At 46.6% G+C, this 71575-nt stretch overlaps 4 protein-coding genes across 5 annotated transcripts in view; 3 read left to right on the top strand and 1 right to left on the bottom strand.

The window, feature by feature from the left end:
• Positions 1-4849, top strand: part of LOC123404159 (disease resistance protein RGA5-like) — a 4999-nt gene extending 150 nt beyond the window's left edge. The window contains exons 1-2 of the mRNA XM_045098077.1: positions 1-724; positions 2622-4849. The exon at positions 1-724 is cut by the window's left edge and continues 150 nt beyond it. Coding sequence (XP_044954012.1) covers positions 1-724; positions 2622-4650 — 2753 coding nt within the window. The 3' untranslated portion in view covers positions 4651-4849. The remainder of the gene's footprint in view (positions 725-2621) is intronic.
• Positions 4850-14033: 9184 nt separating this feature from the next.
• Positions 14034-21491, top strand: LOC123406027 (disease resistance protein RGA5-like). Of its 2 annotated transcripts, none has more exons than XM_045099531.1 (3): positions 14034-14140; positions 14317-15194; positions 19312-21491. In XM_045099531.1, exons 2-3 carry the CDS (start codon positions 14356-14358, stop codon positions 21254-21256), a joined length of 2784 nt encoding a protein of 927 aa, XP_044955466.1. In that variant the 5' UTR covers positions 14034-14140; positions 14317-14355; the 3' UTR covers positions 21257-21491. The 2 variants fall into 2 exon arrangements, with proteins under 2 accessions (XP_044955466.1, XP_044955464.1); XM_045099529.1 differs by having other exon boundaries at positions 14053-14140; positions 14304-15194.
• A 2841-nt stretch (positions 21492-24332) lies between these two features.
• LOC123406029 (3-ketoacyl-CoA synthase 6-like) lies at positions 24333-26143 on the bottom strand. Its single transcript, XM_045099532.1, has one exon. It carries the CDS (start codon positions 26086-26088, stop codon positions 24634-24636), a length of 1455 nt encoding a protein of 484 aa, XP_044955467.1. The 5' UTR covers positions 26089-26143; the 3' UTR covers positions 24333-24633.
• A 31264-nt stretch (positions 26144-57407) lies between these two features.
• On the top strand, positions 57408-62393 carry LOC123402777 (extended synaptotagmin-1-like). The gene is made up of 8 exons (XM_045096739.1): positions 57408-58322; positions 58873-59114; positions 59417-59435; positions 60018-60280; positions 61024-61133; positions 61231-61329; positions 61482-61914; positions 62041-62393. The coding sequence occupies exons 1-8, from the start codon at positions 57541-57543 to the stop codon at positions 62127-62129; spliced, it is 2037 nt and encodes a 678-aa protein (XP_044952674.1). The 5' UTR covers positions 57408-57540; the 3' UTR covers positions 62130-62393.
• The last annotated feature ends 9182 nt before the right edge of the window (positions 62394-71575 follow it).

Raw genomic sequence — 71575 nt, 5'->3', positions numbered from 1 at the left:
AGGAGATCAGGTCTCTCACTAATGAGCTTGCCGCCATGGAGGCTTTTCTCCTAAAGATGTCCGAGGACGAGGACCCTGATGTGCAGGATAAAGTATGGATGAATGAGGTAAGGGAGCTGTCCTACGACATGGAGGACGCCATTGACGACTTCATGCAAAGCATCGGTGACAAGGACGAAAAGCCAGATGGCTTCATTGAGAAGATTAAGAGTTCACTAGGGAAGTTGGGGAAGATGAAGGCTCGCCGTCGGATTGGGAAGGAGATCCAAGCTCTGAAGAAACAAATCATTGAGGTGGGCAACAGGAATGCAAGATACAGGACTGGTGTGGCCATCTCCAACTCCAAGAATGCAACCGTTGATCCAAGAGCTCTTGCTATATTTGAGCATGCATCAAAGCTTGTTGGAATCGATGAACCCAAGGCTGAGCTGATCAAATTGTTGACGGACGACGATGGATGTGCGACAACACAACAACAACCAAAGATAGTCTCCATCACTGGACCTGGAGGAATGGGCAAAACAACTCTTGCAAACCAAGTCTTTCAAGAGATCAAAGGACAGTTCGAGTGTCGGGCCTTCTTATCCGTGTCGCGAAACCCAGACATGATGAATATCCTTAGGACTATTCTTAGTGAAGTTAGCGGTCAATGTTATTCCAACACGGAAGTAGGGAGTGTACAGATACTCATTAGCAAGATCAACGATTCATTACTAGATAAAAGGTACATGATATCTTTGTCTTTTCTTTTCATTTCTACTTGTCTTCCTTGAATGCATAATCTTTTTAATTAGATATGTCATAGGAAGATTATACTAGCGGAGTACCAAGTATACCTGCTACTCCTGGATCTAGCCGGGATCCCCTCCATCATCGTCTCTGTTCCTCATGCGCGGCCTTCGTCTCCGGGGGTGGAGCTTGTCCCCTCTCGGTCGGATCGGTGACGGCAGCGCTCCGATGCATCCCCGCGTGCGGCCTAACTGGACCAGATCCAATCTGGCGATGCCCCCTCTCTCCGTTCAGCTGCTGCATCAACATTCATGGATGTTGAAGACGGGCGGCTGGGCTGGCGCATCCTGCCGGATTCCCTTCGTGTGGGGCTGGTCTGGCAGCGAGGCGGCTGCGCTCGCCCATGCGCGGCGACTGTCGGCGAGATGCAGGGTGGCGTCGATGGGCTGAGGGGGGCGGACGTACGGTGTTGGCTGAAGGCGACGGTGCGGAACCTACGGCAATGGCGGGTCCTGCTGGGGTGATTGAATAAAGGTGGCGGTCCTAGTGTTCCTCTTACGCTAAGACGAAGATCTGTCAGATGTCCGTACTTCTGATCTGTCCGGAGTGGCGGGTTCCGGAACTCTCGTCGGCGAGCTCCCATGTGTGTGTTATGCCTAGAGATTGCTGGATCGGGTGGAATTCGGTCGTGCCCATTGGTTCTCCATTAAGGAGGAAGAGGCGCGAAGCTCTGCTATTTGTTTCCATCAAGAGATACTTTCCTCTATGGTGATGTCAAAGGCGGAGAATGTGAGGAAAGCCGAGATTGAAGGACTAGTAATGGTGATTGTAGCCTACGCCATTGAGGAATTTGCTTGGAGTTTCGGGATTTGTAGCAGTCGTATGTAAGCGGGGGAGACATCATTGGTGAAGTTCAAGGCCCTACCTTTGTGGGTGAAAATTCAAGGTGTGGCCTTAATTGGTTGTGCCTGGCAATGGCCCTGTTAAAGACATTGTTTTGAAAGTGGGGATTATCTTCAGGGTGAAAGTCCAAGATTTACGACCAGGCGACGACGGTGCTAGTGCACTGTTTCCTTCTTGGAGGCGTCGTTTTTGGAGTACTTGGACGTCAGGTGTTATCTTGGTGATGGTTGTGTTGCTGCTGCAAGTGCTGAATCTTTGTAGAGGGACTTTTCTTTTTTAGCTTCTTCTTTGTTTTTTTAGGTTGTGTGCATCCGTCATGCCATTAGGACATTGCGTTATTGCAGAGGCTGGATGTAATTGGTATCTTCGTGATATTAATATATACTCTTCATAAAAAGACCTCTAGATATAGATAGTAGATCGTTACCACGACGCCACAATAAGGGTGATAGTATATTTGTGAGACACCTCTTATTAACTATAGTTGGGAGTTTAAATTCAAAATATTCAAACAATTCAGAATTATTTGCTCGGGATAGATAATTCTCGTGGGGCGGCGAGAAATGCGGTTACCGCCCGGTATCCGAATTTCTCGGACGGTACCCAAAACCGTGGACTAGATGCACCCTGCCTCGACTCACTCTTCCGCCTCTTCTCCCCTCGTCCCGCCAACCGAATGTCGCACTGCTCTGTTGAGACCAGCTCCGTCGAGATCCACTGGGCCTCAGTCACTATTGTTGCCCAACACGGGCATACATCACAAACGATGTAGCCATCCGAAATAAAAAAAAATTATAGTTTACTAGTAGGTTAAGTGAGCCTAATATGTTCGATGGGAAAGCATGCCCAAATCAATAGTCTAGGAGGGAAAACATACATTTTCTATATGTATTCTATTTTCAATTTTAACGTGTTCCATTTATTCTTTTTCTATCTATGCAGCACCTTTTGTTTTACAGCTATGCTAATATTGAGGTGTCCATGTACAGGTACTTTGTTGTTGTTGACGATATATGGGACGTGGATACGTGGAATATCATTAAGTGTGCATTCCCCGCTACAAGCTCTACCAGTAGAATAATCACCACCACTCGTATGAACAGTGTCGCTCATTTATGTTGTTCATCATTTAATGGTCATATTTACAATATAAGGGCTCTTGATATGGTGCACTCAAGACAGTTATTTCACACTAGATTATTCAAGTCTGATGAAGATTGCCCTTCAAACCTTGAAGAAATTTCTGAGAAGATATTGGAAAAATGTGATGGATTACCTTTGGCGATCATTGCTATATCTGGTTTGTTGGCTAACACAGAAAGAACAGAAAATATATGGAATCAAGTAGAATATTCAATTGGTCGTGCACTTGAAAGGAATCCCAGCATTGAAGGAATGATGAAGATTTTGTCACTTAGTTACTTTGATCTTCCTGCTTATCTAAAAACTTGCCTCTTATACCTAAGCATATATCTAGAAGATTCTACTATTGAGAAGAAAGGCCTGATAAGAAGATGGATTTCTGAAGGATTCATTCATAGAGAGGGCAGATACACATCATATGAGTTAGGAGAAAGGTGTTTTAATGAACTACTCAACAGAGGTTTGATCCAACCCGGGGCGACAAATGAATATGGCATAGTGAAGAGTTGTCGAGTTCATGACACAATTCTTGATTTCATCATATTCAAGTCCATAGAAGAGAACTTTGTTACTTTACTTGGTGTTCCCATTTTGACAATTGGGAAACAAAGCAAAGTTGTTCGTCGACTCTGTGTACAAGGTGACGGGTATTTAAATTCAGTAGAATCGATAGCAGATCTCGTGCTTTCCCATGTCCGATCACTTACTATGGTTAGTGGTATTCGGGTAATCCCTTCTTTTGAAGAGTTTAGACATCTGCGTGTTCTTGACTTGAAGGATTGCTCAGAATTGAAAGATCATCATCTTGAAAATATAGTGAGGTTATTCCAGCTAAGGTACCTGAACCTCAAAGGTACAAGAACAAGAAAGCTCCCAGAACAAATTGGCCGCTTAGGATGCTTAGAGGTGCTGGATCTAACATGCACTTTTGTAAAGCAATTACCTGCATCTATTGTTAGACTCGGAAAATTGATCCATCTACTTGTTGATGACGCTGTTAAATTTCCTGATGGGATTGCAAAGATGCAAGCACTAGAGACGTTGAAATATGTCAATGCCCCCATTCAGCCATTAGACTTCCTGTGCGGCCTTGGTCCACTGATGAATTTGAGGAATCTGTGGCTTGACCTTCGTCTTGAAGCTGATATTGACACAGACGATACAAAAGTGGTTTGGGATAATGAGCGCAACAAAGCTATCGTCTCTTCCCTGTGTAAGCTAGGCACGCAGAACCTCCGCTGCTTGACTATTTGGGGTGGGGGCAGCCTCTTACAGGATCCTTTGTGCCTTCCTACCCTCGAGAAACTTATTGCCTTTTCTTCAGCCGTCCCACAGGTTCCGGCATGGGTGAACTCCCTCAGAAACCTCCAACAGCTACAGATTGAAGTGGTGGGAGTCAAGCAGGACGATCTCTGCATGCTTGGGGTCTTACCCAGTCTTCTCATTTTGCATCTGAAGGAAAAAACAGAGTCAAACGAAAAGCTTAGAATCAGCGGTGAAGTTGGATTCCTATTATTGAGGATTTTTATTTATAATGCATTTTATAAACCAGTAGATCTGATGTTTGGGGCAAGGTCCATGCCCAAGCTGGAAAAACTCGTGCTTAAGAGTTTGCGAACAGTTGAAGCCGACTCTCTGTGCTTTGGAATCGACAACCTCCCATGCCTCGTTACTGTCAAAGTAACTGGCGACGGTGCCAACTTTAAAGCCGTAAAGACTGCAATGGAGAGAGCAGCCAGCGCACACCCCAACCACCTAGTCTATTCTGTGGAAGATTTCTCTGATACTTTGAAGTTTGAACAAACAAGGCAACAACAGGGAAGTTGCTTATGCTCGTCATCCAGCCAGCCTCTGAAGATTAATACTAGTGATTAGTCCGATTCATCTCTCTTTTATGATTCACTTCTTTGGATCATGTATTATGTTATGTATGACATCCATGCTTTTCATATTTTGCGTTTAATCAATAATTAGTTCACAAGAATCAACATGTGGAGTCCGTGTGACACGAAATTGTTGAATTGGTTAAGACTGCTACTGTCCTGCCCCATGGGAATTGTTTGGATATTCGATTAGTGGCATTTTCTGTAATAACAAGTCACCTGTGTTGATGGTTTAATATTATTGGGCGACCATTCATATTCATCATTTTGTAGTCGTCACAACAGCTGATAATACATTTTTACCTTTTCTCCTTTGTCCACCTATAGTCGCCCTACTGTTTGGTAAGCAATTTGGGCACTCTTACAGTTGGACTAAACACTTGATAAGCTCTGCTTCTTCTCATTAGATCTCTCAACAACTCGGATGCTGCCTTCCTGGTTGGATGTGTTAAATTGTGATCCAAATTCTACCGTATTGGACTAGACGTAGTACAAACGGTGTGGGCCTTTGCGTTGGTACCGACGCGTACGAGTACAACTCGTTTACTTGTCCTCCAAGGACTCTCCTGTATTGCCCCTCATATATACTCCATGTAGTCGCACCTAAAGACGGCCTGTCGTCTCGTGCTTGTAATACTCCTCCTCATAGTGATTGCGCCTTCGTGCGTCCGTGGTTTTCTCCCGCAAGGGTTTCCACGTAAAAATCCGTGTCTCTCGTGTCTCGTTGATCTCGTTTTATCTAATAAGTGGTATACAGAGCTGAGGTTCTACACATACGAGGTTTGAGACGAGAGATTAGGGTTGTGTCTGGCCGCTAGACGCGACCTAGCGATCGATCCGAAGCCGGATCGATTTAGAAGCCGAGTTCGACTACTGCTGCTGTCGCCGTTCGCTGCGTCATAAGCAGAGCCGCTGCAGCCGCAAGAAGCTAGAGGCCGCCGCTGTTCCTCGCCTCGATCCGCCGATCGATCCGCCGAGTCGCTGCAGCTACAAGTCGCCGAGAAAACTGCCGCTGATAGTCCACTGCGCCGCTGTTCGGCTGTTACGTCCAAGTTGCTGCTGTCCTGTGCCGTTCCTTCACGTGGATAAGAAATTGCTCCTGAATCACGTGAATGTCAAGGCTGAGCTACTAGTTCAGATTTGTCTTTTTTTTTCTCCAATTGCTACATCCATAACCGAAGCTACCAGGTGCTATTGTTTCTAGTTTCTTTGCTCCGCATATTAATTCTGTCAAGAATTTTCTACCGGCTTGTACTACTTTGTGTACACAGATTTATCTACTCATGGCATCCATGAAGTACGATCTTCCGCTGCTGGACCGTGACACAAGGTTTACCCTATGGCAAGTCAAGATGCGGGCGTTGTTGGCGCAGGCCGACTATGATGATGCACTGGATAGTTTTGGAAAGAATAGAATTGAGGATTGGACTGCTGAGGAGAAAAGAAGGGATCGTAAGGCTTTGTCACAAATTCAACTCCATTTGCATAATAATATTTTGCAGGAAGTTTTGAGCGAGAAAACTGCCGCCGCTCTATGGTTAAAGCTGGAAGGGATTTGCATGACTAAAGATCTCACCAGCAAGATGCATCTAAAGCAAAAATTATTCATGCACAGGTTACCCGAGGGAGGTAACGTTTTGAATCATATTTCAGAATTTAAAGAGATCATATCCGATCTAGCTGCAATGGAGGTTACGTATGATGAAGAAGATACTGCTTTAATGTTACTTTGTTCGCTGCCAAGTTCTTATACCAATTTTCGAGACACCATATTATACAGTCGTGATACTCTCACGCTTAATGAAGTTTATGAAGCTTTGAACTCTAAGGAGAAGATGAAATTAATGGTGCCTCATGATGGTTCGAGTTCATCCCAAGCCGAGGGATTATCTGTTCGTGGCAGGACAAAGGAGAAGAGCTCACATAATGGAAACCGTGGCAAAAGTAAGAACGACCAGAGGGGCCGGTCGCAATCTAAAGACAAGAAGCAGTCTTGCAGGTATTGCAAGAGAGACGGGCATGACATCTCAGAATGTTTCAAGTTGCAGAACAAGGAAAATAGGAATGGCACATACAAACCGAAAGGTAACAAACAAGGTGAAAATTCTGCTAATGTTGCTCATGATGAAAGTTCCGATGATGCTCTTGTTGTTATTGCTGGATGTGCTGAGACCAATGATGAGTGGGTACTTGACACTGCGTGTACTTTTCATATGTGCCCGCATAGAGATTGGTTTACTACTTTTGATTCTACTACTGCTGCTGGTTCCGTTTTGGGTTTTGATAATTCACCATGCAAGATTGAAGGCATTGGTTCCATTCGAATCAAGATGTTTGATGGCACAATCAGAACTTTGACAGATGTTCGGTATATTCCGAAGATGAAGAGAAATCTTATCTCTGTGAGTGCCCTTGATGCAAAGGGCTACAAGTATTCAGGTGGAGATAGCGTTTTGAAGGTCACCAAAGGTTCTCTCATTGTGATGAAAGGTGACTTAAGTTCGACCAATGGTCTTTATTACCTTCGAGGTTCTACCGTTTCAGGTAACGCTAGTCCAGTTATTTCAAAGAATTCTGGTTGTGATGCTTCTAACCTTTGGCATATGCGTCTTGGACATATGAGTGAACTTGGTTTGGCAGAGTTAAATAAGAGAGGTCTTTTTAAAGGATACCAAACTGGTAAATTGAAATTTTGTGAGCATTGTATCTTCGGCAAGCACAAGAGGGTGAAGTTCAACACTTCGACTCATACAACTGAAGGTATTCTTGATTATGTGCATTCTGATTTATGGGGACCATCTCGCAAAAGGTCATTAGGTGGTGCTCGTTACATGTTGACTATTATTGATGATTATTCGAGAAAGGTTTGGCCTTATTTCTTGAAGCATAAATGGCAAGCTTTCTCAGCTTTTAAGGAGTGGAAGATTATGATTGAGAGAAAAACTGAAAAGAAGGTAAAAATACTTCGCACTGATAATGGTATGGAATTCTGTTCTAAGCAATTTGGGAATTATTGCAAGTATGAAGGCATTGTCAGACACCACACCGTTCCTTATACTCCTCAACAAAACGGTGTTGCTGAGCGTATGAACAGGACCATTATTTCCAGAGCCCGTTGCATGTTGTCCAATGCAGGTTTGCATAGGCGTTTTTGGGCTGAGGCCGCTTCCACTGCTTGTTATCTCATCAACCGTTCACCATCTATTCTTCTTAATAAGAAAACTCCAATTGAGGTATGGTCTGGTTCACCTGCTGATTATTCACAGTTGAGAGTTTTTGGTTGCACTGCTTATGCTCATGTTGATAATGGAAAGTTGGAGCCTAGGGTTGTTAAGTGCATCTTTCTTGGTTACAAATCTGGTGTTAAAGGTTTTAAATTGTGGAATCCTGAAACACAAAAGATTGTTATTAGCAGGAGCGTTATCTTTAATGAATCTGCTATGTTACATGATGTTCCATCTACTAATGTTCCTATTGAGAGTGAACATCAGTCTACTGTTCAGCAGCCTACTGTTCAGGTGGAGCATGTTATTGATTCAGGTGATACTTCTGATAAGGAAAATGTTGATGCACATGATGAACCCGTCTTTGATGATGAACATGTCACTCCAAATCAGCCTATTGTTCCACCCAGTTGGAATCTCGCACGTGACAGAGTTAGGCGGGGTATTAATGCACCTGAGAGGTTAATTGAGGAGTGCAATATTGTTTCTTTTGCTTTATCTGTTGCAGAAGAAATTGAAGGTAATGTTGAGCCTTCTTCATATTTCGAGGCTATTATTTCTGGTGATAGTAATAAGTGGATGACTGCTATGCATGATGAGATGGAATCACTTGAAAAGAATGGCACTTGGGATTTGGTAAGATTACCTAGAGAGAAGAAACCTATTCGTTGTAAGTGGATTTTCAAGATAAAAGAAGGTGTTTCTCCCACTGATGAGACAAGATATAAAGCAAGGTTGGTTGCTAAAGGTTATAGCCAAATTCCAGGTATTGACTATAACGAAGTCTTTTCTCCTGTTGTGAAGCATAGCTCTATTCGCACTTTACTTAGTATTGTTGCCATGAATGATTTTGAGCTTGAACAATTGGATGTTAAAACTGCATTCTTACATGGAGAATTAGAAGAGGATATTTATATGGAACAACCTGAAGGTTTTGTTATTCCTGGAAAAGAAAAGTTTGTTTGTAAGTTAAAGAAATCTCTTTATGGATTGAAGCAATCCCCTCGACAGTGGTACAAGAGATTTGACACCTTTATGCTCTCTCAAGGTTTCAAACGGTCTAATTATGATAGCTGTGTTTACTTGAAAACTGTCAATGGTTCAGCTATTTATTTTCTCCTTTATGTTGATGATATGTTAATTGCTGCAAAGAGCATGTCAGAGATTGATGAACTAAAGAAGCAATTGAGTAATGAATTTGAGATGAAGGATTTGGGTGCAGCAAAGAAAATACTTGGCATGGAAATATCCAGAGATAGACCGTCTGGAAAATTATATCTCAGTCAGAAGGGATATATTGATAAAGTTCTTCGTCGTTTTAATATGCATAATGCCAAGCCAGTAAGTACTCCGTTAGCTGCACACTTTAAATTATCATCAGCCTTATGTCCTGAGTCAGATGCAGATATTGAGTACATGTCTAGAGTTCCCTATTCGAGTGCAGTTGGTTCACTTATGTATGCCATGGTTTGTTCTCGTCCGGATTTATCTTATGCACTGAGTGTTGTTAGTAGATACATGGCTAATCCTGGAAAAGAGCATTGGAATGCAGTTCAGTGGATTTTCAGATACCTACGAGGTACTTCTAATGCTTATTTACAGTTTGGGAAAACTGGAGATGGACTTGTTGGTTTGTTGATTCTGATTTTGCTGGTGATTTGGATAAGAGAAGATCGCTCACAGGTTATGCTTTCACCATTGGTGGTTGTGCTGTGAGTTGGAGAGCAACTTTGCAGTCTATTGTGGCTTGTTCCACTACTGATGCCGAGTATATGGCTATTTCTGAGGCATGCAAAGAAGTTGTGTGGTTGAAAGGTCTGTACACTGAGCTTTGTGGAGATTCATCTTGCCCTACCATATTTTTTGACAGTCAAAGTGCTATATATCTTACAAAGAATCCAATGTATCACGAGAGAACAAAACACATTGATGTCAGATTTCACTATGTTCGAGATGTTGTTGCTAAAGGTGATTTGAAGGTATGCAAGATAAGTACTCATGATAATCCAGCTGATATGATGACAAAGCCAGTTCCTACCAATAAATTTGAGCTTTGCTCAGGCTTAGTTGGTATTTCTCACTAGTCCTATGGACTTTGACGCACAAGGTGTTTAAGCTGATTTGGATGGAGTTATTCACTTTCTTCGACTACTGGAGGGAATTTGGCTCAAGGTGGAGATTGTTAAATTGTGATCCAAATTCTACCGTATTGGACTAGACGTAGTACAAACGGTGTGGGCCTTTGCGTTGGTACCGACGCGTACGAGTACAACTCGTTTACTTGTCCTCCAAGGACTCTCCTGTATTGCCCCTCATATATACTCCATGTAGTCGCACCTAAAGACGGCATGTCGTCTCGTGCTTGTAATACTCCTCCTCATAGTGATTGCGCCTTCGTGCGTCCGTGGTTTTCTCCCGCAAGGGTTTCTACGTAAAAATCCGTGTCTCTCGTGTCTCGTTGATCTCGTTTTATCTAACAGGATGCTTCTTCATTTTTGGTTGTTTACATGCAGCTTAATATACAGCTGCCACCTGGTATGTATTTATTGTCAACTAAACTCTTGCCGATTGGGTGCTTGAGTGTTGTGGTTAGTCAATGCTGTTGGCAACCAGATTCATACCAGATTAATTCCAGCAGTCAACAGTTCCAGTTCAAAGTTGTCATTTAGAAAACGTGTGGTCTTTTTGACAGGGTATACTGCCCTCGGTTAGAGTTTTGTACGTATATATGTGAGATGCTGACAGTTGCTTAAATTAGGCAATGCTATTGAATTCTTGGTGAGCTATTTCTCAAGTTGGTAATTTTCAAGGAGGCTCAGTGCCTGTGTTATATGTTCCTGAACTATAAACACTTGATGACCTCTTCCTCTTTTCTTGACGATTTGGATGCTGATATGTACGATCGCAGTCTTTCATGGTTCAATATACGATTGATATATGTTGCTGTTAAAATTTGATGTTACCAGCCATCAATTAGTTTGCAGTAGCACATGACTGTTCCTAGCTACTCTACTGGTGCTTCAGTAGCAGCCTGCAATGGATGTGTCTAAGGTTCCGATGGTAGTTGAATTCCCGTCAATGGTCTTTCGTGTATATAGGTCATCCTTGGGTTGCCTTTGAAATCCTTATTTTCACGAGTTTGACGGGGATGTTTTTAGTGTTTTAAAAAAAAATATAGGTCGCGGCCTGATACAAGGTCTGATCTGGCAACTTTTTTTTTTGCGTGGATCCGTATTTTAACGGTTATTTTATAGGTTGGGACATTATACGAGCTTTACTAGAGATGCTCTTATAACATAATAACTTGTGCAACTGTATGAGACGCTTTGTGTGGAGCTTCTTTTTGGTGAAGCGGTTGACCTTTGGATTGATCGTCGTATTGATTCATGTATCAATGAATCTCCGCAGCTCAAGACTGGCTGAATCCTGCTAACAGGTTGTGTTTTCTCTTGTATGCTCTCTCTCACTCTCAGAATGACAGCCACCACATGTAGGGGTGGAGTGGCTTTCTTCTTGTTTCCCTTCCGTTGAAAGCACTCTCAACTGTTGGATGCAGCGAGAATCAACGGCTCACATGTGTTGGACTTATGGGCTGATGTTGGGCTGCCAACACACCTCCATGTGGATGGACTTAGTCCAACAAACACCTAGTCCTAAATAACCAAGGATATGAGTACGTGATAGGAATAGGATCCCTACCAAGTCTAGGCCTTAGGTTATATGGGTGGATGAGAGGTTGGCAGGGCGAGGCATGCGGTCGGCAGCGACGGGGCGCCGTGATCACGAGAGAGAGAGGGGGGGCTCGAGGCGGCTAGGGTTTAAGGCGTCGGCTCCTCTTGGGAGCCGAGCAAATATGATTGCTTCTGCTTGACCAAAACTTAGTCCTTACATGAGTATATGTAATCTCCCTAGCGCTAACAGATAAGAAAAACTGATCTAAGCCCACGGAAACAACTCGTCCTCGAGCTGGAAGTCGGGGAAGTGCTTGCGAAACTCATCAAGGGGCTCCCAAGTAGTGTCCTCCTCCGGAAGGCCTTGCCACTGGATCAAGAGGTGTCATATGCTGCGGCTCTGTTGGGCCTTCAACACCTTCGCTGGACCAGGAAGGAGACGGCCGTCGGAGGTCGGTGGAAGATCCGGCGCAACCGCCGGCGGCTCACCGCGGAAGGGCTTCAACAAGCCCACATGGAAGACATCGTGGATGCGCGCGTCCGGCGGCAGCTGCAGGCGGTAGGCGACGGTGCCGATGCGTTCCAACACCTGGAACAGCCCAGCGTAGCGAGGACCCAGCTTGCGCTTGGCACGGGGTCGAGTGACTGCGTAGTGGAGAAGTTGCAGCCACATCCAGACGCCCAGCGCAAACTCCGCCTCTCGGTTGTGGGCGTCATAGTATTTCTTGGACAGCTGCTGGGCCTGGAGAAGACGCTGTCGCACCTCGGCAAGGATCTCATCCCTGCCGCGAAGAAGGACGCCTGCCGCCTTAATCCGAGCCGCCTCAGTTTGGAACGACGGCATGGGAGGTGGAGGGCGACCGTAGACCACCTCGAAGGGGTGGCACGCATGGCGGAGTAGTAGGATGTGTTGTAGCAGTACTTCGCCCAAAAGTGCCAGTCCACCCAATTTTGAAATGTAGAAATTTGATGTTACCGAAGAAATGCGGTGCAGCTCTGTGAGCAATATTCCGCATTTCTACATTTTCATCGATGACTGGTAGAGTGAAGTCTGGTTTAAACCCTGAGCTGGTAGAGGTGATCATAATCAAACCCTGAATTCTGAATCTCTGAAATTGATACCATGTATTCAATGATTCCGATCAATCTCAACCCCAAATCTGTTTGATGTCGTTTGGCGCACCGGGAAAAGAGCGATCCCGGTCTGGATCCCACACTATTCTCACTGACCATGTTGGCCCACATGTCGTATGTATCTTTTTCCCTCAACGGCTCAGCCCCGTAAAATAACACCATTAACAGGCAAAAGCAGATCACTCCCGTCATAGGAGGATACTGTTGTAGCAGTTCTCCTCGCCCGCATACGCTTGCAGCCATGCTACAGCCTCGGGGACGAGATAGGACCCTGCATCGCACCACACCGGTCTTCACCAACGATGGGGGAGAGATAAGTAGCAGCAGTGTTGCCTTTTTTCCGATGCGATCAATAGATCTGCACCAGGCGTATATGTGCAGTTGGCTACTGCAAAACTAGCTACATACGCGTGCCTGTGTTGCATAGCTCGAAAATCCATCCAGCAGCTTAGGCACTAGCGTCTGACTGTGCAAAGCGGCCCGTGACGTTCCTCTCCAGCTACAGCCGCACCTCATGGTCATGGGCGCTCCTTTCCTCTCTTCACCGACGCTCCTCTCCGGCTACAGGAGCACCTCATGGTCATGGGCGCTTGACCGGAGCACGCGATATGAAGATTTTTAGATGAACCTGTTGTCAGGTGAGAGAGGGGGAAGAAAAGGGGAAAGAAGGCGACTATGACACGTGGGTCCGAATAGTCAGTGAGACAAGCTAGGTATACCAGTCGGGATTACGATTTTCCTGGTGCGACAAATAGGCCTAGGGTTGAAACTGACTGGGATCGCTAAATACAGGGTATCGAATTCAGGGATTTAGAGTTAAGGGTTTGATTCCGACCTCGTCTACAAATACAAGGTTTAAAATAGACTTTACTCGTGACTGGTACGTTGCTGAATAGTCGTGACAGTTCTGACCGCTGGAATTGTTCCTACATTTTCATCGATGACTGGTTCACAGAGTACTACTCTGGAGACTATTCTACCGGCAACGATCACAATCTTGGGAATTTTATCCATTCTCTTTCGGCCGTCCACTCGTTTGGGGCCGCACAAGATTGGCATTCCAATATACTCCCTCCGTGTCATAATATAAGTCTTTTTAGAGATTTCACTAGAGGACTAAATACGGATGTATATAGACATACTTTAGAGTATAGATTCACTCATTTTGCTTCGTATGTAGTCCCCTAGTAAAATTGCTTAAAAGACTTATATTTAGGAATGGAGGGAGGGAGTATAGGATTACCTCTACCACAGCTCACGCGTGTGGTTAGGAAGACAAGTCAAGTCAAGTCAAGCGCAGCGTTAGGTACATGTTTTGCTGGCTAATAAACCACTACACACATATACATCTATCCTCTCCTTGCTCCATGCTTTTCCGCCACTGCACAAGCCTCGTTGCTTCACCGGCCTCGGCCTGACGTGTCGCCGGAGTCTGATCGGCGTACATATCCCGGTAATTATGACCCCATCCCATCCACCTCCCGCTGCCGTTCTTCTTTCTCCTCTTGTCTAGTATGGCAATACCGTCACAGGGTCTATGTAGTTCTTGTTGGATGAATTCAATCAGGTTCACTCGGATCATTAATCGTTGCAATATTACTGCTTCTAATTATTAGATCTCTCCTCCAGCCACACAAAATTAACAGAGCTAGCACGTCCTGCAAACCCATGGAGGCGGCTCTCGTGAGTGTGGCGACGGGGGTCCTGAAGCCCGTCTTGGAGAAGCTGGCTGCTCTCCTTGGTGACAAATACAAGCGGTTCAAGGGCGTGCGCAAGGAGAACAAGTCCCTTACTCATGAGCTGGCCGCCATGGAGGCTTTTCTCCTAAAGATGTCCGAGGACGAGGATCCCGATGAGCAGGATAAAGTTTGGATGAATGAGGTGCGGGAGCTGTCCTATGACTTGGAGGATGCCATCGACGACTTCATGCAAAGCATCGGTGACAACGATGAAAAATCAGATGGCTTCACTGAGAGGATCAAGAGCTCGCTAGGGAAGCTGGGAAAGATGAAGGCTCGGCACCGGATCGGCAAGGAGATCCAAGATCTGAAGAAACAAATCAAAGAGGTGGGTGAAAGGAATGCAAGGTACAAGAGTCGTCATGAGGCCTTCTCCAAGACCGTCAATGCGACCGTTGACCCTAGAGCTCTTGCTATATTTGAGCATGCACCAAAGCTTGTTGGTATCGATGAACCCAAGGCTGAGATAATCAAGCTGTTAACAGAAGAGGATGTCCGTGCTTCAGAGCAAGAACAACAACAACCGAAGATAGTCTCCATTGTTGGATCTGGAGGTATGGGCAAGACAACTCTTGCGAACCAAGTCTATCAAGAGCTCAAAGGACAATACGAGTGTAGGGCTTTCGTATCAGTGTCACGAAATCCAGACATAATTAACATCTTGAGAACCATTCTCAGTGAAGTGGCTAGGAAAGATTATGGTGGCACCCAAGTGGGGAGTGCACAACAACTCATCAGCAAGATTACTGATTTCCTAGAAGACAAAAGGTACATATTATCTTTATATTTTATTTTGATTTCTACATGTTGTCTTTGAATGTAAGTAAAAGCTGCATACAATTTTATATTCAAAATTTCTTCATATCTTTTTTTACAAATTATGTATGATTTAAAAATAAGTTGAAAAACGATGAAATTCTGGACGAAAACGTATTTTCCCGAATTTTTGCAAATGGTTTGTGGATTGACAAAAATCATATGGCGTTGGAAAGCTATTAAAAATGCACAATTTTTTCTTGTAGAAAGTTTTTTAATTTCTTACAGTTTAAATTAAAATTTGAATACGGTAAAAATTGTTTCAAACACAATTTTTTAGAGGTTTGTCAAAATGAGGCAAATATATACCGTTGGAAAGCTATCGAAAATGCAAAACTTAGTCATGTTGAACATTTTCTTAAATTCACATCCGTTTAAGAGTTCTTTTGAATACGGTGACACTTATCTTGTTGTTTTTCCATCCGAGAAATAGAGTAGTCGTACTGATCTATACGTGTGTTTGTACTGAGGTATTTTTCATAAAATAATTTTGAATGTTTCCGAAAAAAGAGTTCTTGAACTTATGGCCGTACGGGTTTTGCACTGAGCGTGTTTTCACGTACTAGACTTTACTCTGTTTGATCGGCATGGTTTTCCTCGTCACTTTCCAATGGATTACGGCTTCGAACTTGCATGATTCATATCGTTGAACTGAAAGACATTTTTTAGAAAAAATTTATTTTGTGTGCTTCTTTCTTTTCACTCAGCATTTCATTTTATTTTTTCAACGCTTCGATAATGCGGGCATATAAAAGTCAACCTTTTTAGTTAAAATTTGCTTTCTCCATCCGAACTGATGATGACGTTAGCTCTGGACTTGAATGACTTATCTAGTTGAATTGATTGAATTTAAAATAATGAAATGCTATGTTTTGTTTTCTTGGAACTCGAACATTTTTGCAATGAAGTTCTGTACTTATCTGTATTTGCAACTCGGACTTTTTTTTTAATGTTTTCATAATGTTCTCTTTTTTCAGTGGTTCGGAACTTTTCTCTATCTTAACTTTGAACTTTCTGGATTTCTTGTACCTGATCCTCCCCAATTCTTTTGCATCTCTTTTTTTCTTTTCTATTTTTTAAAAGGTTTTTGTAACCATGAAACTGTTTATTTTTGAACTTATGGATTTTTTTGCTATGAACTTGCCAACATTTTTTCTACCAAATGCACACACTTTTTTATTTTTCACCGAATTATGCATGTGTTTTTCTTTCAAGAACTGATCATATAATACTTGTTGAACGGCCACGCATGTATGTTATAATGAACTGTAGGGCCTTAAAAGTATAATGACAGAACATTGTTATGTACTACCTCCGTTCCTAAATATAAGTAGTTTTAGAGAACGTATATAAATACTCCCTCCGTTTTAAAATATAAGACCTTTTAGAGATTTCACTAGGAGGCTACATACAAAGTAAAATAAGTGAATCTATATTCTAAAATATGTCTATGTACATCCGTATGTAGTTTACAATGTAATCTCTAAAAGGTCTTATATTTAGGAACGGAGGGAGTATAAAGCTTCACAGAATCCCATGAAGCCTGTTCCAAACGAAATATACAAAACACTGACAGAACTTGGCACTTTTTTCACTAATGGCAAGCTTCTGAACATGCTCTTCTTTTTTTTTATTCTATTTAACTGAAGGGAGCTCACTCAACGTGTCGCCGGCGAAGTGCAAGTGCTGGTGCACAAACAGCAACGTGCACGCGTCGTGGTACTCCTTTTTTTTTTTTTTTTTGAGGATACGTGACGTGGTCTTTCGGGAGGAAGAAGCTGACGACGTGGGCTATGTGTCCGATGCCATGCCAGACTTTTTTTAACACAATACAGACGCAAACGCTCATATACACGTGATACGTGATGAATTAAAGAAGAAAAAAGTTCAAACTTTCAGGCTAACTTTACGCCATTGCCGTGGGCCACGATGAATGTCCAACTGCTCGTGTGTGAACTGCCTCGCGTTGCCCACGCTGGATTCAGATCCCGTTGCTGCTTCACCAGCGGAACTGATCCAATGTTTGTTTCGGTCCAACCGGGCTAAGACCGGACCGTATCGATCGACTTTCGGGCCGGCTGGGTCCGTCCAGAGCGGTCCACGAGCGGAACGAAAACATGCTCGGTATATATGTCCAGCCCTAGAAGGAGCCTGGGGGCAGGAAGAAGTGGTGAGCCGCCCCCATGGAGTGGAGATGCCTCGCGGGGTCGATGACGGTGCTGGTGAGTGGGGATGGGTATCGCCTGGCTCGGGGCCGTCGGGGCTGGGGGTGCTCGGGATGGGTAACACAATGATATTATGTTACTAGTAACTACCACCGGTGGTAGATAAAATTTGTCACCACCGGTGGTAGTTACCACCGCTTGCGTTTTGTCATCACCGGTGGTATGTATCAAATTAGAGAGTATGTATGCGTAGTATGTACTCCCTCCGTTTTAAAATAAGTGTCTTAACTTTGTACTAGCTCTAGTACAAAATTGTACTAAGCTTGAGAGCATCTCCAACAGCCGCGCTACGCGCCGCGTCCAAAAAATGTTTTTGCCGCGCGCGTTTCGGCTGTTTTAGCGCAGGGATAGGCGCCGGCTCCAACAACCGCGCTATAATGCAGCGCGCGCGCGCCGCTCCAGCGGTGCCCAAAAATGCAGCACGCGCAGCAAGCACAAACAACATATAATTTCAAAAAATAGGAGAAAAACCATCAAACAAACAAAATAAATCAACAATAAATAGTTATTACAACTCAAACAAATAGTTTATCGTTCAGTACAACAAATACAATAAACACAACCAATAGTTCATGAACAATACAATACAAATAATGCAATCAAATCATGCTCTTTGTCGTCCATGCCATGCCCACCACTCTTCAATCAGATCATTCTGAAGATCATTATGCGTTGCGGGACGCCGAATGGCATGATAGGAGGCAACAAAACGGGCTACCCTTTCAGCCCTCCGTCGCACTCGCACGGGATGTCCCAAGAGCTCATACTGTGAGTAGTCTAAATCTTGGCCACGCTCATTCTCGATGATCATGTTGTGCATGATCACACAGCGGGCGCGGGCGGCGACGGCGGCGCGGGGATAGGCCGGGAAGCGCTGAACGGTCGCCGGGGGCGCGAGCGGCGGCGGCGGCGCGGTCGGACGGGGGCGGCGGCGGCGCGGTCACGAGAGTGGAGGAGGGAGGGAGAGAGCACTGGCGAGCGCGGGAGAGTCGCGCGCGCGCGAGCCGGCGCAGCAAATAACGGGCGCGGGATTGCGTTTCGGCCAGCGCGCGGAATTGAAAATGGCGCGCGCGCCGTTTTTGCGCGTTCGGTGGAGCTGCCCGCCGCGTCGCGCGCGCGCTAAAACTGTTTTTTTTATGGCGCGGCGCTTGTATAGCGCGGCTGTTGGAGATGCTCTGAGACAGTTATTTTGGGACGGAGGGAGTAGTATATAATCATGTTTAGGTAGTATATATACTGTTTTTTGGTAGTATGTATCATATTTTGTGTATGCTCTTTTTTACATACAAATATATATGTATTTCACAAATATAATAAAAACTATGGGTCAACTTGTAAATTTTTCATGTAACTCACTTTGAAAAATCTTGTATATAGTATATGAACATAATTAAAATGATAAATTAGTATATATACTCCCGCATGGTAGTATATTGAACATGTGGGGTAACTATCCCTGGGTGGTAGGATGCATATATATATAATATATATATGCCCTAATTCTTACTTTGTTGTTCACGACCACCTCGTCGACGCCTACATATGGTTATTCATATTTTGATCCATATATTGTCTTTCAACATAATTGTCCAGTCTTGACCTTTTCTATGGTCACGCCTCTTGTTTAAACAATTGCTTAACCCCCTTGCTCTGTGTAATGCTCCAAACTAACATGGGTGTGCAAAACGAATTAAGTATGTAACATAAAATATGCCCTATTAGCACTTGTGTGTGTGTTTATCCTTTTCATTTTGTTAATGTTAACATGTTCCATTTATTCTTTGTTTGTCTACACAGCACACTTAATTTTACAGCTATGCTAATATTTCTTTGTCAATGTATAGGTATTTTGTTGTTGTTGACGATATATGGAACGAGGATACGTGGGATATTATTAAGTGTGCATTCCCCGCTGCAAGATCTACCAGTAAAATAATCACCACTACTCGTATAAACAATGTCGCCCATTCATGTTGTTCATCATTCAATGGTCGTATTTACAATATAAGGGCTCTCGATATAGTGCACTCGAGACAGTTATTTCATAGAAGGTTATTCAAGTCGGATGAAGATTGCCCTTCATATCTTGAAAAAGTTTCTGGGCAGATATTGAAAAAATGTGATGGGTTACCTTTGGCGATCATTGCTATATCTGGTTTGCTGGCTAATTCAGAAAGAACAGAGGATCTATGGAATCAAGTGAAAGATTCAATTGGTCGTGCACTTGAAAGAAATCCTAATGTCGAAGGAATGATGAAGATATTGTCACTTAGTTACTTTGATCTACCTCTTTATCTAAAAACATGTCTATTATATCTGAGCGTATATCTAGAAGATTCTACTATTGAGAAGAAGGGCCTAATAAGAAGATGGATTGCTGAAGGATTCATTCACACAGAAGGCAGATACACGACATATGAAGTAGGAGAAAGGTATTTTAATGAACTACTCAATAGGGGTTTGATCCAGCCTGGGATTATAGATATCTATGGCGAAGTGGTGAGTTGTCGAGTACATGACACAATTCTTGATTTCATCATATCCAAGTCCATAGAAGAGAACTTTGTTACTTTACTTGGTGTTCCCATTCTGACAATTGGGAAACAAAGAAAAGTTGTTCGTCGGCTCTGTGTACAAGGTGTGGAGGAAGGAAATTCAGCAGTATTGATAGCAGATCTCGTGTTTTCCCATGTCCGATCACTTGCTATGGTTAGAGGTCTGTTGGAAATCCCTTCTCTGGAAGAGTTCAGACATCTGCGTGTTCTTGACTTGAAGGATTGCTCTGAATTGGAAGATCATCATCTTGAAAATATAGTGAGGTTGTTCCAGCTGAGGTACCTGAATCTCAAAGGTACACAAATAAGCAAGCTCCCAGAACAAATTGGACGTTTAGGATGCTTAGAGATGCTGGACCTAAGAGACACTTGTGTAAGGGGATTACCTGCATCTATTGTTAATCTCAGAAAATTGTCACATCTACTTGTTCATAATGACATTAAATATCCTCATGGGATTGCAAAGATGCAAGCACTGGAGACGTTGCAATTTGTGACGGTCTCCATTCAACCAGTTGACATCCTGTGTGGCCTTGGTCAACTAATGAATTTGAGGAATCTGGGGCTTACCCTTGATTTCATATTTGGTTCTGACGCTAAGAATACAAATATGGTTGGAGAGGAGCACAAGAAAGCTATTGTCTCCTCCCTGTGTAAGCTAGGCACCCAGAATCTCCGCTTCCTGAATATTGAGTTTGGACGCAGCCTCTTACATGTGGAATCTTTGTGTTTGCCTACCCTCGAGCAACTTTCTATCCGTTTTTCGGACTTCCCACATGTTCCGACATGGGTGGCCTCCCTCAGAAACCTCCAATGGCTACGCCTTGGTTTGAAGGTAGTCAAGCAGGACGACCTCTGCGTCCTTGGGGCGTTGCCCAGTCTGCTGATTCTACATCTGCATGAAGAAACAGAGTCAAACGAAAAGCTCAGGATCAGTGGTGAAGTTGGGTTCCGATTCTTGAAGATTTTTATTTATTGCAAAGGTTTTGGTCCAGTAGATCTGATGTTTGGGACAGGGTCCATGCCAAAGCTTGAAAAACTAGAGATTCACGTGCTTTGCATAGTTGAAGCTAACTCTGTCGGCTTTGGAATTGAGAACCTCCCTTGCCTCACTAGTGTCAAATGCTTGGCTCTTGAGGGTGATGACGGCATTGTTCAAGTTGTGAAGTCTGTCATGGAGAGAGCAGCCAGCACACATCCCAACCACCCTAGTCTACTCTTTGGGAGAATTTGAATTAACAAGCGAACAACTGGGCAGTTGCTTCTGCTCCTCGTCCGCCCGGCCAGCCGGTTGTGAAGTTTAATAGCATTTGGCTTGATTCATCTGTCTTTTATGATACACTATTCTCTCCATCGGATAATAGTGTACTATGGATAATGGTACAAAATTGTAGAATTGGTTAAGGCTGCTACTGTACTGGATTTTTTGTAATAATTGGTCATCCGTGTTGATGGTTTAATATTATTGGTGTCCATTTGCAGTCGTCATTTTGTAAAAAGTTTAGAAAAAAAGAAAGACCTCGGCGTCTGCATCTGGACGATGCATGCAGTCATTTTATTAATTAGTTTAGTTATAGTCTTTGGCACCCAGAGGCCCGTCGCGGATCCGTAGTTGTCGATGAACACAGCCAATGCAACCCCGCTGCCTGAAAGGCCGGCCACAGCACCCGCAACCATTGTCGTCCGAGGCCAGACCAACTTAGTGAATGCAGCGCCAGCACTCGATCTCTTGAGGATACAAGATGCTTGTACAAAAGTTTCGCCGATGCTTCGGTAGCACATGGGGGTACTTGGGTGTCCTTGCTGATAAGGGGCACCAACACTGCATGATGGTGCTGGACACTGCATGAAGGCACATGCTGAATACAGTTTTGCACGCACGTCTCCCTCCCTCCCTCCCAATCCTAGCCGCCTCCCCCTCCCCCTCCCTTCCTCGCCACCGCCGGGCAAGCCCGAGGCGCCAAGGATGGTGGCGGCGGGGCCTAGGCTGCCATGCCTCTGCGTGGGGAGCTCCGGATTTGGAGCAGCGGCTCTATTGGCGAGGCACGATAGGCTAGCAGCCGTGCGGGCGGTGGATCTGGCGTCTCGGCCGCGCGGCCGGCGGGATCCGGTGGTCGTTGGCATTCGGCGGCGGCTTTTGAAGTGGCCGGTGCGCGCGATCTGGCGCCTCCCCTCCTTCCCTGTTCGTCGTGCGGGCCAGCCTGGTCGGACCGCGCTTCCTTGGGTCGCCGGTTTTGTACAAGAGGCGCTGCTGGTGGCGGGGATCTAGTTCGGGCGAAATCCCTGGTCGGCCATGGCCGGCCGCGTCGACGGGACGCCTGAGGGCGTCGTTCCCCTCCTTGGAGGCGTCGGCCGTATGGACTGATTCCCTCACTTCCCCTTCCCTTAGGTCTCCCGGACGAAAGCCTTAACTTTGTTCGGCGATGACGGCGCTCACTGCGTCGTTCCCTTCTTGAAGGCGCCGCTTTGAAAACCTTGGGGTTGGGTGGCGCTTGTGGGTGGTGGGCGACGGCGGTGGTGTGGCCCTATCCTAGCATGGATCTCCGTCCGTTGCTTGGAGATGGACTCGCGTAGGTGGAGGTTGTCGTCTGGCATCATGGTGGCGTCGATGACGGAGGCACCTGCCAAGGCTGGTACCTTAATCTGATCTAAAGATGGACCAGTGGAAGATGGCGGCGATGACACATGTGAGTGTGTCGGACCGGCTTGTGCCCCGGACCCGGTATGTGGCTCGGTCAGGGTCTCCGGCTTTAGATGTTAGGCTTAGGTGAGAGGTTTGGGTATTTGGTCCAGCTTGCACCCCTTCATCATATGGATAGGAGTAGCGGCGGATGTTGCCAAGATGGCGGATTCAGACATATTGTTGTACTGCTTTGTAAGGTCCTTGAAAATAATTAATAAAATAGCCGTATGCATATCCCAGATGCAGAGGCCAGGGATCATCCTCCTTTTAAAAAAAAAAAAAAACAGGACCTTCTATTGTTCGGATCCGAATATCACCATGCCAAAAACCAGGAAACATGAGAGCTGCTGCTGGCCCCTCATCAATAATTTTCAGAGTTTTCAGTCACATACATGTCTGCAGTGGATGTCCATTTTCGGAGTTTCAGTTCTCGTGCCCTTTTGCAAAGGCAGTTGACATGCCCTTTCTGCTTGTTTCCACGAATGTGCTTATTCTGTTCTACTATCTTTATTCTTCCTTTTCTAAAAAAACTATCTTTATTCTTGCTTAGATGCAAGCACTGCTGCTGTTTCGAAATTGTCTACCGGCTAAATGACATGTGAACTGTAATGGCTCTCTCTGTGTGTACGCCTTTGTATGTCATCCAGGTCGTTATTTTCATTCTTTTTTCGGTTATATATCTTGGTGATGTCGGAAATGGACGAAGATGACGCCGATGGATCTGGGCATAAAAAACGCTACCACCTATCCTTGAAGATCGAAATCGGCTCAACCTGTCCTGGAAGCTCGACAAGGACGAGTAAACTGTTAATGCATCACCAGATCTCTGATTAATTTTAGTGCCTAGACTCGGAGTTGCTGGTTGCTGCTCCTGCCCACCTGGTAAATCACTTCAACTTTTTAACAGTTTTTAGATACACACTAGCAAAATGGCCTGTGCGTGAGAAAACAATTCATAATGTTCAATGGCCATGATCATATTTTGCTGCATCATCGAGATACGTTATCATTCTCAATTTTATGAAATCTTAGATAATTTCTGAAAATCATGAAAAAAATAACTCATAAACATATTTGAAATCATGAATTTTCCAAATTCGTGAACATTTTTACAGATTTTCGATTGTTTTCAGAAATGATGAACATTTTATACTCTATGCTAACACGAGGGCCACAACAGCCGTACGTGGAGCACACACGCCTGCCGTCGCCACCCTAGCCTGCGCCGTCGCGCCCGCTACGAGCGCGCCGCCACGCGCTGAGAAGACCGCCCGCGTCGTTCCCGTCAGCGGTGGGAAGAAGAAGTCCCGCCGCCGCCGACGCCAGCTGAGCTTTGCCCGGCGGCGTGCCCCAGCGACTGCGAGGAGGAGAAGAGGGAGGTGGGCGCGGGGCGGCGGCGCTAGGGTTCCCCCTCGGTCGCCACACGGGGGTTTGTTATTCTTCATATGTTATTCTCCATTACAAGCAGCTTTAGGCATTTTCCTTGGGATCCTCTATTTCTAGCTAATATAATAAGTTTTTCCCTGCAAAAGAACGGTTATTTTATCTTTGATCTGGATCGTCCAATCCGGTCCGACGGACGACCAATATCGAAAAGATGCACCCTAAAAGGTCTCAAAATCATGAAAGCGCATTTGTTACACGCCCACTAGAATTTTTGAGAAAGCACTTCTGTTACACATCCACGGGTTGCACTAGACAATAATTGTATGATGCACCCACAAGGACAGACACCACACGAGTGATGCTAGTTGCCTTCTTAACTTTTATGCATGGGCCCTTTCCAAAACTCCACCAGTGCTAAGGGTGTCATGTCTTCTCTTGTAGAGTACTTAACTGCACCACAAAACATAGATCTGTTTTGCATGAATATAATAATTTTTGTAAGGATCAGGAGATCGTCGACCATTTTTCCCGTGCATTTTGTTTTATACAGGATAACGATGGATGGAATCAGCCCATGGCGCGCCAATAGTTGTTGTGTTGCCGGGGGAGCCGATGATGCACTCCCACACGGCACTGTTGCACTTGAACCCAGAGCCGAAGCCGACCATCCACACTCGGTCGCCCTTTCGTGTCCGTCTCTTGGCCTCGATGTATGCAAGTTCATACCATAATGAACTGCTGGACGTGTTCCCGAACCGGTGAAGCGTCATCCGCGATGGCTCGACATCCACATCTGACAGGCATAAGCTTGTCTGCACCGCGTCGATCACCGCCCGGCCACCGGAATGGATGCAGAAGTGCTGGAAGGCCGTGCGGAAATTGGGGACATATAGCTTGATCTTTCTGCTGAGCACCTTCCGCGCAAGGAACGAGAGCGCAAAGAGCAGCTTCTCCGATGGTGGGAGGACCAGGGACCCTATGGCGACGATGTTTGCCTTGAGCGTGTCGCCGGCGATCGCCACCAGGTCCTTGGACAGGTTTATCCCTGTTTGTCCCTCCTCGTCTTCCTCCAGGTACGCGCACCGGTAAGCTCTGTCTTGCGCGGCGGTGAGCGTCCGCACGACATGCGTGAGCCGGAACCGGGCCTTGGACCTGGACGTCGATAGCAACACCGCCGCCGCGCCCATGCGAAACAGCACGGCTGGCAGCAGCATCGCCCGGTTCTTGCCGGTATAGTTGATGAGATTGGTGGTCTCCGTGGACACCACCAGGGCGTGCCCACCACGCGGCACCGTCTGCAGGAGGTTCCTGGCGACCTCGAGGGAGATCACCCCCGCGCTGCACCCCATCCCGGAGATGTGGGTGTCCCGTATGTCACTCCTGAGCTTGTACTTGTTTATGATCATGTCGGTGAAGCTCGGCGTTGGGTTGAAGGCGGTGCAGTTGGTGACGATTATGTCTATGGCTCCGGGACTTATGCCCGTCTTGGCGAGCAGGTCGTCGATGGCGGCAAAGATGACCTGCTCCGCCTCGTCGCGGCTTTCGTCTAGAGAGCAGCACGGTGGGATATGGTGCAAGGAAGGGTGGAGGTAGGTTTGGTCGCCGAGGCCCGAGTGGTGGAGCATGCGGGTCAAGAAGCGGAAGCCGCCGCCGTCGAGGTTGGGTATATGGCGAGCATGCTCCGTGAAGGAGGCGATTGATACGCGGCAATTGGGGTTTGGTCGGCAGCAAGCGTAGTCCACGAGGTACACGCTGCGAGGGCGGCGCATGACAGAGAGGGCGACCAAGGCCAACGGGAGGAAGACGGCCAGGAAAATGTGAACCTGCCGCAAGCCATGGAGCCGGGTGAGTAGCTCGTCGGGGCCGAGTTGCGCGGCTTTGCCGAGAACGCCGGCGACTGTGACCGGCACGACGACGACGGCGAGGAAGTTGTTCACAAGCAGCTGGTAGAGGGGTTTGAGGACGTGCTTGCGGGGATGGAGTGGTGAGCTCACCATATTGCCGGAGTGGATCGATGTGCCGTTTCCTTTTTCCGGCGGCTTTGACTCGATCGTGTGTGTTGAGGTGACCGATGGAAGTTGGGTATCCCCATTTTAAAGCGCAGGGCGGTCCGTTCGTACGTGCAACTGTTTTCGTCTGCGCTGGTAGCCGACACTGACATTACAACGTCATGGACGAAATATTCCGATCTCAAGGATCATACAGTAGCATCTAGTATTACGTTATTCCATGCTCCACCTAGAAATAAATGAAGCACATGCACGGTCCTTTGCAAATACTCCACCTTGTCACCGTTCTCCTGGATGAAACTTGGATTATAAATTAAGCAAACTGGACAAACTAGGAGACGTCAAGAAACACAGTCCTTGGTCTCCACCAGACTAGGCTGGAGACTGGACGGGTGAAGCTGAACACACATGGGTCTGTTTTGAATGGTGTTGCGGGAACAGGTACCGATCTTTAGGGACCAAAGTGGCAGCATCATATTCAGTTCATGCAGATATGTTTTTTCTTGTCATGACGTGCTTGATACTGAGATTTTGGGCATTGAGAGGGCCTCTTACTCGCTTTGCAATGGAGCAATCTACCTATTGATGCTGAATCGGACAGTTTAGAAGCACTGAAGATGATTCAAGGGGGAGATGATAATAGATCTAAATATGTCTATTTAATAAAGGAGATCAAAGATGGTTTGATCGAGCGTAATTCTTGTATTACTCATATTGCCAGTAGCAAAAACAATGCTAGTCACTTCCTGACAAGATTCAAAAAACAATGCTAGTAACTTCCTGGCAAGGTTTGGACGACCACAATGTCGAACTGTTGTGTGGCTTGGTTTGGGTCCGGATGAACTCCTCGGCATTGTCAGTCGTGATTGTAATATTTGCGTGTTGAGTAATACAAGTATTATCCTGCAAAAAAATAAGCAAACTATATAGAGCAATTTTTGTAGGCAATCCAATGTGGGAAACAGGGTGAAAAAGGAAAACAAAAGGTTATAGTTGTGCACTAAACCATGATTTTATATGGGAAATGGCTGGAAAATTCGCCGACCTGCCGGAGCGACTGGTCGGTTGCTCGTGCACGCCCACATAATTGTGGACCCCACGCCACTACTTTCCTCTTTTATCCCCTTAGATGCGACCTTGTGCACGCCCACATAATTGTGGGCCCCACGCCACTACTTTCCTCTCTTACCCCCTTAGATGCGACCTCGTCCACTCATTCTCTTCCATGCCCCATCTCCTTACTCCCGCAACTCTCGACAGAAAGAACTTGTCTATGAGTGACGTACAAAGGACCTGGACCAACAACGATAGCCGATGAGCTGAGAAGTGACCACTTGCGGATAACTGAACTTGTGAGGACGTTCGAGGCTGGATAACTGAACTTCTAAACCATGGACGTTCGAGCCCTGCGACAAAGTCACATATGTGTGATCCTGCAAGGTATCCTATATACCTAGAAGAATCATCCTCACTGATTGGGTCATAGTCTTAGGGTAGGGTCATAGGCCTGCCTTGTAGGTCCAACCCAAGGACTACCCCTCATAAGGGACAAGGCCCTTAGACAGTTCCGACTAAACTAAGAAGTTCCCCCCATCCGGTCGGTAACAGATCCTCGACCATCCAGTCGGAGATTAGCATTCGGAGTTTATCAAACTAACCGACTGGATTCCACTCTGTGCATCGTAACCCCCTGGAGGGAAACGGTCATACGTTTCCATGTGCCTTTATTAGCATGTAAGACGTACGTTACCTGTAACGTAGGCATTCATTCGCCATTATTCCACCCCCTGTGCACTAACCGTTGTGGAGGGCAGCGCACTCTATATAAGCCACCATCCCCCACTGGTGCAGGGGTTAGCAAATCATTGTATTCCATATTCCACTCGACAACAAGCTCCCAGAGCACTGAGACGTAGGGCTATTACCTCCACCGCAGAGGGGCATGAACTCATACAACCTCGCCGTAGCTAAGGCTCTGCCCATCCTTTCGTACCCTACACATCTACTGTCAGGCTTATACCCACGACAGTTGGCGCCCACCTTGGGGCAGGCGTCTAAGCGACTTCCGGCGAGTTTGCGACTACTTCATTTCTTCATGTCGTCCGGTGGAGATTCGAGCATGGGTCACCAGATCTTCTTCGGTGCTCTCTCCTTCATCATCGACGATTCGGCGTGGCTTCGGGACGCCCCTCTCGACGTCGAGGCGCTTCCCCGCCGTGGGGCTACGCACTTCCGTGCCGGCGCCCGCGGCATTCTTCTTCTCCAGCAGTCGGCTCCGGTGTCGACCTACACCGCCGTCACGCGCCGCAACAAGCGGTCCCGCCGTCCGCGGCTCCAGCGTTGGGTGCAACACGCCCAGGCGTGCCAGAACGCGTCTTCACAAGTGGCGGTTCTAGAGTCCGTTGTGGTTGCCCCGCCGTCCCGGCGCTCGGACTCGGTTCCGACTGAGTTTCCTTCCGAGTACGCGGGTCGCGGGCCTGCAGCAAAAGTACACATGGCCAACTTCCATGAAGATCCCCGTCAAGCTGGCCGGAACGAACACGAGCTCGGCGAAACGTCCGGCGCGCGTCGTCCACCTCGCCGTTCTGCCAGTCGGCACACTCGGCGGAGCAACTTGGAGTTGTTCTGCACACCCCTCCTCAACTTGGTTGCGGCTGCCAAGATAGCCGATTCCCTTCAGCCGGCTGATTCAGAGGCTGACAGGGGGATCGAGCAAATCCGCGCCCTGTTGCATACGGCGCAGCAGCAAAATTCGGCTGTTTCCCAGTCGCACAACAGGATCCACAATAGTTATGTTCATGCGAATACACATCGGTCGGTTCACAGCCCTGGTTCCCATCAGCGACACAGGGGAGGCAGCCGTTCCATAAATCACGAAGATCGTCGCCATTCACGCACCCCTCCGCGGGGTGGGCCCTACGGGCCCCGACATCATGATGATCGGCGTTCAGTCGGTGACACTTACGACCCAAGGCCCGACGCAAGAGGGCGTATCGCCCAGCGAAGGGTCGACAGGGGCCGAGCCCACCGCGATGGTTACGATATGGACCGTCCGAGTGGAAGCAGGACCATCGTGTCTGGTCCCGAGTGTTTCAGTCGAGCCATCCATTCGGCTGACATCCCGCCCAACTTCCGATTGGCGACGGGAATCAGCAAGTTTCCAGGAGAGTCCAAGCCAGAAACGTGGCTGGATGATTACCGAGTGGCAGTCCAGATCGGAGGAGGAGACGACCATGTCGCGATGAAGCACCTCCCTCTGATGCTCGACGGCTCGGCGCGAGCGTGGCTGAACCAGTTGGCCCCCTCAAGTATCTACAGTTGGGCAGATTTGGCCCGAGTGTTCATCAGGACCTTCAAAGGGACGTGCAAGCGCCCTGCGGGCCTCGTGGAGCTCCAGCATTGCGTCCAAAAGCAGAATGAGCCCCTGCGTGATTTCATTCAGCGTTGGACAACTCTCTACCACACGGTGGAGAACGTCACAGAGCATCAAGCAGTCTGCGCCTTCAAGGCAGGCGTGCGGTACAGAGATCTGTACCTAAAGTTCGGCCGAACAGGTGACATCTCCATGAGCAAGATGATGGAGATAGCAGCACGCTATGCAAATGGCGAAGAAGAGGACCGCATCCGAAGCGGCAAGGACAAGACAGTCGGCGATGGAGATGGGAGTAACACTCGGAAGCAGAAGCAGAAAGCTCCGTCCACTCCGCAGGCAGAAGCTGCAGCCGTGACCAATGCCAAGTTCAAGGGCAAAGGGAAGGCTCAGTTTACCCCCAAGAAGAAGCAGTTCAATAATCCCATCCTGGACCAGCCATGTCCGGTTCATACGAAGATGGATGAAGAGGGTAACCCCATATATCCGAAGCATACCACTCGACAGTGTCGCCTCCTGATCCAGGGGTTCGACGAAGGGCAACCGAGTGAAAAGGACCACGAACAGGATGAGGAGGATAAGGAGGATCCGTTCCCCCAAGTCCATGCAACACTGATGATTTTTGCTGACGTTGAGAGCAAGAGTCGACTGAAGCTGGTGAACAGGGAGGTGAACATGGCCACCCCTACCAACCCCAAGTTCCTCAAATGGTCTCAGACTGCGATCACCTTTGACCAGTCGGATCATCCAGCACACGTACCCACCCCAGGAAGACAGGCTCTGGTCGTCGACCTGGTGGTGGAAGGAGTCCGACTGCGCAAAGTCCTCATGGTCGGCGGCAGCGGCTTGAACATCATGTACGCCGACACTCTCAAGGGGATGGGCATTCCGATGTCCAAACTCAGCGAGAGCAGCATGCAGTTCCATGGAGTCGTCCCTGGACGGAAGGCCAAGTCACTCGGCCAGATCGCGTTGGACGTCGTTTTCGGCTCCGACAAGAACTTCCGCAAGGAAAAGCTGACGTTCGAAGTGGTGGACTTCCAGAGCGCTTACCACGCAATTCTGGGCCACCCAGCGTATGCGCGTTTCATGGCCCGTCCGTGTTACGTATACCTGAAGCTGAAGATGCCAGGCCCAAAAGGTGTGATCACCATCACGGGCAATCGACAGCGGGCCGAAGAGTGTCTGCAGCAGGGATCAAGAATCGCCGACCAGCAAATGACCGTCCTCGAGCTCGATGAGTACAAGAAAACAGTCGACCCCGCTGACTTGATGCGCTCGAAGAAGCCAGCTTCAGAGTCTGCATTCTAGTCGGCGGGAGAGACGAAGAAGGTCAGCATCCACCCGACGAACGGCTCTGCTGCCCCGACGAACATCTCCACCACCCTCGATCCTAAATAGGAAGCCGAGCTCACCCAATTCCTCCGTGAGAATTGGGACATCTTCGCATGGAAACCCTCTGACATGCCAGGTGTACCCAGGGAGTTGGCTGAGCACCGACTGCATGTGGATCCCACCGCTCGGCCTGTCCGAGAACGCCTGCGCCGGTCCGCCGCGCACAAGAGGAAGGCAATCGGGGAAGAGGTGGCCAAGCTGCTGGCAGCCAACTTCATTCGCGAGGTTCACCACTCCGAGTGGCTCGCCAATGTTGTCATGGTGCCCAAGAAGGACAAGTCGCTCCGAATGTGCATCGACTTCAAGCATCTCAATAAGGTCTGCCCAAAAGATCATTTTCCGCTCCCCCGCATCGATCAAATTGTCGATTCGACTGCGGGTTGCGAGCGTTTGTCATTTCTTGATGCCTACTCGGGCTATCATCAGATCCGTCTGTATGGCCCGATGAATTAAAAACGGCCTTCATCACCCCATTTGGGTGCTTCTGCTACATCACTATGCCATTCGGTTTGAAGAATGCAGGAGCTACCTTTATGCGCATGATCCAAAAATGCCTCCTCGACCAGATCGGTCGGAATGTGGAGGCATATATGGATGATATCGTAGTCAAGTCACGCAAAGGTTCCGACCTGCTGACTGACTTGGTAGAAACATTCACCAACCTTCGTAGGTATGACATCAAGCTCAACCCCGCCAAATGTTCATTCGGCGTTCCCAGTGGAAAGTTACTCGGTTTCTTCGTTTTCGAACGAGGGATCGATGTCAACCCCGAAAGGATCGGGACCATCGTCCGAATGGAGAGGCCGGTCAGAATACACGATGTTCAACGGCTCACAGGTTGCCTAGCGGCTTTGAGCAGGTTCATCAGTCGACTCGGCGATAAAGCACTTCCTCTATACCGACTCATGAAGAAATCAGATACTTTCGAGTGGACAGACGAAGCCCAAGTCGCATTCGACGACCTCAAAGTCCTACTTTCCACCCAGCCGGTTCTTACTGCTCCGCTCAGTAAAGAGCCCCTTCTTCTGTATATCGCGGCTACAAATCAAGTCGTCAACACTGTTCTTACAGTCGAACGAGAAGAAGAAGGCAAAGCATACAAAGTTCAGCGGACAGTGTACTACGTCTCCGAAGTCCTGACTCCTTCCAAGCAGAGGTATCCCCACTATCAAAAACTTATCTACGGGATTTACATGACTGCGAAGAAGGTAGCCCATTATTTCCAAGACCACTCGGTGTCTGTTGTTTCTGATGCCCCGTTGTCGGAAATTCTCCACAATCGGGACGCATCAGGCCGAGTGGCGAAGTGGGCAATGGAGATGTTGTATGGCGATATCAAGTTCGAGGCCAAGAAAGCTATAAAGTCTCAAGCCCTGGCTGACTTCATAGCAGAATGGGTAGAACAACAGCAACCGACCCACATCTACTCAGCTCATTGGACAATGTTCTTTGATGGGTCCAAGATGTTGAATGGCTCCGGCGCTGGCGTTGTGATCGTATCGCCAAAAGGCGACAAACTCAAATACGTGCTGCAGATACACTTTGATTCCTCCAACAATGAGGCGGAGTATGAAGCTCTCCTTTACGGATTGCGTATGGCCATCGCACTCGGTGTCCGTCGCCTGATGGTCTATGGCGATTCGGATTTGGTGGTTAATTAAGTGATGAAAGAGTGGAACGTCAGGAACCCCACCATGACCACATATTGCAATGCAGTGAGGAAGCTTGAGAAGAAGTTTGAAGGTCTAGAACTCCACCATGTTCCGCGACTGAAGAACCAAGCAGCTGATGAGTTGGCAAAACTCGGATCCACTCGGAGACCGGTCCCAAGTGACGTCTGCCTCGAGCACCTCCACCTTCCCTCGGTCAAAGAAGATCCTTTCACAGAGGAACCAGTACAACCAAAGAGTTCGACAGATCCGACTGAAGTCGACATACCTGCTGTGGTTGATCTGATCATGGAGATTCTTGATGTCATCCCCGATTGGACTGTGCCGATCATTGCATATATCCTGAGGTAGGAATTACCAGAAGACGAAGTCCAGGCCAGGCAGATAGTCCGCAGGTCGAAGTCGTTCACTGTCGTTGATGGCCAGTTGTACAAGGAAAGCATTTCCGGCGTTCTTCAACGATGCATCTCCCCAGAGGAGGGGCAGCTAATCCTGGAAGAAATTCATTTGGGAACCTCCGGTCATCACGCTCTTCGAGAGCAATCGTCGCCAAAGCATTCCGAGTTGGTTTCTTCTGGCAACAGGCAAACGAAATGGCTAAAGATATGGTCGACCGATGTGAGGGCTGTCAGTTCTACTCCAATAAGTCCCACAAGCCAACATCTGCGTTGAAGACTATCCCTCTTGTGTGGCCGTTTGCAGTATGGGGGCTAGATACAGTCGGTCCATTCAGGACAGGCCAAGGAGGATACACACATCTGTTGGTGGCAGTCGACAAGTTCACAAAATGGATTGAAGCCAAGCCCATCAAGAAGCTCGACGCCCTAACAGCCATCAAATTTATGTTGGGGAACGTCGCATGGGAAACAAAAAATTTCCTACGCGCACGAAGACCTATCATGGTGATGTCCAACTACGAGAGGGGATGAGTGATCTACGTACCCTTGTAGATCGTACAACATAAGCGTTAGAGAACGCGGTTGATGTAGTGGAACGTCCTCACGTCCCTCGATCCGCCCCGCGAACAATCCCGCGATCAATCCCACGATCTAGTACTGAACGGACGGCACCTCCGCGTTCAGCACACGTACAACTCGACGATGATCTCGGCATTCTTGATCCAGCAAGAGAGACGGAGAGGTAGAAGAGTTCTCCGGCAGCGTGACGGCGCTCCGGAGGTTGGTGATGATCTTGTCTCAGCAGGGCTCCGCCCGAGCTCCGCAGAAACGCGATCTAGAGGAAAAACTATGGAGGTATGTGGTCGGGCAGCCGTGAGAAAGTCGTCTCAAATCAGCCCTAATTGCTCCATATATATAGGAGGAGGGAGGGGGACCTTGCCTTGGGGTCCAAGGACCCTCAAGGGGTCGGCCGAGCCAAGGGGGAGGACTCTCCCCCCCCCCCCCAAACCGAGTTGGACTAGGTTTGGTGGGAGGGAGTCCTCCTCCCTTCCCACCTCCTCCCTCATTTTTTTTTAATTTTCCTTTGATTTCTTATCCTTGGCGCATAGGCCCCTTTGGGGCTGTCCCACCAGCCCACTAAGGGCTGGTGTGTCTCCCCAAAGCCTATGGGCTTCCCCGGGGTGGGTTGCCCCCCCCCCCCCCGGTGAACTCCCGGAACCCATTCGTCATTCCCGGTACATTCCCGGTAACTCCGAAAACCTTCCGGTAATCAAATGAGGTCATCCTATATATCAATCTTCGTTTCCGGACCATTCCGGAAACCCTCGTGACGTCCGTGATCTCATCCGGGACTCCGAACAACATTCGGTAACCAACCATATAACTCAAATACGCATAAAACAACGTCGAACCTTAAGTGTGCAGACCCTGCGGGTTCGAGAACTATGTAGACATGACCCGAGAGACTCCTCGGTCAATATCCAATAGCGGGACCTGGATGCCCATATTGGATCCTACATATTCTACGAAGATCTTATCGTTTGAACCTCAGTGCCAAGGATTCGTATAATCCCGTATGTCATTCCCTTTGTCCTTCAGTATGTTACTTGCCCGAGATTCGATCGTCAGTATCCGCATACCTACTTCAATCTCGTTTACCGGCAAGTCTCTTTACTCGTTCCGTAATACAAGATCCCGTAACTTACACTAAGTTACATTGCTTGCAAGGCTTGTGTGTGATGTTGTATTACCGAGTGGGCCCCGAGATACCTCTCCGTCACACGGAGTGACAAATCCCAGTCTTGATCCATACTAACTCAACTAACACCTTCGGAGATACCTGTAGAGCATCTTTATAGTCACCCAGTTACGTTGCGACGTTTGATACACACAAAGCATTCCTCCGGTGTCAGTGAGTTATATGATCTCATGGTCATAGGAATAAATACTTGACACGCAGAAAACAGTAGCAACAAAATGACACGATCAACATGCTACGTCTATTAGTTTGGGTCTAGTCCATCACGTGATTCTCCCAATGACGTGATCCAGTTATCAAGCAGCAACACTTTGTTCATAATCAGAAGACACTGACTATCATTGATCAGCTGGCTAGCCAACTAGAGGCATGCTAGGGACGGTGTTTTGTCTATGTATCCACACATGTAAACGAGTCTTCATTCAATACAATTATAGCATGGATAATAAACTATTATCTTGACACAGGAATTATAATAATAACTATACATTTATTATTGCCTCTAGGGCATAATTCCAACAGTCTCCCACTTGCATTAGAGTCAATAATCCAGCCCTCACATCACCATCCATGTGAATTACATTGTAATAAACCTAACACCCATACAGTTCTGGTGTCGATCATGTTTTGGCCGTGGAAGAGGTTTAGTCAGCGGGTCTGCTACATTCAGATCCGTGTGCACTTTGCATATATTTACGTCCTCTTCCTCGACGTAGTCGCGGATGAGGTTGAAGCGTCGTTTGATGTGTCTGGTCTTCTTGTGAAACCGTGGTTCCTTTGCTAAGGCAATGGCACCATTGTTGTCACAGAACAAGGTTATCGGATCCAGTGCACTTGGCACCACTCCAAGATCCGTCATGAACTGCTTCATCCAGACACCCTCCTTAGCCGCCTCCGAGGCAGCCATGTACTCCGCTTCACATGTAGAATCTGCTACGACGCTTTGCTTGGAACTGCACCAGCTTACTGCACCCCCATTAAGAATAAATACGTATCCGGTGTGCGACTTAGAGTCGTCCGGATCTGTGTCAAAGCTTGCATCGACGTAACCTTTTACGGCGAGCTCTTCGTCACCTCCATACACGAGAAACATCTCCTTAGTCCTTTTCAGGTACTTCAGGATATTCTTGACCGCTGTCCAGTGATCCACTCCTGGATTACTCTGGAACCTACCTGCCATACTTATGGCCAGGCTAACATCCGGTCTAGTGCACAGCATCGCATACATGATAGAACCTATGGCTGAAGCATAGGGGACGGAGCGCATATGCTCTCTATCTTCATCAGTTGCTGGGCACTGAGTCTTACTCAATCTCGTACCTTGTAAAACTGGCAAGAACCCTTTCTTGGACTGTTCCATTTTGAACCTTTTCAAAACTTTATCAAGGTATGTGCTTTGTGAAAGTCCTATCAGGCGTTTTGATCTATCCCTATAGATCTTAATGCCTAGAATGTAAGCAGCTTCTCCTAGGTCCTTCATAGAGAAACTTTTATTCAAGTAACCTTTTATGCTCTCCAAAAGCTCCACGTCGTTTCCAATCAGTAATATGTCATCCACATATAATATTAGAAACGCCACAGAGCTCCCACTCACTTTCTTGTAAATACAAGATTCTCCAACCACTTGTATAAACCCAAATGCATTGATCACCTCATCAAAGCGTTTGTTCCAACTCCGAGATGCTTGCACCAGTCCATAAATGGATCGCTGGAGCTTGCACACCTTGTCAGCATTCTTAGGATCGACAAAACCTTCGGGCTGCATCATATACAACTCTTCCTTAAGGAAACCGTTAAGGAACGCCGTTTTGGCATCCATCTGCCAGATTTCATAATCGAAAAATGCAGCTATTGCTAACATGATTCTGACGAACTTAAGCATCGCCACGGGTGAGAAAGTCTCATCGTAGTCAATTCCTGGAACTTGTGAAAAAGCCTTTGCCACAAGTCGAGATTTATAAACGGTCACATTGTCGTCAGCGTCCGTCTTCTTCTTAAAGATCCATTTGTTCTGAATAGCCTTGCGGCCCTCAGGCAATATCTCCAAAGTCCACACTTTGTTGTCATACATGGATCCTATCTCGGATTTCATGGCTTCTAGCCATTTGTTGGAATCTGGGCCCACCATTGCTTCTTCATAATTTGCAGGTTCATTGTTGTCTAACAACATGATTGATAAGACGGGATTACCGTACCACTCTGGAGCAGCACGTGAGCTCGTCGACCTGCGTGGTTCAACAGAAACTTGAACTGGAGTTTCATGATCATCATCATTAACTTCCTCCTCAACCGGCGTCGCAACGACAGAGGTTTCCCCTTGCCCTGCGCCACCATCCAGAGGGATGAGAGGTTCGACAACCTCGTCAAGTTCTATCTTCCTCCCACTCAATTCTCTCGAGAGAAACTCCTTCTCGAGAAAAGCTCCGTTTTTAGCAACAAACACTTTGCCCTCGGATTTGAGATAGAAGGTGTACCCAACTGTCTCTTTTGGGTAACCTATGAAGACGCACTTTTCCGCTTTGGGTTCCAGCTTTTCAGGCTGAAGCTTTTTGACATAAGCATCACATCCCCAAACTTTAAGAAACGACAACTTTGGCCTTTTGCCATACCACAGTTCGTATGGTGTCGTCTCAACGGATTTTGATGGTGCCCTATTTAAAGTGAATGCAGCTGTTTCTAATGCATAACCCCAAAACGATAACGACAAATCAGTAAGAGACATCATAGATCGCACCATCTCTAACAAAGTACGATTACGACGTTCGGACACACCATTACGCTGTGGTGTTCCAGGCGGTGTTAACTGCGAAACAATTCCACATTGTCTTAAGTGAGCACCAAACTCGAAACTCAGATATTCACCCCGACGATCAGACCGTAGGAACTTGATCTTCTTGTTACGATGATTTTCCACTTCACTCTGAAATTGCTTGAACTTTTCAAATGTTTCAGACTTGTGCTTCTTCAAGTAGACATAACCATATCTACTCACATCGTCAGTGAAGGTGAGAAAATAACGATATCCGCCGCGTGCCTCTACGCTCATTGGACCACACACATCGGTATGTATGATTTCCAACAAGTCACTCGCACGCTCCATTGTTCCGGAGAACGGAGTCTTAGTCATCTTGCCCATGAGGCATGGTTCGCACGTGTCAAGTGAATCAAAGTCAAGTGACTCCAAAAGTCCATCAGCATGGAGTTTCTTCATGCGCTTTACACCAATATGACCTAAACGGCAGTGCCACAAAAATATGGCGCTATCATTGTTTACTCTAACTCTTTTGGTCTCAATGTTATGTATATGCGTATCGCTATCAAGATTCAATATGAACAATCCTCTCACATTCGGTGCATGACCATAAAAGATGTTACTCATAGAAATAGAACAACCATTATTCTCAGACTTAAAAGAGTAACCGTCTCGCAATAAACAAGATCCAGATATAATGTTCATGCTCAACGCAGGCACTAAATAACAATGATTTAAGTTCATCACTAATCCCGATGGTAGCTGAAGTGACACTGTGCCGACGGCGATTGCATCAACCTTGGAACCGTTTCCTACGCGCATCGTCACTTCGTCTTTCGCCAGCCATCGTCTATTCCGCAGTTCCTGCTTCGAGTTGCAAATATGAGCAACAGAACCGGTATCGAATACCCAGGCACTACTACGAGAGCCGGTTAAGTACACATCAATAACATGTATATCAAATATACCTGATTTTTCTTTGTCCGCCTTCTTATCTGCCAGATACTTGGGGCAATTGCGCTTCCAGTGACCCATACCCTTGCAATAGAAGCACTCTGTTTCAGGCTTAGGTCCATCCTTGGGTTTCTTCGGCGGATTGGCAACAGGCTTGCCGCTCTTCTTCGAATTGCCCTTCTTGCCTTTGTCGTTTCTCTTGAAACTAGTGGTCTTGCTCACCATCAACACTTGATGCTCTTTACGGAGTTCAGACTCTTCGACTTTCAGCATCGCAAACAACTCGCCGGGAGACTTGTTCATCCCTTGCATGTTGTAGTTCAACACAAAGCCTTTATAGCTTGGCGGCAGTGATTGAAGGATTCTGTCAGTGATAGCTTCTTGCGGGAGTTCAATCCCCAGTTCAGCTAGACGGTTTGAGTACCCAGACATTTTGAGCACATGTTCACTGACAGACGAGTTTTCCTCCATCTTGCAAGCATAGAATTTATCGGAGGTCTCATACCTCTCGATCCGGGCGTTCTTCTGAAAGATAAACTCCAAGTCCTGGAACATCTCAAATGCTCCATAACGCTCAAAGCGACGTTGAAGTCCCGGTTCTAAGCCATACAAGACTGCACATTGAACTATTGAGTAGTCCTCCTTACGTGCTAACCAAGCGTTCTTAACATCCTGATAAGCCGTAGCGGGTGGTTCATCTCCTAGCGCAGCATTAAGGACATAATCCTTCTTCCCAGCTTGTAAGATCAGCTTAAGATTACGAGCCCAGTCTACAAAGTTGCTTCCATCATCTTTCAACTTAGCTTTCTCTAGGAACGTATTAAAATTCAGGATGACTGTCGCGTGAGCCATGATCTACAACACAAATATATTCAAAGTGGACTTAGACTATGTTCAAGATAATTAGAGTTCAACTTAATCAAATTATATGCTAAACTCCCACTCAAAAAGTACATCTCTCTAGTCATTTGAGTGGTTCATGATCCACTTACACTATCCCAAGTCCGATCATCACGTGAATCGAGAGTAGTTTCAGTGGTAAGCATCCCTATGCTAATCATATCAACTATATGATTCATGATCGACCTTTCGGTCTCATGTGTTCCGAGGCCATGTCTGCACATGCTAGGCTCGTCAAGCTTAACCCGAGTGTTCCGCGTGCGCAACTGTTTTGCACCCGTTGTATGTGAACGTTGAGTCTATCACACCCGATCATCACGTGGTGTCTCGAAACGACGAACTGTAGCAACGGTGCACAGCCGGGGAGAACACAATTTCGTCTTGAAATTTTAGTGAGAGATCACCTCATAATGCTACCGTCGTTTCTAAGCAAAATAAGGTGCATAAAAGGATTAACATCACATGCAATTCATAAGTGACATGATATGGCCATCATCACGTGCTTCTTGATCTCCATCACCAAAGCACCGGCACGATCTTCTTGTCACCGGCGCCACACCATGATCATCCATCAACGTGTTGCCATCGGGGTTGTCGTGCTACTCATGCTATCACTACTAAAGCTACATCCTAGCAAAATAGTAAACGCATCTGCAAGCACATATGTTAGTATAAAGACAACCCTATGGCTCCTGCCGGTTGCCGTACCATCGACGTGCAAGTCGATATTTCTATTACAACATGATCATCTCATACATCCAATATATCACATCACATCGTTGGCCATATCACATCACAATCATAACCTGCAAAAACAAGTTAGACGTCCTCTAATTTTGTTGTTGCATGTTTTACGTGGTGACAAAGGGTATCTAGTAGGATCGCATCTTACTTACGCAAACACCACAACGGAGATCTATGAGTTGCTATTTAACCTCATCCAAGGACCTCCTCGGTCAAATCCGATTCAACTAAAGTTGGAGAAACCGTCACTTGCCAGTCATCTTTGAGCAAAGGGGGTTACTCGTAACGATGAAACCAGTCTCTCGTAAGCGTACGAGTAATGTCGGTCCAAGCCGCTTCAATCCAACAATACCGCGGAATCAAGAAAAGACTAAGGAGGGCAGCAAAACGCACATCACCGCCCACAAAAACTTTTGTGTTCTACTCGAGAAAACATCTACGCATGAACCTAGCTCTGATACCACTGTTGGGGAACGTCGCATGGGAAACAAAAAATTTCCTACGCGCACGAAGACCTATCATGGTGATGTCCATCTATGAGAGTGGATGAGTGATCTACGTACCCTTGTAGATCGTACAGCAGAAGCGTTAGAGAACGCGGTTGATGTAGTGGAACGTCCTCACGTCCCTCGATCCGCCCCGCGAACAATCCCGTGATCAGTCCCACGATCTAGTACCGAACGGACGGCACCTCCGCGTTCAGCACACGTATAGCTCGACGATGATCTCGGCCTTCTTGATCCAGCAAGAGAGACGGAGAGGTAGAAGAGTTCTCCGGCAGCATGACGGCGCTCCGGAGGTTGGTGATGATCTTGTCTCAGCAGGGCTCCGCCCGAGCTCCGCAGAAACACGATCTAGAGGAAAAACTATGGAGGTATGTGGTCGGGCAGCCGTGAGAAAGTCGTCTCAAATCAGCCCTAATTGCTCCATATATATAGGAGGAGGGAGGGGGGACCTTGCCTTGGGGTCCAAGGACCCTCAAGGGGTCGGCCGAGCCAAGGGGGAGGACTCTCCCCCCCCCCAAACCGAGTTGGACTAGGTTTGGTGGGAGGGAGTCCTCCTCCCTTCCCACCTCCTCCCTCTTTTTTTTTCTTTTCCTTTGATTTCTTATCCTTGGCGCATAGGCCCCTTTGGGGCTGTCCCACCAGCCCACTAAGGGCTGGTGTGTCTCCCCAAAGCCTATGGGCTTCCCCGGGGTGGGTTGCCCCCCCCCCCCGGTGAACTCCCGGAACCCATTCGTCATTCCCGGTACATTCCCGGTAACTCCGAAAACCTTCCGGTATCAAATGAGGTCATCCTATATATCAATCTTCGTTTCCGTACCATTCCGGAAACCCTCGTGACGTCCGTGATCTCATCCGGGAATCCGAACAACATTCGGTAACCAACCATATAACTCAAATACGCATAAAACAACGTCGAACCTTAAGTGTGCAGACCCTGCGGGTTCGAGAACTATGTAGACATGACCCGAGAGACTCCTCGGTCAATATCCAATAGCGGGACCTGGATGCCCATATTGGATCCTACATATTCTACGAAGATCTTATCGTTTGAACCTCAGTGCCAAGGATTTGTATAATCCCGTATGTCATTCCCTTTGTCCTTCGGTATGTTACTTGCCCGAGATTCGATCGTCAGTATCCGCATACCTATTTCAATCTCGTTTACCGGCAAGTCTCTTTACTCGTTCCGTAATACAAGATCCCGTAACTTACACTAAGTTACATTGCTTTACAAGGCTTGTGTGTGATGTTGTATTACCGAGTGGGCCCCGAGATACCTCTCCGTCACACGGAGTGACAAATCCCAGTCTTGATCCATACTAAGTCAACTAACACCTTCGGAGATACCTGTAGAGCATCTTTATAGTCACCCAGTTACGTTGCGACGTTTGATACACAAAAAGCATTCCTCCGGTGTCAGTGAGTTATATGATCTCATGGTCATAGGAATAAATACTTGACATGCAGAAAACAGTAGCAACAAAATGACACGATCAACATGCTACGTCTATTAGTTTGGGTCTAGTCCATCACGTGATTCTCCCAATGACGTGATCCAGTTATCAAGCAACAACACTTTGTTCATAATCAGAAGACACTGACTATCATTGATCAACTGGCTAGCCAACTAGAGGCATGCTAGGGACGGTGTTTTGTCTATGTATCCACACATGTAAACGAGTCTTCATTCAATACAATTATAGCATGGATAATAAACTATTATCTTGACACAGGAATTATAATAATAACTATACATTTATTATTGCCTCTAGGGCATAATTCCAACAGTTTGTCAGGGACATCATCTCCAGATTCGGTGTGCCTCACAGCATAATCATGGACAACGGGACAAACTTTGACTCGGGCGGATTCAAAGGTTTCTGTGCAAGCCAAGGTATCCGAGTGGATTTTGCTTCCGTGGCGCATCCTCAATCCAATGGACAAGCAGAGCGGGCGAATGGACTTATTCTACAAGGTTTGAAGCCCCGACTCCTGCGAGAGGTGGGACATGCCGCTGGCGCATGGGTCACCGAGCTACCTTCAGTGCTTTGGGGTCTCCGCACAACCCCGAACAGATCTACAGGGCGATCACCGTTCTTCCTTGTTTACGGAGCAGAAGCAGTCCTTCCGAGTGACTTGCTTCACAATGCTCCACGAGTCGAACTCTTCTCCGAAGCTGAAGCAGAACAAGCAAGGCAAGATGGAGTGGACCTTCTAGAGGAGGAGCGCGAGATGGCACTGACTCGCTCAACCATTTATCAACAAGATCTGCGGCGCTTTCACGCACGCCACGTCAGGAGTCGCACGTTCCAAGCAGGGGACCTGGTGCTCCGAGTGGATCAGCAAAGACCTCACAAGTTGGCTCCTGCTTGGGAAGGACCCTTCATCATCTCCAAGGTGCTGAACAACAGAGCATACAGACTCTACAACATCGACAGGGAGACAGACGAGTCGCGGGCATGGAACGGAGATCTCCTGAAGCGCTTCTACACGTGATCGTCGACTGAAGCAATGTAAAGAACAAGTATTGATGAAATAATATAAAGCAGATTGAGCTTTTGCAGATTCAAAATTCTTCCGCGGTCGCAAACTCCGGTCTCAAAAAAAACTTAGCTCTGATCCAGAATCGCCTAAGTTCTAACTTTCTCCGAGTGTGCACTAAACGTCGCACTCGGGAACTTAGTTGCGATCCAGAATCGCCTAAGTAGTAACTTTCTCCGAGTGTGCACTAAACGTCGCACTCGGGGACTTAGCTGCGATCACGAATCGCCTAAATAATAACTTTCTCCGAGTGTGCACTAAACGTCGCACTCGGGGACTTAGCTGCGATCCAGAATCGCCTAAGTAGTAACTTTCTCCGAGTGTGCACTAAACGTCGCACTCGGGGACTTAGCTGCGATCACGAATCGCCTAAGTAATAACTTTCTCCAGTGTGCACTAAACGTCGCACTCGGGGACTTAGCTACGATCAAGAATCGCCTAAGTAATAACTTTCTCCGAGTGCGCACTAAACGTCGCACTCGAGGACTTAGCTGCGATCAAGAATCGCCTCAATAATAACTTTCTTCGAGTGTGCACTAAACGTCGCACTCGGGGACTTAGCTGCGATCAAGAATCGCCTAAGTAATAACTTTCTCCGAGTGTGCACTAAACGTCACACTCGGAGACTTAGCTGCGATCAAGAATCGCCTAAGTACTAATCTTCTCCGTGTGTGCACTAAACGTCGCACTCACGGACTTAGCTGCGATCAAGAATCGCCTAAGTAATAACTTTCTTCGAGTGTGCACTAAACGTCGCACTCGGGGACTTAGCTGCGATCAAGAATCGCCTAAGTAATAACTTTCTCCGAGTGTGCACTAAACGTCGCACTCAGGGACTTAGCTGCGATCAAGAATCGCCTAAGTAATAACTTTCTCCGAGTGTGCACTAAACGTCGTACTCGGAGACTTAGCTGCGATCAAGAATCGTCTAAGTACTAATCTTCTCCGTGTGTGCACTAAACGTCGCACTCAGGAACTTAGCTGCGATAAAGAATCGCCTCAGTATTAACTTTCTCCTTGTGTGCACTAAACGTCGCACTCGGAGACTTAGCTGCGATCAAGAATCGCCTAAGTACAACGCTTCCTGCGACTGTATCCCACAGATACACTCGGGGACTCAGCAGACACTCGTTGAGGCTCATGTGGATGTCAAAACAACTGACAATTACATGAGTAGCAGACCCTCATGGAGGCTCATGTGGATGTCAAAACAACTGACAATTACATGAGCAGCAGAACCTCATTGAGGCTCATGTGGATGTCAAAACAACTGACAACTACATGACTAACAAATCGCCCCGAGTGCGACCTGATAGTCGCACTCGACAACCTAGCTGCGATCCCGTATCGCCCAAGTATTTTTTGACCTTCGAGTGTGCCATATGGATCCACTCGGAGACTCAGCAGACCCTCATTGAGACTCATGTGGATGTCAAGACCACTGACAATTACATGAGTACCAACTCGCTTCGAGTGAGGCCTGTCCGACGCACTCGACGACTTAGCTGCGATCATGAATCGCCTAAGTACTCTATTGCCTTCGAGTGTACCCTACAGATCCACTCGGAGACCCCGCAAGACCCTCACAGAGGCTCATGCAGATGTCAAGACAACTGACACTTACATGCTCCGCATGTTTGCCATTGGTTTACCAAGAAACGCCAAACAAAAACTCGAGGCAAAATTGCAACAGAAGAGCAAACGATTTGATTCAAATTCGAAGTTTACCTAAAGATAGTTCACTCGGTGCGGATCAAGCTTACCCGCACCGAACCAAGAATGTGACGGCCAACAGCAGTGGCCAAAGTTCCTTACAAATCAACACTCGGCATACCGAGGATAAAGTTTTCTTAAGCGTCATCCGGATTAGCGCCAGGACTGGAGGGCTCTACGAATGTGTCCAGATCGATCCCGTCGGCGATGAGGGTGGCACTCTCAAGGAAGGTTTCCATGAAGTCTTCGAATCGAAGTTTCTTCGTGTTGGCGACCTTCAATGCTTTCAGCTTCTCCTCGCGCACCTCCTTGCAATGCACTCGGACCAGGGACAGAGCAACATCTGCACCACAGCGAGCCGCAGATTTCTTCCATGACTGCACTCGGTTTGGGACCTCCTCCAGTCGAGTCATCAAGTTTTCCATCTCCTGCCGCGACTCATCTTCAGGCCAAAGCTTCTTGTTGATCCGGCCGACAACTTCTCTCAGTCGACCGATGAAAGGACCAACCTTGCCCACGCGAATGTGCGCTGCGAGCAGATCTCGATTGGCGTCCTCGCCGAGTGGAATGTTCTTGCGAATCGACCGTTCCACGTCAGCTGCTTCAGCTTCAGCGTCCATGCAAAAATCTGCAAACACAGGACAAGCAAACAATAAGCGCCGAGTGTAACGCACGTACCACAAGCACTCGAAAAAACGGGACTTACCACCCAGACGCGTCATCATCTGCCGAGCCCAGTCACTGACATATTTCTCCTGCGCTATGCACCGTTTGTTCAGCACATCCATTTGTCCCATCAGAGAGGTCCTTTGTTTCCCCATCTTCTCAACTTCAGCAGTCAGTGCTTTGTTCGCTTCACGAGCCTGCTCCAACGACTTCTCTCGTTCCGCCAGCACCTCCTTCATACCAGCCATTGCAAGCAGTGCCGCATCCAGCTCACCAGCAAACTGAATCTTTTCAGCCCTAAGAGTCTCGTATGCTGTCCCCATTTCACAAGTTTTCTGCCAGCCAGCACCAAGAGACGATCAGACAAATCCAACACTAAAAAGTCTAAGTTCTTCAGACCCCTGCCGACGCAAGCAGTCGACAGCGGTCTCGGGGACTACACCCAATGGGTTCACTAAGAGTGACCCCACTGGCATGAAACTCAAACAGGTCCGCCCTATTGAGATACATGACAACACCTACGCCTACAAGGCTAATACTACCCGACCTGAGTAAAATTACTCTCGGGGATTCTTACAGTAGGTGCACTCCGAGTGCCCCAACTGTTAGCAGTCGACCATATTATTTACGGATCTGACCAAGTCAAGGACAATATGCATAAAGACAACTGCCGGTGCAAGCACTCGACAGAAGTCTCGGGGACTACACCCACTGGGTTCACTCAGAGTGAACCCATTGCAAACATCATACGATATCCGAGCACACCAGTGGGTTACAAGAGAAAAGTAAATACTTACTAGCCCACTTACTCGGATATCGTCCCGCAGCTCCAAGCTCCGCTGGTACAAGGACGCGATGGAGTCATATGCCTTCTTGGCTTCTCCCGCCGTCAGCTCCGCCTGCACCATGGCCCCTTTGGCCGCTCCCACCTGATCCTCCGGGAGGCGCTGGATGTTGAACTCGACATTTGACGGGCCTGGCATCGTCGGAAGCTCCTTGGGCATCCCAAGGCCCGCTCCAGTCGGTTCAGCAGCCACCAGCGCCTCCTCAGTCGGCGGCGTCGCCTCAGTCGGCGGCGCGTCCGCGGCGAGAGCAGTAACTGGCGGAACAGCCTCAAGGACAGGCTCCGCGGCTTTCTCAGGCCTCCTTTGGTCACTTTCATCCACATAAATCACCCCTGCCAGACCGAACGGCGCGAGATCTCAGAAAAAGAAAGGGGCAAGACCGAAGACAGAATTCACGATGCGATAATATAAAACTCTCGGAATCGCTACAACGCACCTGGCTGGGACGAGACGACGTTGTCCGCCTCCATGGGATCATCCTCCTGGCGCGCCGGAGAGGTGGCAGAGGTGGCAACCCTGTCGAGTGAAATTCATTCGACCGTCAAACAGGAGCTCAATCGAATATCAGAAGAAGAACAATGCACTTACGTTGAGGTGACGGGGACAGTGACCCTCATCCGCGGCAAAGCCTTCCGAGGTTTAGACCCGCTCGGTTTGGCCACCTTGGAAGGCTGACCCATAGGCTCAGCAACAACGTCCCTGGTCCTCTTGGTGCTCCGAGCACTCGGGACCACGGGAGCAGTGGGCGGATCACTCGAGGATGCTGGAGGGGCCGAGGGAACCGTAGGTTCATGTCGGCGCTTGGTTCGGTGCTCTGGCAGTGGGGGCGGCGAGTCCTGCTCTTCGTCTTCCTCCTCTTCCTCACTGGACTCTTCCTCCATTTCCCCACTGTCGGAGACATACTCGGCGCTCTCCACGCTGCCCTCCTCCTCCTCCTCGGCCGGGTTCCCGTTCGAGACAGGAGATAACCAGTTGGGCCACTTCTGCATAGAATACAGTCAGCGACATCAGATGCCAAGCAGAGATTCAAGAGAGCGATAAAACTAAGACAGATACTTGCACTCGACAAATGGTACTCACCTGATTCGGAGGAGGATTGTCCGCGCAGAAAGCCTTCACTCGCCGAGACCCTCTGGGGTTCTCACAGGTGCCTGTGATCTGGAGCACCCACGACGCAACTTTCTCCTCGGTCACGCCCAAGACGTTGGTCCGAGTGGAGTCTTCGGGCCCCGTGTAGTGCCACATAGCGTGGTCGCGAGCCTGCAGTGGTTGTATGCGCCGACCGAGGAAAATCTCCAGCAAATATATGCCGGTGACTCCCCTTCTGACGACATCTACGAGTGCGTCGACCAGAGGCTGGATGTCGATCTTCTCCGCCTTCGTGAGCGCAAGCTGCTTGGGCGGAGCAGGACGATCTAAGCTGAAGGGAGGCAACCCTGTCGTGGCATTCGGACAGGCAACGTCCTGGCAGTAGAACCACGTCGACTGCCAGTTCCTGACCGACTCACTCAGCTGAAGGGAAGGATAACTACTCCTACTCTTCTTCTGGTAACCTAAGCCTCCGCAGAGCTGGAGAAGGTGTGTTTTATCATCCGACTGGCTAAGTCGTTTGATAGTTTGGGATCTAGCAGAGAATATATGTTTGAACAGCCCCCAATGGGGAGGACAGCCGATGAAGCACTCGCACAGGACTATGAAAGCAGAGAGATGGACTATAGCATTCGGGGAAAGTGGTGAAGCTGCGCCCCGAAGTGGTTCATAATGCCTTTGAAGAAAGGATGCGGGGGCAGAGAGAAACCTCGATATACATGGCTGAGCAGCAGCACGCGCTCCCCCCCCCGGGGCGCCGGCTCGATCTCATTCTCCGCCGGCAGCCTCCACGACTTGTGCACGATCATCCCGTGCTCCACCAACTGCAGTAGATCCCCCTCCATCATCGTGGAGGGGAGGAAGTCGCCTTGGATCCACCCCGCTGGTAACGCTCGTTGCCGCCGCTGAGCGGGAGCCGCCGCCTTCCCCTTCTTCTTCCTCGCCTCCATCTTGCTGGTCTGACCCTTGGTCATGGCGGAAGCTGCGGATCCGCGGAGGGGAAGGAGGAGGAAGGAGTTTAGGTGCGCTGGAGGTGGCGAGAAGGACGGAGCAAGCAAAGGCAAAAGATCCGGCGAGCGTAACGAAAAACCCTCGCCACTAGGATTTAAGTAAGGTTCCGACTGGGTCGCTGGCAGGTGGCCCCAAAACCTTATCCCCCGACCAACCGCGGCGATATCAGTGGAGAGGATGAAGGCGCGAGAATCGAGGCGTCAGGCGCTACTCGAGCGCGATGGCGTCATCCCCGCTGAGCGCGCGGTAACCGAAATTTGAGGATCCCAGAAAATCCGCCGCTGTCAGTTGACTGGTCACGTCAAGAGATACCCTGGAAGCACTCGGTTTCCGACAGCTTGTTTCACAAATACTTCCACTCGGATCGTTGGTCAGAAAAGATAAAATGGATCGAGGCAAGCAACGCCAAAGTCACATCCATCGCTTCGTCGTTCCAACCCCAATCCATTCGGGGACTAATGAGGGGTCATAGTCCTAGGGTAGGGTCATAGGCCTGCCTTGTAGGTCCAACCCAAGGACTACCCCTCATAAGGGACAAGGCCCTTAGACAGTTCCGACTGAACTAAGGAGTTCCCCCCATCCGGTCGGTAACAGATCCTCGACCATCCAGTCAGAGATTAGCATTCGGAGTTTATCAAACTAACCGACTGGATTCCACCCTGTGCATCGTAACCCCTTGGAGGGAAATGGTCATACGTTTCCATGTGCCTTTATTAGCATGTAAGACGTACGTTACCTGTAACGTAGGAATTTATTCGCCATTATTCCACCCCTGTGCACTAACCGTTGTGGAGGGCAGCGCACTCTATATAAGCCACCCTCCCCCACTGGTGCAGGGGTTAGCAAATCATTGTATTCCATATTCCACTCGACAACAAGCTCCCAGAGCACTGAGATGTAGGGCTATTGCCTCCACCGTAGAGGGGCCTGAACTCATACAACCTCGCCGTAGCTAAGGCTCTGCCCATCCTTTCATACCCTACACATCTACTGTCAGGCTTATACCCACGACACTCACTAACTTATTTATCTCAAGATGCAAGCATGTCACCTCATCATACAATTATGAATAGGATAACGGCCACCTCTACACGCAATCACTAGTAGAAGAAGGAACTTTCGTTCGAAGCATTAGTCCCGGTTGGATTTTGGACCGGGACTAATGTGACCTCTAGTCCCGGTTCCAATGGCTAGGCTTTAGTCCTGGTTCATTTGTAACCTCTAGTCTCGATTGGTGTTACCAACCGGGATTAAAAGGGTGATGGCAGGCTTGCGTCAGGCTAGGGGCCCTACGAGCCCTTTAATCCCGGTTGGCCCTTTAGTCCCGGTTGGTGATACAAACTTGCACTAAAGGGGGTCTAACCTTTAGTCCCGGTTGGAGATACCAACCCGGACTAAAGGGTTTTGAAAGTTTTTTTCTGTTTTTCTATTTGTTGTCTCTTTTTAGTTTCTGTTTTAAATTTCTTATATCTTTTAGGATAATTGATGTTTTTTAGTGATTCTTTTTTGCATTAGATTCAAAATTTTGTCTAGTTTCTGTTTGTGCCTTAGTTTTCAAATTTGAATGGTTTAAATTTGAATTTCTTTAGATTGCTTCAAACCCTAGATTGTGAATAACTTGAGTTTAAAAATAGTTTTTAATTTAATTCTTTTTGCTCCTAGTCGCATGTTAGATTGTTTTCACAGTAAGATTTATTTGGTTATTTTTAGAATAATTTAAATTAGGATATTAATTAAAACAGTAGTGTATTGCTTATATAGTTGTTTTAGTCATTTAATTGTTGTCACTACAAATAAACTCTGAAAAGGTTGAAACTTGGCATGGTATCATCATTTCAATCACATAGCATGTGATAAAAACTTGAGAGGGTTACAGCAAAAATTGGATGCACTTCCTGTACAAACTGGACCATCTCCTTCGAAGTATGAGGGTTTCAGACGAAAACTCATGTGTTACAAAGGCATTTCATTTTTTCACTTATTTCAACTTCAGAATTTTTGTGCATTCACTATGCACCATTCTAAGCTACATCTTCAAATTTCAACCCTTTTAACTTCATTTGCTACTTTTCATGCATTTAATAAAAAAAATCAGCTAAATGACCCTGAAATTAAAAAGCAACACAAATGAACACTAAAAATGTTGAAACTTGACATGTCATCATCATTTCGACCACATAGCATGTGATAAAAAGTTGAGAGGGTTATAGCAAAAACTGAATGCACTTCGTGTACAAACTGGACCATCTTCTTCAAAGTGTGAGGGTTTCAGACGAAAACTCAACTGTTACAAAGGCATTTCATTTTTTTTACTTATTTCAACTCCAGACTTTTTGTGCATTCACTATGCACCATTTTAAGCCACATCTTCAAATTTCAATCCTTTCCAACTTCATTTTCTAATTGTCATGCAGTTAATGTTTTTTTTAGCAAAATAACCCTGAAATTAAAAATCAATACAAATGAACACTAAAAAGGTTGAAACCTGGCATGGTATCATCATTTCGACCACATAGTATGTGCTAAAACGTTGAGAGGGTTAAAGCAAAAACTGGATGCACTTCGTGTACGAACTGGACCATCTCATTCGAAGTATGAGGGTTTCAGACGAAAACTCAGGTGTTACAAAGGCATTTCATTTTTTTTAACTTATTTCAACTCCAGAATTTTGGTGCATTCAATATGCACCATTCTAAGCCACATCTTCAAATTTCAACCCTTTCTAACTTCATTTGCTACTTTTCATGCATTAATGGTTTTTTAGCTAAATGATCCTGAAATTAAAAAGCAATACAAATGAACACTGAAAAGGTTGAAAGTTGGCACTTTATTTGTTAGAATTAGTTTTGCTATATTAAAAAGTAGTTTTTTGCCACTTTAATATAATTAACTTTAGTTTCTATTGTCTGACAATAATTTTGTTTTTGTAATTAGCTAGTATTACTTTATTTCTATGTTAGTTGTTTCTAATTTTATATAAAAAAGGGTGTCATATTTGGACTCCTCACATTTTTCTGATGATAGTGGATATATTATTTGTCCAATTTTGATTCATATATTTAAAGGTATTAATTATGATAAATTAAATGGATAAATGGAAAAATGAATAAAATAATAATATTACTTATTTGATTTTCATTCAAAACCAATATTATTATCATTACTTATTTTATTTTGAAAATTTTAGTTATTTTGGATTCTTTGTTTTTTATGCTTTTTAAGAATTGTTTGAGTTTTTTTGAAATTTTTGCCTTTTTCAAGTTTTTAAATTAAATATTGTTGTTTATTTTCATAATTGTTGGAATTCTGAAAATTAAATCATGTGACATTAAGACCTAAGGGTTAATAGGATTGGTAGTTTATTATTGTAAAGAAACAACAGGTAGAGACTTGGAAACTAGTGGAGATAGAACTGGAAAGTGAGAGGATGGGTGACCGGCCGGGAAGTTAGATGATTTGAAATGAGTGGAGTGAATGACTGGCCGGGAAGTTAGACGATTTGAAATGAGTGCTCCACGTTGGAGCACTGAGTAGGGGTGATTAGAGATTAAATTATCAAATAATTCAAAAAAATCATAAAAAGTAAAAAAAAAACTGAATTTAAGTTTTTTTGAAAACATTCAAAAAAAATATATTTTTTGAAAAAAAATGAAAAAAAATCTTCTAGTCTGGTTTGGTAACACCAACCGGGACTAAAGGTCCTCGAGCTCCAACAGCCACGTAGAGGGCCTTTAGTCTCGGTTCGTGGCAAACCAGGACTAAAGGGATGGGCCTTTAGTCCCAAATTAATAGTGACTATAGGCCCTTACCAACTGGGACTATAGTCCCGTTTTCTACTAGTGAATCATGCATGAAAAAGGACCCACCGCTACATTCAACCATGCATATGAATATTTTTTTTCATTTAATTACTATACTTATATTCAATAAATATTGTTACAACTATACATAATGAAATACAATAAGTCAGGTGTATTTCAAATTTGGATGCCACTACATAGCGGCGCCGCACCCACGCCTTTCCGTGCGGCGATTTGCTCCATGCATACAAACTAATACACAAGCATGATGTCATCAAAGATTCCTCTAATATTGAATTTTTTTTAAAAAGTTTTATCTTGTAAACTATAAATCCAATTGATGATTCGCTTTCACCGTTAGCTTTCTCGCAAAGAGATCTTCAAAACTAGATCCCATGTCGACATGTTTTGACACTTTTCTTTCATCAGTAGTTGTCAGATTATTATTATCTAGTTGTCCGTTTATGAGCCACTTAGTAGCCACATTTAATCAACTTAGTTGTCAGAAAAAACTACATTCCAGTTGTCAGTTTTTCATTTTACCTGAGAGAGATTGATGTTGATTTATGTACCATGTGTGACAATCAGAGGCAGCCGATGGGAGAGGGAACAGTCGTTGCCATCCCCTCCACGTGTCGCCCCATATGCTCCCCTATCCAAGCAGCGTGACAGCAAGAGGCTCATGGGTGTGCGGATGTAGGCATCAGCGCTCGTGGTTTCGACGTCGCCTTAGCAGTACATATATTGACCATGTAATAAGCGGAGATGTAATCGGCTGTTCTTTACTATAAAGAAAAAAATGACTTCCTCAAGGACACAAATCAGTGGGAAAACCTAGACAACCTAATTCGTCATTCTCTTAGATTTATGATCATTCAGAAAAAGAACCTCCGGCTTCATCTATTTGCATGTATATAACAAGTAGTACTAAGAATTATTGTGTACTAAGAATTATTGTGTACAATAAACAATTGACATAATTCAATTATAGAAAATATTAAACATAAATAGGAGATCGTACTGTTCAAAATCCACCGGCAGCAGTGCATCAAGAATCATAGCCAACAGAATCAAGGAATCAACGAACAAGCGAAAGCAAATGTCCATCTACTCTATGAACGGAGATCTCACACTCTTTGGGAATGTTTCAATGGCACCGCGATCACTCAGGGACTCGTCTTCATCATGGGAGGAGCTAAATAAACTGGTACAGAAACTAAATTTTTTGTTGTGTTTTCTCTAGCTCTTCCTTTTGATTTGCGAAAAAATTGGTTGTTGGACGAGGTTCGTTACACTCAAAATTACTCAATTGCACCTGCACATGTAATGTGGACCCGAAAACCATATAAAAAGGGCAACATGTGTATTTCAATTTCAAATAGCTTATAGTAGGACTGCTTTGCTCAATGTTTTTACTAATGAGAATGTATATTTACTCAGCAGAACATTGTTAAATATCATAGCATGGTGGCGCTTTGTCAACATTAGTTACTAATTGACATGACCTATTCAGTCAAGATATTACTTGTAGTTAATTACCTTTTAAAACTTGAAGGCTCGCTATTAGTTATATTAATCATCATGACCTATTAAATCCGCACGGCCTAAACTGCGAAGGAAACCACTCCACGCTACAATGCGATGAGCTGAAGCTCACATGGTGGCGTCCGCCATGACCGCCACCACGTTGGAGCCACTGCCGGCGTGCCGATTCTCCCATCATCAATTTGCTTGCTAATTTATTGCAAAGCATGTTGAACACAAAATTATGCTGCTAATAAAAAAAAGAGTACGCTTTATTATCTAGACTTTAGCTTCTAAAAAACAAAGTGGTACTGAACCAAGCCTGTAGGTAAAATGGATTGGAGATCGTAAAATATTCCATAAAAAATGCTAGTTACTGATAAATTTGAACATGGGATCTTATGTTGAACATGGCATCCAACTTGTAATTTAGAAGTTAACGATGTAGTCCATAATCAAGCAAGGGAAAAGGAAGCACATGACAAAGCAATGGGTTAAAATTGTGTGTAACTAGTTATAAGATCAAGAAATTAACTATTGCATAATAATATGTATTTTTGTATCTTCAACTTACTTGGTTATATACATCCATATAAGCCATATATATTGAGGCAGCAAAATTAGAAAACAACATGCATAGTTGTTGCTTGATCCACCAAACACCACACATAGATACGCACACACAACAAGCATCCATCGGCACCCAGCAAACAGCACGCACGCACACATGATGAGTTCATACAAGCATCAATCTATGGAGATCACTTACTGGCACAAGCTAGCAAGCCACACACACAGCACGACACGCCCATCACAATACTTATGCATAGCTCCCACACACAACGAAAACACAAACACAAATGTAAGATTTGGCAGAGAGGCGAAGAGAGATATACCATGACAGGATAGAGCCGTGGCGCCTGTGTAATCGGCGTCAAAGTTGACAATGACTTGAGATCAAGCAGCAGGCGGGAGGCGTCGGCTGTTGATCGTTGAGGCTGAGGTGAGCGGCCAAGTTGGTCGCCGGCCACTCCTTAGGTGACACTGCAGCCGTCGTCAGATGCCAGAGATGATGGGGTACTCAGTTGGGTGCCCACCAGAACTCCACCCCCCTCTCCGGCAAGGAGGTGCGCGACAAGGGAGGGGTCCCTGCGGTTGCCCCAACCACAGTGTTGCATGGGAAGAGCATGACTCCATCTCCGGGTTGCGCACGCAATTGGTAGGGAGTAGAAGCCCCAGTTCGCCAATCTTGACTAATCTATCCCAAGGCTGAGCCCCAATTTGGTGGCGACGGAGGACCAAACCAGCACAACATAGGGAAGCGACACGATGATCCATCTGCGGCGGTTGCCGGTGATCCGCGGTGGTGATCCACGTATCCACGGCGTCTTGGTGGTGGTGACCCGCGACGACAAGTGGATTAGCGAATGGTTTTTTTCCTTGTGTTACAGAGGTGGCGGAAGGTGAGATGAAAGAAACCAGATGAAAAAACGAGTGTTACGAAGGTGAGACTAAACTAAACCTGTGTACGAGGCTGCCAATTCCCCCTTTAGGAGTAGAGGTTTCCTTAAAATTCGTTATTTGGTTTCCGAAAATCTGTTAGTTGTTAGGTAAAACAAATTGCATTAGTGAGAGGGATCAGTTGATTTGGATATATTAAGAAAGGTGGATTAAATTTTGTTATTTGTTTCCTAAACAAATTGCACTAATGAGAGGGGCCAATTGATTTGGATAAGTTAGAAAAGTTAGATTAAAATCTGTTATTTGTTTCGTGAAAATATGGTATTTGTTTCCTAGAACAAATTGCACTAATGACAGGGGTTTGAGATATGATCAATTGGCCCCTCTCATTACCACGAGAGGTAATGAGATACGAACTGCAAACACGTTTCCTAGAACAAAATATGGTTTTTAGGAATAGAGATATGATCCATTACCACGAGAGGTACTAAGTTGTCTTTCTTCTTAGGGTTGCCGGTGAACTAAGAGCAACTCTAGCAGACCCCGCATCCGTCCGCCCCGCAAAACGTGTTTGCAGTTCACGGAAAAACGCCTTTGCAGGCCGGCGCGCACGACCGCGGATGCAGACCCCGCATAACGGTATGGGTCGGCTTTGCGGGGTCTGATCTGACGCATCTCCTCCCCGTCCGAAAAACCTAAATTTGCACCTTAATTTGATCCAACATAATGCATTTCTTTGCTTTTTCAACAACATTGGATACATAAGACATCCCAAAACCAAAATGAGCATCCATCTTCCTACACAAAAGAATGACCAGGTTTGGAATGAGGATCCGCAGTTAAACCAAAGAATGAGATATCAAAATGAGCTACCGCAAGTGCACGTACCCCGTCGTTTTCGCATTTGAAGAACACCCATCCGGGGTGCTTCGGTGTGGCCGAAGTAAGCCACATCACTGTCTGTGTGCAGTCGTGGCACTATATGAGCGGCAACGGCGAGCCACAGAGCCGATGCGCGAGCTCCAAGCCCAGTGGACGGCCGGGCGAATCCATGCCCGCAAGTCGTCGACGGCGCCGGGAGGACGAACCCGACCACTCCATCGCTTGGCGCAGCCACCGGCAGCCGGCAAAAGCCAAATCCGGCGGGCCCGCGATGAAGATCCGCAAATCCGGCGACCCGCCGGTGCAGGGGGGAGGGGAGGCCTCGTGCGTGTGGCGGCCTTTCGGCGAGCTCCTGCCGGCTGCTTTCGCCGGAATCTTGGGCGGCGGGGTGGCGGCGGTGTGAGGGGGGAGAGGGGAGGTGGTTGATGGGGAAAGCGCGGGCTGAAATGTGCCCCCACCAACCGCTTCCACTTATATGCAGTGCACCGCAGCGGCGAGGGGGAAACCCGCGAATACGCGGGTTGGGGCCGAGATTTTGGCGCGCCCTCCAATTTTTTTTGCGGGTCGGGGTGGGATGTGGGGTCTGATCGGACAGGTTTTTCCGCCCGACCCGTATTTTGGCGGTTATTTTTCGGATCGGGGTGGGATGCGGGATCTGACCAGATAGGTTTTTCCGTCCCGACCCTTATTTTAGCGGTTATTTTTCGGATCGGGACGGGATGCGGGGTCTGCTGAAGTTGCTCTAAAGTGTCCATGTGCTAGAAAGGGTCAAATGTGGTGCCAACTCTCTTGAGAAAACAAGCATATTATTATATTAGCAGTGAATGTGTTTAAACAAGCCAAGAACCGGGAACATTTATCATCGGGAGTGTCGCCGCCCTTATTTGCTTATCAAGGTCAAGAGTTTATTTTCCAAATAAGTTGTTATACTCACATATTTTGTTGCCACTTTTCTCTTTTTTGGGTGAGCCACATAATTTACTATTGTCATTCAATTCTTGTACATGTGAGATCGCATAACGTTGTGCCAATATTGTTACAATGCTTCTAAGGTTTCTTGTAGCAAGTAATTTTGTTTTTGAAAGAATTGATATTTCAAGTGATTGATACTTCCTTCATTCGAAAATACTTGTCCTAGAAATAGATGTATCTGACTTATTTTAGTTATAAATACATCTATTGTATCCATTTCTAGGATAAGTATTTTCGTATGGAGGAAGTATATTACTATTTGATCCTCCAAAAAAGATAATATTACTATTTGAAATCTTTGAAAGAAATTTGGTGCTTGATTGTGGTATTGGGAGTGCTGCTCTTGAGCGGCAGCAGAGCAGAGTGGTGGGAGACGCACGTCAGCCTCTGTCCATCTCTTCTCCTCCACCACTAGCTGCTCTGCTTCCTCCTCCATATCCTCCTCCGGCGAGCCCCACGCCTCGCTCGCCGGATGTCGGTGGACCCCGATGCTGACCCCCTCCGCCGGCACACCGCCGCCTCCTCCTCCCTTCTCCCTCTCTAGCCCCCTCCCCACCTCCTTCCTCCCTTCCCTATCCCCTCTCCCCCACCGCCGTCGCCGACGATGCCTCCCCGTCCCCAAAGCCGGCGCCTTTCCGCCCCGGCGCGCGGCAGCCCCGCTCTCCTCCAACAATCTCCCCGCCCCCGAGCAGACCCCACCACCCACCACCTCCACCTCCGCCCCCGCCTCCCCCGCGCGCCCCTCCACGGCCTTCGCCGCGGGGGGCTACCGCGCCGCCGGGCCAAGCGAGGACCCGCTGGTGTCCAAGCTGCGGACCCAGCTGGGCGTCATCCACCCGCTGCCCGCCCCGCCGCCGCTCTCTTCCCTCCCCCGCTCCGTGCTCGGCCTCTTCGCGCTCTTCTTCTTCGTGGGCGCGGCCTTCGACAAGCTGCTCACGCTCCGCCGGCGCCGCCGCGCCGAGCGCGAGGTGAGGGTCAACGGGTCCTGGCCGCAGGTGCCCACCTCCGGCTTCTCGCTCTTCCTCGAGGAGAAGGACCTGCAGCGCAAGGAGTCGGTGGAGTGGGTCAACATGGTGCTCGGCAAGCTCTGGAAGGTCTACCGCCCCGGCATCGAGGGCTGGATTGTCGGCCTGCTCCAGCCCGTCATCGACAACCTCCAGAAGCCGGATTACGTCAACCGCGTCGAGATCAGGCAGTTCCACCTTGGCGAGGAGCCGCTCTCCGTCAGGAACGTCGAGCGCCGGACCTCCCGCCGGGCCAACGACCTGCAGTGAGTCTTTTCTTCTTGCTAGTGTCGGCGATTGCTTAAGCATAATTCAGTCAACTGCACTTGATTTGGATGGAAAATTTACTGTCATCATTTAGACGAATGGTAGGTTCATTCAGACATTGGTGTTAGAAACTATCCATTCAGTTTTAGACTTTCAGTGTGATTGACAATACCATTTGGAGCAGAATAATAGTTTCAGACTTTCAGACATTTGTATGGAAATCTGTGGATTTATAATAGTGATCATAGTTTTAGTTATCTCAGAGACAAAGTCTTTGTGTAAGAAACGAGGCGAAGATCAATAACCTGACATTTTGTTATAGTCCACCATCAAACCAACTGTTAGATAGTTTTAAAGATGAGGAAGCAGACTATCTCATGAACTTGATTGATATTACTACAGTGTTGGTGTTAGTCTTCGAGTATGTTCAAGCTAGTTTTCCTTCCAGGAGTCATTACCTCATTGCTGCCTGAATTGTGTTTATCTCAGTATAACCTTTCGCTAGAGAAAATAAGTTTGAATTGACTTAACTCATTGTGTACTTTTCAGGTACCAAATTGGCATCCGTTATGCTGGCGATGCACGCATGGCATTGGCCCTCTCCTTAAAGTTCAGTGCCGTGCCAATCGTCGTGCCGGTCTGGGTTCGAGATTTTGATATCGACGGGGAGCTGTGGGTTAAGTTGAGGCTTATTCCGACAGAACCATGGGTGGGAGCTGTGTCTTGGGCATTTGTGTCGCTTCCGAAGATAAAGTTTGAGCTGTCGCTGTTCCGGCTTTTCAATCTTATGGGTATGCAAATGCTTATGCAAACTTACTGTTCCCCTTTACAACTTATACCTAATTTCATGCAACCTCTTAACAGATTTAATTCTAGATCTTAATTTTATGAGTTTCTGCATCGAAAACAATGTCAACATGTTACACTTTGTACTGCCAGTTATATTGTGTTTTATAAGCTCTTGCTTGTACTCTGTTGGGTGATTGCGAGGCCATACACTTTTCTGTATCCCTTCGATGACATGGCCAGCTATGATTTTGTCTAACAATGTGATAAAAAATCTTTGCATGTACATGGTGCTCGCCTCCTCCAGCAATTCCTGTTCTGTCAATGTAAGACCTATCATCCAAACTGTCTCTGCAGAATCATGATTATATACTGGTGTTGATTTTTTTGTTAGAAAATGATATATTGGTGCAGCACTCAGGTCCCTAACCCACCCACATATCCACTGTGACCCCCTCACCCCTCCCCTCTGTTGCTTTCTTGTTTAGTCTAGTTCTAGGAGGTTAAATACCGATCCTTGTGGACTTATTAGTTGATAAAACACTTAGTAAATTGGTTTGAGCTATCAATGTTACTCTTAGTAAACACTTAGTTGATAAAACCGATCCTTGCGAGTACTTTTTATCCCAGCTTGCACTTAGCTAGTTACTGTGATTTATTGTCTTTAAGAATATTGGATAACAGATTGGTGAATCTGTTAGTACTTAGTAGTCGGTGTTCAAATTTCCAGCAGATAGGTGGTGTTCGAATTCAGTGGTGAATATACTTGATTGAAGTAGCTTTACATTACCTGTATCATGTTTCTGGACAGTTCTGTAGTTATGCCAGATTTAACGCTTTCAGGCTCGAATATTATTTTTGTTGTACTGTTTGATAGAAAGGTCTCACACCATGACTTGTGCTACTAGATTTCTCACGAAACTTCTAACGGAAGATCTGCCACGTCTCTTTGTCCGGCCCAAAAAGATTGTCCTTGATTTTGAGAAGGGGAGAGCTATGGGACCTGTTGCAGGAGATGTTGCAAGCGATATAATTCAGAATGTTGCAAGCGGTATAATGCAAGGAGTTGCAAGTGACTTAGTTCAAGATGTTCAAGATGGAAATAAGGACTTTGTCGGAGAGCTATCAGTGACACTAGTTGATGCTAGGAAGCTTAGCTTTGTCTTGTTCGGTAAGGACTCTCTGCTTTCACTTGTGTCTGATTTAGCATCTGTTTTATTTAGTTTAGAGCTGACATCCAATTCATTTCTGTATACCCAAGTATGTGCTTGTTGTATCAAGCAAGAAAGTGCTCTAACAAATTTCCGCATTTAGAGCATGATAGGCCTTGGCAAACACTTGAGCCGGCTTTGAAAAAGACTCCCCGCCTCCCACCCCCTTAAGGGCTGATGAAACAGTTAGCTCTGGCCCAGCCTATACTATTCCTTGATTTTTCTGGTTTAGACTGTGTGCTCTGCTCTATATTAAAGCTGTATTGTTATCAATGGAATTTATTTCACAGTCGAATGCTATATCTATTTAATTTCTCTGTTTTAAAAGTTGGCATCTATTAAACTTAATTAAATTCATTAATTCGACCGCATTTACATGAAATAAAAAAGGCATACAGAATGGTACATTTTTTCCATGAGGTGTGCTTCGGTAGACCCCGCCTCCCCTCCACAAAACGTAGAAGGGGATCATATACCCACCTCGTATTGTACACCATAGACCGCCGTACGTATGCAATACAAGGTGGGTATACATACGGCAACCTGTAGTGTACAAAAGTGTACAATATGAGGTGGGTATGCGTTTCCCTTTCTACGTTTTGTGGAGGGGGGGGGGGGGGGGTGTCTACCGAAGCAAAAGTGTTTTTTCACAGGCCTCTGTTTCATGCTGATGAAGCTTTTAGACACTTCATTTCACTTGCAGGGAAGACAGACCCATACGTTGCCATGATTCTTGGTGATCAAGTTATAAAGAGCAAGAAGAACAGCCAAACAACTGTGACTGGCCTGCCTGAAGAACCAATTTGGAATCAAGTAAAACTCTGACGAACTTCTGTTTCACGCTCACTTGCTCTAATTGAAATACTTTTCATATCTACTGCCATGCTTATAAACACTCCACATGAAACAGGATTTTCATATGCTAGTCGTAAACCCTCGCAAACAAAAGTTGTGTATTGAAGTGAAGGATACGGTTGGTTTCACCGACATCACTATTGGCACTGGAGAGGTATGATTTGACCGTCTACAGTTTTGTTTCTCCACTCTCACTATTTTCTTGCATGCTCTGCCTATTTATTTGCTTTCTGGTTCAACACACAGACATTGGGATGGTTTTATAACTGAAAGTGAAATGAACTTCCCTGTTAATATTCTTTTCAGGTTGATCTGAGCTCACTGAAAGACACAGTACCCACTGACAAGATCGTCACATTATATGGAGGGTGGGGCTTCTTCGGAAAGCGGTCATCCGGTGAGGTCCTCCTCCGGCTCACATACAAAGCGTACGTCGAGGACGAAGAAGACGAGACGGTCAAAACCGAGTACGCCACGGGCTACATTTCGGATGAGGACACGCTAGACTTTGTCCAGCTCAATGGCACCAGGCAGGGCGATTTCAATGGCAACGAGAGGGAGACCTTCATGGACCTGCTGGCCGCGCTGCTCGTGAGCGAGGAGTTCCAGGGCATTGTGTCGTCGGCTGAGACCAAGAGCTCGAGTGACGCCGAGAAGGCCGAGGAACCAAAACCCGGTGACGACGTCACAGCCGCCAGTGTTGCCGTAGACGCGGGCCCAGTGTCCAGTAACCCCGAAGGTAAACATTTTTTTAATGTTTTTTTGGACCCAAGAGGCTTGCTTGTTTACTGTGTGGGTTTATGTATGTTTATGTTGTTCATGAGCTGATTTGGAAGGCTTTTCTTGTCTGCCTTTGGTGTCTCAGATAGGGCCCTGGTCTGGCTTGCTGCCATAACCAGCGTGACGCTGCTTGTCTCCTCCAACATTGGTGGCTCCGGTTACTTTAACCCATAGGATGGTTACCTTCTGATCAGACTTGATCCACCGAAGATGCATCCACCCTTTTGCGATTTTCGCACTCGTTCGACCGATGAGAAATTTTTGCATCGCTTTGACAATTGTATATTCCTTGTTGTAGCAGCGTAATCAGAAAATGGCATGGCTTTTTGGAGGTTACTGTTTTCGTTCTTTTCTGTATGTATATCTTTCTTTTTCTGTATGGAAGAAAGGGACCATCCGTATTATTGTTTATCAATAAGAAGTAATTAGTTTAATGGATGTGAATGGGGATGTAGCTCAAATGTTAGAGCACTTATGTTGCATCTTAAGAGGCAGGGGGATCGATACCTCTCGTCTCCAATAATATATATTTTTACTTTTACATATTTCTTTTAAAACCTTTCTAAATTATATTATTTTTTTTCTTTTCCACAAAGAAGTTTTTTCTTTAGACAATCCAAAAAGAAGTGTTGAGACGCTGCTTGGGCTTCTGTCATCTTTTACCTGGGCTGAAGGTGGAGGCTGATCCACATTAGAAAAAAAAAAACTATAATTTGGCCATAAGGTGGAATTTGGTGTCAACATTTTTATTTGTTTTTAGTGTGTTCACCGCAACAAGGTTGCGGTGGGTACCCCCTCCACTGGGATGTTTTAAGATGAATGTTGGTGCAGGGGTTTATGTGGATCATAATATTGTAGCAGCATTAGCTATTTGACGCGACAGGGATGATACATATACTTAGGGTCCTCAAACCTTGTCATTCATGGCCTGGCGGATCCTACTTTATTGGAGGCTATTGCTTGTTAAGGAGCACTTTCCTTGGCAGAAGATCTAGGCATGCAAAATCTTCGTATTGCATCGGACTGCAAGAGGGTAATGAAACATATTGATGCGGGCGCTGGAGGATCTTATGGTGGTATCATCAAGGAAATCAAAGAGATGGAGAAAACATTTAGTTCATGCTCTTTCATTCCTGAACTTGAAGCTTATAAGTTGGCGAGATTTGGTGTCTCCCTTTCTCAAGTAAGAAACATTTGGTAGGCGATCCTTACGATACAAGTGTAAATGTGCAATACTGTAAATTTACCACCGTTTAACAAAGCCTAGCTAACTTTGCTAAAAAAATAACATTGACTAAAATGTTGAAGTTTCTCATAAATTGGGCAAACTTGTAGTGAACCGTTAAATGTAACAAACTATGGAAGATGATTGCATAAGTCCTATGCAAGTGCGTTTTTGGTAAAAACGCATAAGAAAAACAACTTATACAAGAAAATAAATAATGCAAGGAAAAGGTGTGGGTCCATGTGCGGGCCATGCACCTACTATCCTACTTAATATCTAGAAACTTGAGAAGGCATATGCAGTCCTATTGATTTCATTGAAAAACATGATGATGAGTCAAAAATGTTTTTGAGTCCATCCCTGCAATTTTGTTTGCAACATCAAGATTATTCTTTTTTTTCTTGATACACTCTTAAATAAAAGTCCTGGTCGGTCGCCAAATGCCCTCCCTGCCTGCAATTGGATTCAGTTCAGATTAAAATAGGCGACCCAGTGCCGTGAGGGTCAACTTTACAAGCTGCACTTGTCAATTCTCTACTCATCCATCTTACGAATCAAGGTGACCATTGGTAGCAAAAATGCTACATTGGCGGGCTCATTACAGGGAATTCACGGACCTTCCAACCGATTAATTTGCACCCCTGAATTTCAGGGGTGTGGGGCCACTCCCCCTTTGATCCAATCACAAATTGTCACCTTAAATTTACCTCGTAAAAAAGCTTGTAAGAGTCCGTCCATGCAGCATTGTTCCCATGGGTAGTGGTTGGTCCACCCTCTTTCCCAATGATACCGACCCCCTGTCACGCCCAAGATGCGATATTATCCTTAATTTGGCACGAAGGCCTCGTCAGGGATAGAAGCGCATCTCGTCGTGTCGCGAGAATGGATATTGTTACAAATACATGTATTGAAAAGAAGAGATATAATAGAATTGGCTTACACTCGCCACAAGCTACATCAGAGTCACATCAGTACATTACATAATCATCAAGAGTAAGAGCAGGGTCCGACTACGGACGAAAACAAACGAGAAAAGAAGAACGACGTCCATCCTTGCTATTCCAGGCTGCCGGCCTGGATCTCCATCCTAGATCGATGATGAAGAAGAAGAAGAAGAATCAACTCCAAATGAACAATCAACGCGCTCGCATCATATAACCTTTACCTGTACCTGCAACTGGTGTTGTAGTAATCTATGAGCCACGGGGGAGTCAGCAATCTCATTTCCAAAGGTATCAAGACTAGCAAAGCTTATGGGTGAAATATGGTTAAGTGGTGAGGTTGCAGCAGCGACTAAGCATATATTTGGTGGCTAAACTTACGAGTATCAGAAATAAGAGGGGAAGATCTACGCATAACAGACGTGAGCTACTGATGATCACATGAATGATCCTGAACACCTACCTACGTCAGACATAACCCCATCGTGTCCTCGATCGGAGAAGGAACTCACGAAAGAGACAGTCACGGTTACGCACACAATTGGCAAGTTTTAATTAAGTTAACTTCAAGTTATCTAGAACCAGTGTTAAACAAAGCTTCCACGTTGCCACATAACCGCGGGCACGGCTTTCCGAAAAGATTTAACCCTGCGGGGGTGCTCCAACTAGTCCATCACAAATTACCACAAGCCGCATAGAAATCCTCGATCACGACACTCGCGATCTCGTTGGATTCCTTAGTGGAAAACCTCAACTCTGAGATTACCCAAAGCATCACCGGAATCCCGATGCACAAGATATTTCGTCAAAGGTAAAACTAATCCAGCAAGGCCGCCCGACGTGTCGACGATCCCGATAGGAGCCACGTATCTCGTTCTCAGGACAAGGCGGATGGGTCACAGTAGGAGAACCAAACCTCGGGTTGCCCCCCGGTGGCCCCGTAGTTTGCCAATTTGGACCAACACTCATGAGGAACATTGGCCCGGGGGTTGATTAAATTATCCTCGGGGTCCGGAAAGTCCCTATGCAATTTTATTAGGTGTTTAGGCAAATGTAGTACCAAAGTTGGGCCTTGCCAGACCAGTCTTAATCTAAAACGAATTATCAAGTGGGTCCCCATAACAACCCCGATCGTGTTAGGAACGCTCATTTATGGAACAAAACACCGGTAGCCGGAAACTAAGGGACAAAGGTGGAACAAAACACCAGGCTAGAAAGGCCGAGCCTTCCACCTTTTACCAAGTATATAGGTGCATTAAATTAAATAACATTTAATATGGTGATATAACAAGGAACCCATGTTATCACATGGAAGCAACTGCACCTGCAACTAGCAACGCTAACACAGGGTTAAGCAAGCAGTAACATAGCCAATCAGTGGTTTGCTAGGTTGAACAGGTTGAAGGATTCATGGCATTGTTGAGAGGCTGATATTTAACATGTGGTAGGCAACGAGACGTAAACGATAGAAACGGTAAAACTAGCATGGCGATGATAGTAATGGTATCTGGGGAAATGGTCATCTTGCCTGAGATCCCGCTTGGAAGAAGAATGCCTCCGTGAAGCAGACGAACCGATGTAGTCGAACGGGTCCTCACAATCCGTCACGCTGCGGAACTCTATCGAGACGAAGCAAACCGGAAACACAAATCAACACACGATATTCACCACACGATGCACAACACATCTGATGCATGAGCAGCTGAAAACATGCAAGTCACGGCATGACAATTCACACAATCAAACACTACACATTAAGTGAAGTTCAATATGCAACGAGTTGCATATTGATGAAACTCCACGTTAATTTATTTAGTTCTATCCCGATTAGGTACACGGCAATATTAAATGTGGTTAAGCATGGCAAGAGGTGAAGCGCAATTAAACTACCTATCTAGGCATTTTAAATGAGGTCGGAAATGACATATAGCACCTCCGGAACGACCTCACATGTTAATTTACAATTCTGTCCAGATCTGAACTAACACATTTAATTGGTTGTTAAACAGCAGAACAAATAGGTTCACGTGATTCTACGCGTCATTTCAAGCAATCTACACATAGAGATCATCTCCAACGGAGCTACGGATCAAAAGTTATAAGCACCGCAAGATATGATGGCATGAATGCAATATGTGTGCAACGACGGCACGAGCACTTCAAAACATACAACCAGCAAGAGAAAATGAAACTACACGAGATTCTAAGCAAGTTTCATATAGGACACGATCAAATCGGAGCTACGGTTCAACAACTACGAGCAAAACAAGAAACCACTACAATCTGCCAAAATCAGCCACATAGCATTTTCTACACCCCACAACTACGAGCTACACAACTCCGATATGCTCAAGCAAGGCATGGCATGGAAGAGGGCAAGAAGCACTACAACAAACAACTAACAACAACTAGCATGGCAGCAAGGATCACTAGAGAAAGAAGTCTCAAAATGGCATCACACACACTATTTCAGACTTGGTGAAAATTACACCTCATGAAAGTGCAGTTTTCGATCTGAAGACATATTGACAGCAGCAAAACCTTAAACTACACGTCTCCAAAAGGCATGAAAATTCACAGCATGCTAGAGAAACACAAGGGGTACAACTAACTCCATTGGACCAACCTCAAAAGAGCTACATATCAAAAGACACAAGGAAGACAGGACAGCAACAAAATATTACAGATTCCAGACTTAGAAATATTTCAGCTCCTCCAAATCAGCACTATTTCTAGCAACTTGAGAGCAATCAAACCACACCTAAACATGCATTTCTATTGCAACTAAAAATACCAGGGGCTAGTCTAAACACCCAAGAACAACTTCCTAGTTGACAACTCCGTCACACGACGCACGGAATAAATCCTACGAAATAAACAAAAGGGCATCACGGCAAAATATCGCACGAACTAACTTGCTCGAAAGCTAAAACTAATTGCACAGAAAAATCCAATGTATTTTTCTACCCCGGAAACATATAAAATATGTGGGGTTGCACAACAATATAGTGCCACACGAAAATGCGAGAAAAACAACTTATACACGGGAAAATAAACTACCGGCAAACCCTACACGCAAAAATACCAATGACCGCTTTAAAAATACATGGAATAATGGTTCCTAAAACATAGACATTTAATGTACGGTATACGGGCAATCCGGACACGCACGAGAAATAACTACGGAACGGATCATATTGAAACAGCACGCAAAACGATGCATTAGGCACTTCAATCTGCCTCAAATAATTATGCAAGTTAGAAATTCAAAATCTACGCGGAATTCTACACAAAATCCATATGCTACACATTCCGATCTGACACACGTATTAAAAGTTATACGCGTTTTAATATTTAGCAACTTCGTGAAATTAACTAATTCGCAAAAACTCCAATAAACCTATTGGGCCGAAACCAGTGGCGCAGAATAGCTACGAGACGCCTAGGGCGTGGGATTGGGCAGGCAGAGGAGGAGGTCACCTTGGTGGGCCTCGGGCCCATGAGGGGAGGCTGGTGGAGGCGGCTCTAGCGCTGGGCCTCGCGAGGCCTGGACGGCGCGGCCTACTGGCGCTGGCGAGCGGACACAGCGCGAGCGCCTTCGTCCTCCCGTGCTTAGCACGAGGCCATGGCGGCTGCTGCTGCTGGCGGCTCCAGGCGGGCTCGATCAGGCGGGGGGGAGGGGAATCGGTGGGGGCCGGCCGGATCTGGAGGGATCCGGGCACGGGAGCCCCATTCCCGGCGGAGGCGGCGAGCTCCGGGCGGAGGACGGCGGCCGGCGCGGGTCTGGCGAGCTGAATGGCGGCGGGAAATGGAGCTGGGCGACGGGAGCTCCGGCAGGGAGGCGGCCTCCGGCGACGCGAGCGGGCAAGGGGCAGCCCTGGCGGTGGCTCGAGACGCGGGGCCAGCGGGAGGAGCTGCGGCTGGATGCGGCGCGCCATGGGGGCTAGACACAGGCTGGTGGCGGCTATCCCGGGTCTAGATGGGCTCGAGCGGGCCTCTCTCGGGCCCGAGCAGGCCTGGCTCGAGGTGGGAGGAGGAACAGGCTCAGGTGGCGGCTGTCTGGTGGGGTGGCACGGAAACCGAGGCAGTGGCTAGGGTTTCCCTTAGGGGCAGTTTAGGGGTGTTTAAATAGGGAAGAGGGGCTAGTTTAGAGGGTATCTGGGGGTTCTTCGACCCTCCGATCGCGATTGTGCGGTCCGATCGGAGAGGCGGGCTAGGGTTAGCTGTGTAGAGTGGTTATCCGGAGATGAGAGGGAAAACGGGCGGCGCAGCAACGCAATTTAAAACACCGGAACACGTCCGACGGTAGATCGAATACGGTGCCTCTACAAACGACCGTTCGGGCACCAGACGGTCTCCGATTGCGCGAAATTCGACAGGCGGCCTACCTATAACTAATCACGACCGCATGCCAAGTTTCACCCCGATCAGAGAAAGTTTCAACACGCTTTTAAAACAGGGTTTCGACGATGCCGTGGGCGCGGGCGTGTGAGGTTGGGCTCAGAATGGACAACGACGAGAACCGGCAACTACTAACGGATGCAAGTTTCGAAAACTGACGGCAACGGGATGCCGATGCAATGCTGAAGATGCACATGATGCGATGATGATGCGACAAATGAAAATACCCACACGACGAAAACGGAAAGAAAGGGGAATCTTCTGGAACGTCGGCATCGGGCTGTCACACCCCCCCCCCCCCCTCTCCGACGGTGTCTCAGTGGCTCTGTCCTATGGAACGAGCATGGTCCTCCAACTCCGATTCCGACCAATAAAGGTTGCCCAGTCCCGGTTATCTAGTAACCAAAAGTTGCTTGTGATATCTTCTAGATTGCTCATGAAACTTCTAGCAGGAGAATTGTGACGAGTCTCTTCATCTGATCCAAAAATGTCGTCCTTGATTTGGAAAAGAAGGGACTAGTAGGGCATGTTGCGAGAGATGTTGCAAGTGGCATAATACAAAATAGTGTGAGCGGTATAATGCAATCTTTTGCAATTGACTTGGTTCGAGATGGGAATAAGGACTTTGTTGGAGAGCTATCGGTGGCACTAGTTGATGCTTAGCTTTGTCTTATTCTGTAAGGGCTCTTTGCTTTCAATTGAGTATGATTTAGGATATGCTTTACTTTTATTTAGCTTAGTACAGTTCATTTATGTATAACCAACATTTGTGAAGCAAGAAGTTTTGCAGTTGAGTATGATAGGCCTTTTTACATCAAGATTATGATAGGCCTTGACAAACACTTGATCCTGATTCGGAAAAGACTCCCCGCCTCTCACCCCCTTAAGGGTTGAAACAGTTGGCCCAGCCTATAGTGCTCCTGGATTTTCTGGTTTAAACTTTGTTCTTTTGAATGAGAGATCATATAATTGGTGTAGACTTTGTATTAAAGCAGAAGTATACTCATGGGAAATGTTTCCCGATCGAGTGGTAGCTCATTTGAATGTATGTTTTTAAAATTTGTCATCAATAAATTTGTCATCAAATTCAACAATTCAGTGCCACTTAGATAAGCTCAAAAAAGTCATAAATATACTTCATTTATCTCACAGGCCTCTATTGCATGCAATGAATATATTGGGCAATTTATTTCACTTGCAGGGAAGATAGACCCATATGTTGCGATGATTATCGGTGATCAAACCATATAGTGCTAGAAAAACAACCAAACAACTATGACTGGCTTACCAGGAGAACCATTTTGGAACAAAGTGAAGTTATGACATTGTTTTGCGTCATACTCACTTCCGTCTAGATGAAATGTTTTCCCCATATACGATGCCATGGTTATAACCACTTCACATGAAATGTGATTTTATATTCTGGTCGCAAATCTTTGCAAACAGAATTTGTGAATTCAAGTAAATAGTTTGGTTGGTTTCACAGTATCACTACTGGTACTAGGGAGGTGTGGTTTAACCATCCATGATTCCACTTCAATAGAAAGTTTCCCTTTCTCCCCTCTAAAAAATAATGTTCGTTATATATGGAGCGTAGAATCTTGTGGTTTACTGTAGTACTCCCTCCGTTCCTAAATATAAGTCTTTTAAGAGAATTCACTAGATGACTACATACAAAACAAAATGAGTGAATATATACTCTAAAGTATGTCTACATACATCCGTATGTAGTCCTCTAATAGAATCTATAGAAAGACTTATATTTAGGAACGGAGGGAGTACTATTTTGTTGCATAGTCTAATTGTTTATTTGCTTTGTCCTTCAGTATGCCTAGATATTTTCTGGCATCTATTATCTAAGTGGGTGAGTTTTCATGTTGATGTTTTTTCTAGGTTGATCTAAGCTCACTCAATTATACATTACCCACCCACAAGATTGTCACACTATACTGACCGTTGGGCTTCTTCGAACGACGAGCGCCGGCGAGGTCCTCCTCTCACTCACATACAAATAATACATAGAGGACAAGATGGTGAAGACCGAGTACGACACGAGCTACATTTCTTATGAGGACACGTTGGACTTTGTCCAGCTCTCCCTCTGGCACAAGTGTTATCAACCCAACACCAAGCGTGAAAACATGAGACATCACACCTAGCAAGAGCCACCCGGGACTACTAAACCAGAGGAGATTGAGCCGCCTTAATAAATCAAGGGACACCATATTGTCGAACACACCAAGCCATATCGGAGGGGGTCAACTCGTCGTTGAGACTGCCCCTTGCTCTAGGACATGGAGCACCGCTAGCTCCTTCCAAGAGATAGAAAATACCGAGAACAAAGATCATGGGGACATGTTTATAGAATAGGAGATCATCGGGACCGCTCAACTCTAGAGTCGAGGACGCTACATACCATGGATAAGGAAAACCCGAAGTTGTTGGATAGCTGCCAAAAGGATACGTGGCTTCACAACGATGTCCTCAAGAGGGTGATGATGACAAGTGCCACCGATGTCTAGCCAAGAGAATTGACTAAGGGTGTGTTTGGTTGCAGGGATATCCTTCCAGGGATAGGGATAACCATTTTTTTCTGTGGTTGCCATACGTTTGAATCTGGGACGAGGAGGGATAGAGGCAACCAGATGCTGGGAATATTCGCCAAAAAAAGGACGTGGTCAACCGCAAAAAATAGGCGGGCGGTGGCAACCACTCTGCACGCGTCGCGCCACTCCTCTCGATCCCGGGCCAGGCCGGCGCGGCAGGGCGGCCGGCGCGGGAGGCGGCCGGCGCGGCAGGGAGGCCAGCGCGGGTGGAGGCCAGGGCGGCGGCAGGAGGCCAACGGCAGGAGGCCACCGCGGCTGGGATCCCATCCTCCCAACCAAACAAAAAAAGGATAACCCCACCCTTCCAACCAAACAAAAAAAGGGCTATCCCCAGCCACCTGGTTGGGGATACCTACAACCACCCTAGCCTATCCCTCCAACCAAACACACCCTAAGGTTTTCAGTCGAGAGCCCAAGACCATAAGGGCCCCCACAACAACGCCCCAA

Source organism: Hordeum vulgare, chromosome 6H (assembly GCF_904849725.1).
Source record: "Hordeum vulgare subsp. vulgare chromosome 6H, MorexV3_pseudomolecules_assembly, whole genome shotgun sequence".
NCBI classification, from domain to species: Eukaryota; Viridiplantae; Streptophyta; class Magnoliopsida; order Poales; family Poaceae; genus Hordeum; species Hordeum vulgare.
The sequence above is the reverse complement of the archived record's forward strand: the minus strand, read 5'-3'. Positions and strand labels throughout refer to the sequence as shown.

Bases quoted from the DNA above. Each gene is read 5' to 3' on its own strand.
- LOC123406027 (XM_045099531.1), top strand. From the start codon at position 14,356: ATGGAGGCGGCTCTCGTGAGTGTGGCGACGGGGGTCCTGAAGCCCGTC. The intron at 15,195-19,311 runs GTACATATTATC...GTCAATGTATAG, and splicing joins GATTTCCTAGAAGACAAAAG to GTATTTTGTTGTTGTTGACG.
- LOC123406029 (XM_045099532.1), bottom strand. From the start codon at position 26,088: ATGGTGAGCTCACCACTCCATCCCCGCAAGCACGTCCTCAAACCCCTC.
- LOC123402777 (XM_045096739.1), top strand. From the start codon at position 57,541: ATGCTGACCCCCTCCGCCGGCACACCGCCGCCTCCTCCTCCCTTCTCC. The intron at 60,281-61,023 runs GTAAGGACTCTC...TTTCACTTGCAG, and splicing joins GCTTAGCTTTGTCTTGTTCG to GGAAGACAGACCCATACGTT. The intron at 61,330-61,481 runs GTATGATTTGAC...TATTCTTTTCAG, and splicing joins TCACTATTGGCACTGGAGAG to GTTGATCTGAGCTCACTGAA.